The sequence below is a fragment of the Miniopterus schreibersii genome, assembly GCF_964146895.1.
Source record: "Miniopterus schreibersii genome assembly, chromosome: 12".
Lineage (NCBI taxonomy): Eukaryota > Metazoa > Chordata > Mammalia > Chiroptera > Miniopteridae > Miniopterus > Miniopterus schreibersii.
Window position 1 is genome coordinate 3,613,049 of NC_138112.1, and position 56,365 is coordinate 3,669,413.

The following is a 56,365-nucleotide window of genomic DNA, read 5'->3' on the forward strand; positions in this document are numbered from 1 at the left end:
AGAGGGAGAATGCAGGAGGCGTGTCAGGAGAGTCAGTGGAGAGAAACACATCTGGATTTTACCTTTTGTTTGGACCAAGAACAAAGGAGGGGCTTTCAGCTGATAAATAATATGACCTGAGCTCTGTTTATAAAGATCACTCTGATTTAGTCCTAGACAAGGCATACAGCGGAAATCACACTCTATTAGACTAAGGAAGGGGAGGTGGAAGCAGAGGGGCAGTAACGAATGAACAGTAGTCCCTGTGGGACATGAGAACCAATTAAACTGGAATGACAGTGTGGGGTGGTGACAAGTGGTTGGATTAACCATACATTTGGAAGGTAGAGCTGATTGGTGGATCAAATGTGGGGTGTGAAGGGATGACTCCGGGTGTTTTTTCTGAACAACTGGGTGATTGGTGGCACCATTTACTCAGGATGGGAAGCCTGGGGGACAAACGGGTGTGTGGGAAGCAAGACATCCAAATGGAGGTAGCTGAGGAGGTAGGTGAGTTGAGGGAGAAGTCCTGCTGGGATGTTTGAAAGCCATCAGCATCTGAATGGCATGTGAAGGTATGGACAGGGTGACCCCAGATGGGGGCGGCAGGATTTTAATGGAACAGATGGCACATCATCAAGTCATTGTCTGAAGGAGAGATTCTCAAACTTGAGTGTGCATGGGAGTCAGCTGCAACGAGGAGCTTAGAACTGCTTACTAAGCAAGCCCCTAGGAACAAGCATTCAGAACTTTTGGGCCTACGGGAGCAGCTTACGGAGACAAGCACTCCCAGGTGATTCTGCGGCAGGTGATACTTTGAGGAACTGCCTTGGGGGTAGGTAGATTAGAGTGTGGGGATGTGGAGGGCAAGGAACACTGCCAGGACTGGGGTGACCAGGTAGCAAGGTCCTGAAGTATATTTCTGTTCTCTCTAGGGTCATTATCAGGCCTTAGCCTCTATCGGCCCCTCTTTCCCCATGCAGGTAGAGGTATACAAGTGTGGCACCCTATACCCAGGCCTTTGCCCATCATATACCAGTCTGCACTAGGCACTCATACCCATGCCAACTCCAGAGCTTACCACCTCTACAGACAGAGGGATTTACTGAAACCCTCAGGTGAACCTCATGATAGGCTGCGATTGTCTAAGGAACAACCTGACACCACTGAGGCTCTTGGCTGCTCTGCAAGAGGTGCCAAGCAAGTGCATGGCTCCTGTCACTCAAAGAGCAGAGGGATGGTAGCCTGCTTTCTTCAAGGCAGAGAGCATCAGGTGAGTATTCTAACTGCATATTGGCTGGGGTGGGGGGAGACACTTGGTGGTCTTCTCCTTGTGTCCTAATTCCCACACCCAGGGTGTGGGATCACCCATTAAGTGAGTCATTGTGGGCACAAAAGCTTTCACATCTGAATCCCCACCATAGCCCTTAATTTGAAGGTCTTAGAAAGTGATCAGGGTTAAATACGGTCATAAGGGTGGGGCCCCACTGATGGGATTAGTGCCTTTATGAGAAAAGAGAGACCAGCTGTCTCCCTCTTGCTGGCTCTCATTTTCTCCCTCTCCCTCTCCTTTTCTTAAATCCATCCCTCTGCCTTGTGAAGACAAAGGGAGAAGGGGACCATCTGAAAACCAGGGAGAGAGCCCTCACCAAGAACTGAATCATCTGCATTTGGGTCTTGCACTGCCCAGCCTCCAGATCTGTGGGAAATAAATGCCTGTTGTTTAAGCCTGTCGTTATGGCATCCCCAACTGATGACAAATCATTAAGTTAATGCACTCAATTTCTCTGCTGTTAAAGAACAAAATTCAACTGAGTAAATTTGAAGAACTAGTTGGCTTTATTAAGTGATTCATAAATCAGGCAGCGCCCCATCTAGCAATTGGTCTGAGCTGTTGTGCATCATGAAAAGTTTTTCTGGAAGAAGGGTAGGGCAAGGGAGCTATTAACGGAAGAAAAGAAAGGATTACATTTCAGACCAGATCATCTGCTTTTGGAGGGAAGGAAATGGCAAGGTTCTTATCATGCAGATTGTCTCTTCATTCTATGGGGCTTGGAGAGGACCCACATGACATTGCCTTACTGGTGCCTGACCAGAAAATTCCAGACTGGCTGAAACAGCAATGAGATCGAGGTTTGGTACCTGGGCTTTATCAGCGTGCCATTTGGCACCCGTGGTTTTCTCTTTAACACTGCCTCCCGCCTCCATCACTTGTGTGGAATTTTAGTTTCTTTTGTGGAATACTAATTGTAATAATATATTTGTTGGCCTATTAGCTTGCTGTTTATCTTCATAACCAGATGGTGCCCTCCATGAACCTGTACCTCTTTTGCTCACCAGTCTGGACCCAGGGCTGTGCCCCATGCCTGGCACATGCTAGGTGCTTAACAGTGTGTTTCTTAGGAAATGCAACGCTGACTACAGGAAGGCCTTCAGTCAGTTCTCTGCACACTCCTCCTCCCCGACTCACGCCACGTTTGCCTGTTAAAAACACTCAGATCCCCAGACTCAACCCTTCCTCATCAGCGTTTGCTGGGTCTTCCCACCCTTTTTGATGTTTAGGGGAGCTGGGTGAAGTTAAGATCAGTTTTTAGTGAGGAAAGGTGCCGTGGGTCATTAATAAAAACACATTTAGTTTTAAATTGTGGATTCGCCTTGAACCCCCAAACTCATGCTCATGACAGGAAGTGGATGAGTCACGCCTCCCACCACTTCGAGTCCTCTGGGTCGGGGCTGATAAAATCAGCACCGGCTGCTCGGGCCCTGCTGGGTTACCAGGGTGCTGCCCCAGGTAGGCACAGGTCACAGCGTCCTCTGCCTGGCATAGGTGGGGCTCCGAAACTTCCCCGCGGTGGTGGAGCACGGGCTCTGGGGTGACCCCTCCCGAGACTGTGTGCATCCTGCGAGCGAGTGGGCACGGGGCGGGAGGGGCCGAGATTGAGCGGGCACGGGGCGGGAGGGGCCGAGATCGGGGCAGACGGGGCGGGCTGAGCCCAGCCATTTGCAGAGCTGGGGAAACAGTTCCTGGAATTTCCTCTCCAGCCGCTGAGTCCGCTTCCCGCCTCCCTGAGAGGAAGCTCCGTGAGCTCATGCAAGTGCAGAAGCGCACCCCCCGGCCTGGGAAGGCCCCGAAGGGGTCACTCCACTCAACCAGCCGGGCCTTCTGCGGGGGACTTCAGTTCAGCTTCCCGAGAAGGCTGGCTGCGTCCCGCCGCTGTGGGAAGAGCCTCGTGTCCCCACAGGCCGGCTGTGCGGGGCAGGCCCGGGGCAGCGGAGGCCCAGCCACAGGCCTGCGCAGAGGGAGGCAGAAGCCCGCAGCCTGGGCCCCACGCGGACTCCCCGCCTGCTGCCGGGCTTTCCCGGGGCTGGGTGCCCCATCCTCTGACTTGCTGTTCACCTCTTGGCCAGTCTTCATCCAACCTGCCTCGGGCTTTTCCCCGGGGGAAGAAGCCATCTCCAACACTCACCTTCAGGAGACAGTGACCACCCCACACGTTTTATTGATCTGACAAGGAGGCCTCTGGGGCAAAAGTGTCAGCAGGTCCCAAATGGTGTGACATTAGTCAAGTTCTCTGAAGGCGATGGGATCAGCGCTTCCCCAGAACTGGGTATTTCCTCAGAATGAAAGGGGGAGAGGCATCGTTGGAGATGAGAGGGGACGTGACAAGCTGTCCTTAGCCGCCTCCTCAGGACACAGGCTGGGACAAAGCAGTGTACCAGACACTCAGGCCCCGAGCTTGGGCTTGCTCCACCCACCCGGCTGGGGGGGGGAGGCGGGAAGGATTCAAAACCACACACGTGTGGCTTTTCGGGGAAGGAGCAGGCTGCTTTTAGAAGGGAATGCAGATCACTTCCGCACTTAGGAGAACCCCCCTAGACGCACCCCAGGTCCAGGGAAGCAGGTGGCAGCGCTCCAGGGGTCTGCTTGGCTGTGGTCCGGAAGGGAGCGGCTTCCAGGACCCCTTTCCCAATTGTCAGAACTTCCACACAAAACATTTTACACCGTCCACCACTTCCTTTCAGCCTCTGCAAGAAGCTGCATGCATTTCACCCCTTCCCAAGAAAAACTATCCATTTCCCTCTCAGCCTTAAAGGCCAGTGCCAGCGAGCTATGCACGTGCCTGGACCATGGGAAACGCTTTATATGTGACCTTGTGTAAACTGCGTGGCTTCCCCTGGAGGAAGAATTACTCAAGGTTACAGATGAGGAAACTGGAACGTAGAAAGTTTCCATAATTTGCTCACGGTCACAGGCAATAAATGTTAGCAAAGGACTTTGTTCCCAGGTCTGTCTGATGTGCCCGAGTGCTGGGCACTTAGGACAGCATCTCCCATCTTACCAACCTCAGTTACCAACAGTGTCAGTCTGGCGCCAGCTGCCATGTCACCAGAAATCTGACCGGTTTCACATGATTCCTGTGGTCCCGACAATTTACTATAATAACAATGACATCACTCGTTTACAAAGCTGTGTCGGAGGTACATGCACACCTCTGCCTCAGCAGAGCCTCAGACCCCCAGGAGCGAGATAGTCAGGCACTGGTTTCTGGTTTTACAGATGAAACGGACAAGGACAGTGACTTTCCCAAGGTCACACAGCGAGAAGCAGTGGGGTCGAACTAGAACTTCTAGGCTCTTGAAATCCTGAGCATTCTCCCATTGCACTATGCTGCCCCTCCAATAAATAGAACAAGACACATAAGTAAACCTTCCCAGGGAGCCCCGGGAAGCCCTCCCGCAAGCCTGAGCTTCCAGAGGGCGCTGTTGCCAGGCTGGCATCCAGAGCTTTTTGGCAGAGTGGGGGGTTCTGGTTGGACTCTTTGGGCCAGAAGGTCTGATCCCAGACTGCCACAGAGAAGCGCAGGCCACGGACGACCTAGGGGCAGCCCAGGCCCCCCACTCCTCCCGCTCCTTGTGCGTGGACTGGAAGCTGGCTCAGAGTTCCTATTCCAAGCTCCCTGGGGAGCTGGGCACACGCCTGGCCCTCTCGGGCCCAGTGCCTGGAGGCTCCGCGTGATGCCATGGACTTCGCTCCTTCGGGTGGTCTCAGCATGAGAAAGCAGCTAGCTCTGTGCAGACACAGCCGCAGTGTCCTTCCTCCCGGCCTGGGGCAGCTTCGCTAACGTCCACCATGGACAGCAGCACACGCAGGGGCAGGTCCCAGCCCTGAGCCTCTGGGCAGACCAGCCGGTGCCCAAACCCAGAGGCTGCCTGAGGGTTGAGTTCTGACCAATGAAAACACCATGGTTTCTCTGGTACTGTCAGCAAATGACGGGGCACCAGGTGGGGCCAGGAGGGGCTTGGCCACAGCAGGAACCCCAGGGGGCTGCTGCTCTCTTTGCTGAAAAGCGGGAAATGTCTGCATATGGACTTGAGACATCCCCAGAGGACGGGCTCTGAGCTAGGAGCCCCCTTTTGGGTCTCAGCTCCTTTTATCCCCCTGTGGGTCCATAATGATAGTTGACTGACTGGCCGGCCAGACACATCGTAAGAGCTTCCGTGACAAGCTCCCTCCCTGGGAGGCCTGCTGGTGAGGGGGCTTCTCCATGTACCAGTCCAGGCCAGTTGGTGGTCAGCTGACCACCCCGAGATCACACTTGGTCATTGCTCCCTCCTCTCCCCCTACAAACGGCCCCTGCTGTGAGGCCCTGACACAAGGTTGGTTTAAGGGGGAGGCCTGGCAGCCTTGCCTCAACTCCAGAAAACTCCATGATTCCCTGAGAAAACAATGCTTTTCACACAGGCAGAGTCCTAAGGGAGGCAGGCTTTGCCCTGCCCTGCTCAGTTCTGCCTGAGTCTGCAGGGCGCATGCACAGAACGGGCCCCCCACTCCCTGCCCAGCACCTGAGCCAGCACTGCTGGACCCTGGCCTTGTAGAAGAGTGCCCAGACTGGCATCGTGCTTCACTTCTGATCCTGGCGCCCTCCTCCTAGTCCAGGCAGGACATGGCTGATGTCCACAGCAGCTCCTTAGCCTGAGTCACTCACTGGAGTGCAGACTGGAGATCAGCGGCAGGATGACCAGGTCTGAGTCAAAACTGCCCAGGAGACTGCCCGGGGCTCCCACACAGTCCGGAGGGGCAAGATCATGGGCAAAGCTCCAGTCAGATGTTCCTAGGTCACCATAGCTGGTCAAGCCCAGGAGTGACCATTCTTCAGTTTGGGGGTTCCCCTGTCCAGCTGGGGCCCCTGAGGGAGTGAGAGTCACTTCTGGGGGATCCTGTTTCAAATAGCCCTTGACCAGGACTGGTGGAGGCCAGGCTTCCTCGGCATCCAGGCACATCCTGAGTTGGGGGTTGAAGCCACCTGTTGAGGAGGACTCTTCTTCCAGGCAGCCTGCCTCGGCTGCCTTCTCCTCCGTGCCTCTGGTCTGCTGCAGGTAGCCCTGGAAGGCCACCGCAGCCGGGTCTTCTCCCTCAGCCATCGCATGCCCCGAGGGGCTGACACGGCCCAAGGCTGGGCCATCCTGTGTATCCCCAGGCTGCCCTTCAGAGCTGTGGACGAGGCCAATGCCACTGTCATCCTGGCCCGGGCCACGGGTGCCCACCGGCGGCTCCCAGCTGGGTGCCGAGCGGGGACTGAGGCTGGGCTCCTGCAGGCAGATGCCGCTGTCGCTGCTGCCACCGCTGCCACCGCTGCCACCGCTCTCCAGCTCCAGGGCGGCCCCCTTTCCCAGCGCGCCCCCGAACTGGGGGTGCAGGGCGGGGAGAAGGAACTGGGGCTCCTCAGTCTGCAGGGACGGCTTGGCACTGCCAAAGCCGCTGTCCGTGCTGCCGTGCAGCTCCGAGTTCCTCAGCCCTGCGGACACCTTGGGCAAGGCCTCCTCGCCGACGGCACAGATGGTGTCCAGGGTCTCTAGGCTGGGAAGCTGGCTGAAGAGGCCGAAGGGGCTGGGCCTCCCGAAGACCTGGGGAGAGGGCAGGAGCGGGGAAGGCGGGGTCAGCTTGGGAACCCACCCGTGCTGCCGGGGAGGCCGAGGGTCGTCCGTAAAGGGAGCTCGAGGAGGCACTGCTCCAGGAGGGGACGCAGGGCCTGAGCACACTGCCGCTTGTTCCTCTTGTCTCACTTCAGAACTGAGTTTTCCTCCTAAAGAAATTCTCAGCTCAGCTCAGAACCGAGTACGGAGACGCCGCTATCCCGAAGCCCAGCAGGCACGAGGGCGGAATGGGGGCGGCGAACGGTCCCAGGGGCCGCGCTTCTCGAACCTGGGCACAGGCGGGACCATCTAGATCTAAAAGCGTGTTCCGAACTCTTTAGACTATGACCCAAAATAAGAAACATGCTACATAACAACCCGTATACAAGTAGCCCATAAATCTATAACTCACGTGGGACTAAAACCAGTTTCCCCAAATATTTATTACTACCTGTGCACTGTGATCCATCCTACTCTATTCCACCCTATTCGTTCGTTTTTAAAATGCTCGAGTGAGACACCAAATTAATTTATCTACTCCCCGAGTTGTGACTCGCACAAACATAGGGTGGCTGCAGTGTGGGGCAGTGGAACAAGCACAGACTAGCAGCTGAGGAGGACACTAATTGCTGAGGACGCCAAGGAAACCACTTAACGCTGGCCCTTCTGCCTGAGGCACAGTGCTGTTCTTTCTGCCCAGGAACACATCCGCACAGTGCTGTCTCAGGGCCTTTGCACATGCTACACTCGTTCTGGTTGGAATACTCTTTTTTCAGGGCTTTGTATGGTTGTGTTGTGCAGGTCTCAGCTCCGATGTCACCTCCTCAGAGAGGCCCTCCTGATCACCCAGACACTCTCCCCACACTGACCTAGTTTACTTAGCTTCTTAGTTTCTCAAATTATGTTTTGTTTTCATTCACGCCCCCACTCCCACCATCACCCTCACCCCCACCAACACGCACATACACATGCAATCATTTCCCACTCCCAATAGAATACAAACTCCTTGAGGGTAGCTGCTACCCAGTCTTGTTTGCCACTCTGCTCCCAAGGCTTAAACTGAGTTTTGTAGCAGATATTCATGTTTGTTGACTGATGACTGCATATCTGCCCTCAATCCTTTTGTATGAGATAACTCGAATGCAACTCTTATTGGTTGAGTTCCTATTAATATTACATAGCTTGGTAATTAAAGATGTATATTATGAAGCCAGACTTCATGGGTTCAGATTCCAGCTCTGCCTCTTAGTAGCTGTGTCACTTTGGCCAAATTAATTTCCCTTCCCGGTGCTTCAGTCCCTCACCTATAAAATGGAAATAATGATAGTACCTGCCTCATGTTGCGGGTAATGCATGTGAAGTGCTTAGAACAGTGCTTGGTACATAAAAAGCACTCAATAAATGTTTCGTGAATTGAATTTTACTCTCCAATAATTCTCTAAGGAAGTATTATTATCTATATTTCCTACAGGAGAAAATGAAACTTCAGAGAAGTGATTTGTCCAAAGTCACACAGCAGCAAAGAACAAACCTGGAATTTGTATGCAACTGTCCTGATTTGAAATCTCCCCTTGTCCAATAACACTTACATTGATATATTGTTGAAAGATCAGATCAAGGCAGCCAATGAGTGAGAACAAGCTAAGGAGTGTGAAAGTGCTCTGCTCACTAAAAGTTACTCGTAAAGTTAGTGATGAGCATGGCTGTGGGATGAAGGAACTGGGCTGGATTTGTCTGGAGGAGGAAGAGCTTCAGGGACAACTCAGGTGTGCCATCCAAACGTGCAGGAGCAGCAGGAGGCCGGGGCTTGCCTGTCATTTCCTTTGGCGTTTTGGCATCTACGTCTGTTTCACTGGTTTGCATTGAAGTTACCAGTTTATACATTGGCCACCCCACCAGCCGTAATCAAGCCCCTTGGCACCCGGGGTCACAGGAGTGCACGTGTTGTTGGTGCTCAGTAACTGCAGCTCAGTGGAGCCAGCCTTGCATTCCTCCTCGGTGCTTTTCCTGGTGCCTGACAATATCCCACCCAGTGGTCCAGGAGCACCCTCCCCACCCCACTGCTTCCTAGTATCTGTCCTGAGGCAGGCCCCCTGCTGCACTCATCTCTATATTGCCCCACCCCAGCTCTGGGCCCTGCACGGAGAATCTGCTTGTAGTACTTGTCAAACAGGCGGACGCACATGTCTGTGGACCCAAATCCGCCCAGAACACAGGAAAACGACAGTGAGCTATGCACTTCAGCCAGATGCAGAGAGGCACTTCAGAAGCCCCTAAAGCTGCAGGGGCTGCCTGCTCCTGTCTCCTTGTCATATCTCTCCACCCAGGGTCCTACAGGTAAGCACAGAGCTCTTTTTTGTCTGGATAAAGACCCTAGTGAGGCCAGGCCGTCCTGCGCCTCTTCTGTCCCCCCCTCCCCGCCTCCTGAAGTTCTTACTCAGAATAATTTCAGAGGATCTTTGTCTCTTTCCTAGTTTTTCCCAGAGACCCCGGAATCCCTCTGGAGGGTCCCCTTCCAGCCATGAGCCAGCTGTGGGGGCCATGGAGGGCAAGCTGAGTCCCAGGCCAGAGACAGGCTGAGGTCTGGAAATACCGCTCAACACTACAAGTTGAGTTTCGCAGGCCGGCTTACCTCAAGTGCAGCATTTGTCAGCACTGGTAGGAAGAGGAGACACTCGAGGAGTACAGAACCCTAGCATCCCTGTAAACCCCTCCTCTTGCCTCTAGCCAATCCACCCCACTCTCCACGCTGAGGGCAGCCCAGGCCAGCGCTTCCAGCCTTTTGGCTCCCTCTCCCTCCGAGGTGCTAATGCTCAGGGCCCAGTCCATGGCCAATTATTAGCTAAATTGGAACAAAATGACGTTTGGGGTTGGGACCACTCAGTATGCATGTTGTCTGGGCCACTAGAAGCAACGTTCTCAGCACTGGGCTCCCACGCCCAGTTCTCCTGTCACCCTCATGGTGCTTGAAGAAGGTGCCTTCTGATCATGTCAAGGCTGAGGGAAGGGACTGTCAGATTGAGCACCTGTTGTCTACAGTCCTGGTGTGGTTGGGAAGGGCAGGCAGTGGTCTCCCCTGTGACTCACCAGGACGGCAGGCAGCTTCCTGGGGCGCCGCACGTACAGCTGGAGGGTCAGGGAGTAGGCCAGGGCCCCACACAGCAGCACCACGAGGATGCAAAAGATGCTGAGGTTGGTCACGGTGAAGTCTGCAAGCACAGGGAGAGACATTTGTGGCCACGCCCCATGGGACACGGAGGGGCAGTCTTTGGGGATCCTACGGTCACTTGGTGCGTGGCCCAGGTGACCCCCACCGCCACAGGCTACCTGTAGACCACAACTCTAGACGTGTCTGGGTTCCGGGGAACCCCTGCCTGGCCCCCGACTCAGGCCCTGAAGGATTTCCTCAGTAGGCTCTGCTGCCAGCTCTCTGCACTCACCCCACAGCACACAGCAGAGAGCTGGGCTGGGATAGCAGGTAAGCACAGGGCATTTGGCAGCCAGACCTGGGTTCAAATCTCAGCCTCACCACTTACTAGCTGTGAGGCTGTGAACAGATTACTCAGCCTCTCTGAGCCTGTTTCCTCATCTATAACATGGGAAAATAATGGCGCTTACTGCTTAGGATGGCTGTGAAGTACATAGCACTTACCACCCACCTTTACCTGTGTCATCTGACCCTTATAACAAACACAATAGTGTTTCAGGAGAGAAACACTATTATCACCCCTATTGTATAGATTAGGGTCTTGAGGTCCAGAGAGGTTAAGTTACTTACCCAAGGTCATATACCTCATATGTGGGAAAGCAGGGATTTGAACCCAGACCTCTACACAAAGCTATTTTGTACACCAGTGAGTGGATGTAAAGAAAGCTCTAAGGCTGCCTGACAGACGGTGCCTGACTCTGCTGAATGAGAGGGAGGCTCACGGGGCAGTGATTTTGTGAGTGCCCTTCAAGAACTGAGGTGTGAAACTGTGAGGATTCGACTCACTGTGGTCTTTCCTGGACCTGCCCACTTTGGACTGGGCACCCCAGCACACTGCTAGTGTGATTCATTGGGCACTTGGCTTGTGCTGTCCTGAGCTGTTAGTCACAGCTTCCTCTGCGCACACCCTGACCCCCCAGCTAGACTGTAAGATCCTCAGGCAGGACCATGGTCTTCACATCCTAAATCCCCCCTTCCCAGTGCCCGGCTGAGGACCTGGTGTGATACCTATTGGCCTGAGCAGCTGTGGCATGGAGTCAGCTCAGTCCTGTTTCCTCTGAGGGACAGGGAGGTAAGGAGAAGGCCCTTAGTGCCCCAGCTCTCAGAGAGGACAGCAGAGGACTCTTAACAAGCAGGAACTGCCCCAGCTGACCGAGGGTGCCTGGGGCTCTGGGAAGCCCCACTGTGCTCAAGAGGAAGCCGGCAGCCACAACATCAGGAGACCTGGCTCTACCACCAAGCCCTGGGACACAGGTCATGGTCACTGAGCCTCGCTTCCTCACCTCTAAATGGGGACCACAGGGTATCTGTGACAGGGCACGGAGAGCCATGGGGGGCAGGCCCAGCACAGCCACATCAGGAGCCTTCCGGACTGTGCGCGGCTGTCCTGCCTCCTGCCTGCCCGCTGGACTGCGGCCCGACCCACTCACAATGCCAGGTGAGCACGAAGCATGCCTCCTCCGACCACAGCCCCTTGTTCGTTAGGGATGACACGGCCGGTTTCACCTTGACACAGAACTCTCCCACCTCTCCAGGACTCGGGAAGCTGAAGTTTTCACGTGCCACCCTCTTGTTTGTGAGCTGAAACGAAAACAATGGCCATAAGCAAAACACCCCTGCTCACGACGCATGGAGGGCGAGAGCCGGGGGGGCCTTTAGAGATGATGGAGGCCAATCCCTGTGGTCGTTTTTCTAAGATAACAAGCCCTGGATTATTGACACAGCCCACGATCTCTGTGGTTACCATGACTATTATTATGTTGGTTAATTCTCACCTGAGGATCTTTTTTCCATGATTTTTTAAGAGAGAGTGGAAGAGAGGGGCTGGGGCGGGGGGAGAGAAACATCAACGTTAGGGGGACACACCAATTGGTTGCCTCCCACACATGCTCTGACCAGGGCTGGGGATCAAACCTGCAACCCAGGCCCATGCCCTTGACCGGAAATCGAACCCATGTCCTTTCGGTGTGCAGCCCATGCTCTAATCCTGAGCCACACTGGCCAGGGCGGTCACCATGACTTATTTTGTATTAAAGAGAAAAGGGTGTGCTGTATAGATGCTGAGGACCTTCCCAGAAGGGCTGGGCTCTACTGCGGTGGAAGGGAAAGAGGGTGGATTTTGCAGATTCCAGGTCTCCTACTTACAGGGGTGTCCTTGGGCAACTGCACAGGCCCTGGTGTCTCATTTCTCCACTATACAATGGGATGAAATACCCACCTTCAAGGGGCAGGAAACAATGGTTACAGAATGTCTTGTGTGGTGCTTGACACCTGGTAGGTAGTGTCTCCCCTGCCACCTGGCAGGAGCACCAGCTTGAGGACTGAGGTCATCTCAAGTCCCTTTTCTGCCCCTATGACCTCCCTCTGCCAGCACAAGGGGGGGGTGGCAAGGGAAGGGGGAGTGAGGGGAGAGGGGACCCAGGTCCTGCAGCCTTGGGAATCTCATACCTTATAGTGTCCTGGCACCTTGCGAATTGCAATCTCATATTCTCGGAAGTGTGGGAAGATGCTTTCGTACGTTTCGCCTGCAGGGGCCACCTTGGGCCGGGGTGGCTTTATCTTTCCAAGGATGATGCCATCACGTATCTCGAGCTCCACGCCGCCAACTGTCAAATTCACTGAGCAGGGAGGCGCAGCCATGAGGCCTGCGGGCTGGGGAGGGCTAGGCTCCCACCCCTGCCTGGCCTCCAGGGTCAAGCTTTACCCATTCTAAAACCTGGGCCACAGGCTTTTCCTACCTAGCAGACCTTGAGGACTTCCTGGGGAGCCTGTTAAAATGACAGATGCCCGGGGCCTGCTTGACTGATGAAGGTGGGCCCTGGAAACATCCCATATCGTAAACACACTCCCCAGGTAATGTCTCTACAGCCAGCTGAGCACTGGCCCGCAGACAGGCATTTGGGAGACAATGACCGTGACCATCCTAGACCATTAGTCCTGATTCTGAGTTCTGCAGGGCAGGTTTGTCACATGTACAGAGCACTGTGGATCCCCTTCTGCGGAGGGGAAGAAGCCCACTGAGTAGAGGCTTGTCCTTTCCTCCTGTCTCTGCCAAGAGAGACTCCCAACTCTTCCCCAGTGGTACCTCTCCACTTCAAAGCCTCACACCCTGACCCCTGGGAGTCCATCCCCAGTGGGCGGGGCAGGGGCTGGTCCATTTCTGCCTGATGCCTGCTTCCCTGTGCTGAACGCTTACGGATTCACTTCCTCTCCAGAGCCGGCTAAGTGCACAGGCTGCCCGGTTCACCCTGAGACTTCTCTGTAGGATAAACAACTCCAGTTCCCTTTTAATACTTGAACAGCTTGACTGTTTTCATCTAAACCTCATCCAAAGTCCTGACTCAGACTTGTTTGAGCAACTAGGTCCCCAGTCAGGGAGCCAGGCTGATGAGCTACGGGAACATAGAGGACAGCTCCAGACTCGAGGTCTGGCTGGAAGGGACCCCCAAAGCCATGTCCTAGGCCCAGTGGAGGAAGAGCACCTTCGTCCTTGGTGAAGCGAGTGTTGGTGACAGTCCAGTTGGAGTGCTGGCCTCTGTCCACAGCCCGGACTTTGGCTCGGTAGCCATTGTTGTGGTACAGGTCCAGGGTCACCATGGTGAGGTCACAGGACAGCATCAGGGTCTGGCTACAGCTGGAGATGGGCGTCCAGGGCCCTATCCCGTACCTGGGGATAGCAGGATAGGCATTGATTCACACTTTTGTTCAAACCTGTCTCCTTTAAGAGGGAAGCAAGGGGCCAAGAGAGCCGCTGTGATGGTAGAGCCCTCAAGGTATGTCCTTTAGTTCAGGGCCTCTAAAGGCAAGGAGCTCTGCCTGGTTCTGGGAGCCTGTGCCAATTCCTCTGTGGCCTAAAAGACTCTTAAAGTGAAATATGAGGGGCCCAAGTCCCAGCTCCTCTAGGAAGATTTGCTACTCCCTGCAACACAGCCTAATTTCTCCCTTCTCCCAACTCTATTTGCAGTCATTAGGGTTTCCTTGTTTTTAACCATATTGTGAGTGCTCTTCCTGTTTTTCCAATAAGAGAAAAATCTTGAGGGTAAAGGCAATACTGTGGCTTTCTCACCCCAGAGCTCCCAGAAGCCGGCTCAGCACATTTGAGACTCAGTCTACCTGCCAAAGGATGGGCATGTGCCAGGGTCCTTCCTGTGTCACTGCAGTAACAAGGCAGGTATCTTTCTGTGCTGAATCCCTCCTGTACCTCCCTCCTGCCTCCCTCTTCCTTACCGTAGGAGCTGCACTTCATAGTAGGTACTTTCAGACTGATTCTGGATGGGCGTCCAGTGGAGGATGTGGTGGAAAAACTCTGCTTCAAACCACACAGATGGGGGGCTGGGCAGCTCTGTCCCTGGGGAGGAGTGCTGGTATCAGGGGGCAGAGCCCAGCCCACCCAGGGATGAAGATGCTGATGGTGATGGTGGCAAGCACTTAGCAGCTCCCACCTATTGAGCACCTTGCTATGAGCTGAGTGCTCTGCTAAGCACTCCAGAGATATTGTCTCATTTAATGATCACAACAGCCCTACAAGCCAGGCATTTATGACCCCAAGTTTTTGGTGAAAAAATGACAGCTGAGAGAGGTTGAGTGACTTGCCCAAGGCAACAGGGCAGGTAAGGGGAAGAGGGGGCCCTGGATGTACATGTGTCTGATTCCAGAGCAGGTGCTGCATCCTTAAATCAGTGTCTTGTGCAGCCTGTGATCAGAAGCAGAAGTGGCGTCTGAGAAGAGCCAAGCTGCGTGCAGTGTATCCCGGGTGAGGAGGCAGGGGCTGGGGGCTAGAGTACGTCCACAGTGAGCTTCAGTCCCTGGCTCTGCCCACCCTGTCCCTGCTCCAGCCCCGTTCCAAAGCCTGCCCTCAAGCCTCATACTTGGTCCCTAGCTTGGCCCCAGCTCTGGCTCCAGCCCATGCCTTCTCTCTGGAGTTTTTGGGTGCACAGATATCTGCTTGTGGGCAGCTTCCTGCTTCTCCCAGATCTGCTGGGCATCCCCAAGCTGAGGGCTCGCCCCATCCCCTAGCTTCTAGAAGGGCTTTATCTATAGCCAGAAGCCCAGCCTCAGGTTGGGTGAGAACAGACAGAACGAAGCAGCTCTTTCCACAAAGAGCTAATGTCCGTGGCTCCGAGGTGAGACACTAAATACCAGCGCCCATCTCCACTCCTGTCTCCCCTCCCTCCCAACACACAGCATTCACCACAGGAAATGCCAGCTTCAGGAGTCTCCGACCAGCACCTGCCAGTGTGACTTGGGCAAATTCTAAAACCTCACTGAACCTCTCCTCTCATTTCTGAGAGTGCAACAAGTACTCCTACGTTAAGAGTCTTCCCCGTCACGCGCAATGAAACAAGTCAAGGCCAATGCCCACACTCAATTCCTCTTCTCTCGCCCTTGACCCCTAACGTCTCCTGTCTGTTGGCAACTCTCTCAGGCTTCCAGGCTTCCCTTGTTCTCTGGCTTACCGTCTCTCTAGCAGCGCCTCTCACCTAGAAAGTACACCTGTCCCTTTCTTTCTTATGGAGTCTTTGATCCTCAAGCCTGAGTCTAGATTTCAAAACATCAGATGGGAAGTGAGCGGCGCAGCGGCCCTTTGCGGCGCCTGGGCGCGCGCCCGGCGCAGCCGGTGCCTGGGGCACTGCGCGGGCAGGGGAGGCGGGCGCAGCCGGTGCCTGGGGCACTGAGCGGGCAGGGGAGGCGGGCGCAGCCGGTGCCTGGGGCACTGAGCGGGCAGGGGAGGCGGGCGCAGCCGGTGCCTGGGGCACTGCGCGGGCAGGGGAGGCGGGCGCAGCCCCTGTCCCGGCCGCGCCGGGCCCTCCACCAGCCCTGCCCTCCTCTCTCCGGGGCGCACTCCTCTCCCGCAGAAACCCCGCGGGCAGCTGCGGGTCCAGGAGCCCGAGCTGCGGGGCAGGGGCAGGGGCAGGGGCAGGGCAGCGGGGGGCTCTGGGGCTACGGAAGGAGCAGGGGTGGGGGGCAGGGGGAGCGGAGGAGGGGAGCTGGTGGGCCAGAGGCCCCGGGCGGCGCAGGTTAACTGCGGGTCAGATGGGGAATCCGAGTGACCTCCTGCGGACCGCAGTCCCAGCGTCTGAACTAGAGCAGCCGAAAGGCCGGCGGCACATCTCTGAGTCCCCGAGGCGGGGGGACGGTGACTCCGCTTCCCTACCTCCCGCCCCCCCGCGACACTCTCTGCTTCTTCCCCGGGGACCGGGGAGATTCCGGGAAGGAAAGGTCGCGGATGCCCGTCTCCGGGGGCCAGGCGGGCGGCTTCCCGCGGACGCGCCCCCTTCCCGTCGGGGCGCGGGGGCCGGTCCTTACCTTGCGCCCCGCAGCGCGGCCGCAGGAGCAGCAGGGCCGCCAGCGGCACCACCAGGCGCGGCAGCATCCTGGGCGCGCGGCATCCTCCGGGCCGAGCCGACGCCGAAACCCGGCTCCGCGGCCGAGCCCGACGACCCCGGCTCGGCGCCCCGCCCACGCCCGGCGGGGCTGACGTCCGCGGGGCGGCCCGTGCGCGGAGCCCCGCCCCGCCCCGCCCGGAGCCCGGGCGCGGAGGCTGCAGCTGCGGGGGGCGCGCGGGCGGGGGCGCCCCAGCCTGGGCGGGGCCGGCGCGGGCGCGCTCGCCCCCCGACCCCTGGGCCCCCGCGCGACCCGGGAAGGCGGGCTGAGCCCCCCGGAGGGGGTGTGGGGTGTGCGCTTCGGGGGAGCAGGTGCGTGGGACAGCTTTGCCCCTTTGGGTGCGGAAGGTGGGGTGAGGTGGTTGGAGCTGTGCGGCGGGGGTGGGGTTCTCCGGCGGCCGCGGGGGGTTGGGCGGGAGATCGTCCCAGGCCCCGGGGGACTTGTGGGAGGACCCGTGTGGGCGTCTCGGTGTTGCCCTCGGACCCCGTGCAGAACGACGGTAAAGTAGGCAGTGCGCCACCTGACAGCGTATTTTGGAGGGGTCCCGTGGTGCCCCCCAGCCTCTTTTGGTTTCTGTTGCCTGAAATCTCCTGCTTGGAGCTCCTTCCCTCTGTCCTGCGGGGTGACGGCGCTCCTGGGGCGCTGGTGACGCAGCAGACCCCCGCCCCTGACCGTTGGCGCCCTGACCTCCCTCCAGGTGCCCGGGAGAGCAAGGCGTGGGAGGCGAGCACCGCCCGTCCCACTTCAGCCGCAGGGCACGTTTGCGCGGAGCGTGGGGGTGTCCCACCCTGCGTCTGGGGGCTGCTTTGGGAATGGAAAGACCTCACTTTTTCAGGAAGGTCGGGGCCCAGCCCCTGGCTTGTGCGCGGTCGGGCCCTAAGTGGGCAGCTCTTGCGGCCAGACCCTCAGCTCAGCTTCGAGGAAGAGCCCCGGGGCTGCTCGTGTGCACAAGCGTCTTTGCACCCTCTGTTGCTCAACTGAGAGACAAGAGTGGCCAATTGCTCAGGAGTACCCAGGCATGACCCAAGGGGTGGGGCTGCTGCTGAAGTGACTTTTAGTTCCCAGTGATCTTTTTAAGGAGTATGTGGTCTTGCTTCTTTCTTAACTTCTCTTTACTTTTAGTTTTTGTTGAGCCATAAAGATTTAAAAGTCTTACCCCGTTATTTTGAAAAGGACTAGTATTCTTAGTCATGACACACTCATTACGAGCTAGACACTGCGCTGAGGCCAGGATAACAGAGTGATCAAAACAAGGCTCCTTCACCCAAGGGATTAACAACCTAGCTAGAGACAGAAAGCGAAGAAATATTTAATGTACCATGTTAAGTGGTCTGGAGAGGGAAGTACAGGCTAACACGAGGACACAGGCACTCGACCACAGTTGAGAAGGCTTCCTGGAGGAGGTGACATCGAAGCTGAGACTTGAGGGTTGAATAGGAGGTAACTGGGTAAAGAGTAGACGAAGAGGGTGTTCCAAACGGAGGGAAGTGCATACTAGAAATGAGGGCACACGGCATTTTTTAAGAATGGGTAAATAGGCATTCTTGTTTTAAGATGAGAAAACCCACGGCTGACATAGTTAGTGTTTCACTCGGGGCAGAGCCAGCGTTTGGGTGTAGGCTATTCCAGTGTATCCCGCCACCTCGTAGGAAGCCCCCGGAACACAAGTTATGTCAGACATGTTACCATTGCTTGTTTTTCCAATTCCATTTTGCTTTGTGTCCAGTTATCTATTATCAGTGTTCTGAAAAGTCTACCCTATGGTTCTGTGATATCTGGTATTCATACCACTATCAGGACAGATAATAGAAAATAATTATAATAGCATCTTTTGTTTACTGAGCTCTTACTATGTATCAAGTAGTATGTTAAACACTTAAATATTGTAGCAGAGACTGGCTAGATGCTTAGCAACCCCATTTCCTCTTCCTGGGTACACAGGACAATTATATTGGCTAGCTTTCCTAATTACATGGAATAAGTGCCTGGGTTTTAACCAACGTGAAGTTGAATTGGTGGGTGCCACTTCCTGGCCTGGTCTCTCTGTCTTTGCTATTCTGTCAGCCAAGTGGAGGCGGCCCAGTAGAGGACTTGAAGAGAATGAAAAGAGCTTAGGTCTCTGAATCACCTCTTGGAGGGGAGCACGCAGAAAGGACAACAGGTCTATGTCAGCCTGTGACTTGAGTGAGGAGTGAACTCTTGTATCTAGATTCTGGAATTTTTGTTATAGCAGCTAGTGTTAACCTCCCTGATTAATGTTCGAGCCTTTAATCCTTATTAACACCCTGCAAGACTGGCCTCGTTGCCAGCGTTTTACAGATGGGAAGTCAGGGATTATGTCCCTTGTCTGCATCACTCAGCCAGTGAGTGGCAGAGCTGAGAAAACAGCCCAGGTATGTTTGACTCCGGAGCTCATGCTTTTACCACCATATGCCCAATGCCCTTCCCAGTCTTGGAAGAATTCTTGGAAAAGACAAGTGTCTAGTGAGTTGACAAAGAGAAAGAGAGAGTGTGTGTGGGGGGGTGAGGAACAGCTTGGGGCTGAGTACTGCTGGTAAAGGGAATGTGGTTAGCCCCAGGGAACCCGTGGGCAGAGCTGAATAGAGAGACATCTTGCCCCCATGGCCACACTGGGAAATTTTAGGACAAATTTTGAGGTCTAGATGGTTCCATTGTCTCATTTTCATTTTCCTTCATCTTGGTCTTCAGGATGATGTTTCTAAACAGGCCTCACTGGGGCAGGGGACATCTGCACGGGGAGGAGTCCCGGCTTGAGTGTGATCACAGGCCTAGCTCGAAGTTCCTGTCCCTGAGCTGGTGATTAGGGAAGTTCCAGACCTTGTGATCACTGTGTCAGAGCTATACATAACAGGGAGAGAGCCAGACGGAACTGGCCCTGAGACAGAAACAGAGAGAAGGAAGCTGCCTGGGACACTTGGTAGTCATTGGGTCAAGGAGAATCACAGATGTAAGATGAAGGGTCTCCAAGGCCAGGCCCAGCCCCAGCCCCAGCCCCAGCCCTAGGAGGAGCCCTCTCTCTGTTGCTATAGAACCTAATGTCTACCTCCCTTCGACGTCTGTCTGACTCCTTCCTGACTGCATGTCAAGAGTTCAGAAGGGACAGAATCCCTTCTGAATGTCCCTGTCTACTCTGTTTCGATGGTGACTCAGGCTTGAATAGGGAGTTGTTTGAATATTAGCTGGGTGGGTGAGGGGCATCCTTGAAGGGTCTGGAGCAAGAGAGGGACGTGGCAGACTTGCATTTCAAATAGAAGAGGAAACCCAGAGCATGGAGGTGACTAGCCAGGGTGGCTGGGCTAGTGAGTGGCGGAATCACAACCTTGAATTCCTGATGAAGTTCCACTCTCTTTGCCTGACACGCCACAGCAGCTAAGCTTGTGGAACTGTGAAGCCTGAGAGTGTCTGGTCATCAGCCTAGAGGCAAGGGGAAGAAAACTGACTTCCCAGGTGAGGGACCTTACCTACCAATTCCTTGAATCAGCACAGCTGGGGCTACCGCCTTCTCACGTGTGCAGCCTGCCTGGGAATTCAGTTGAAGTCCAAGGTTAACAAGGCTGCTGCGAGGAGCCTGTGGCTCTTGGCAACAGGAGACCTAGTTCTACCCCCAGCTTTGCCACTGCCAGCTGTGCCCTTGGGTCAGTCCCTGTAACTCTGTTAGCCACTGACGAGATCAGAATAATCATAACCTCCAGGGGCTGTTGTAAGGCTAGACACAAAGAGTCAGAGCAACTGACAAAGGCTCCCAAAAGAGAGGGGCGTGGTCGGTGGAAATATCCTTCCTCTTGGGAGGAAGGCAGTCCCTTCTCCCTTTGTTTGCCTCTCTGGGGGCTGTGTGTGGTGCTGGGGCCTTTTACTGAACTTGGGACCCCTCGCCCCCCTCCAACGTGATTTTTAAGAAAATCACCTTGTCAGGAGGGGCGACGACCTAGCTCATTGTCACTGCTTGGTAAACTTGGGATACAAGAGGTTAAGAACAGAAATGGATAAAAATGTCCCACGTCATTCAAGCAGCGGCTGTGTCTTCTCTCTCTAGTCCAGATGACTCCTTCTCTCCAGCTTTCAGGGATGCCCCTGTCCTTTCATTCTAAACTGAACAGCAGTCCGAGCCCCCTCTCCATGAATGCAGGAAGTCCATCTGTTCGTGGGCTCCGTTCCAGGTACGTGGGGTGGTGCAGGGAAGCCTTCCAGGCCCAGAGCCGCCCTGCAGCCTCAGAGCTCACCTCTTAGTGTCTCCTGTAGGGCCTCCGGGCTGTGGCTGGTGGCTTCAGTGTGGACACAGAGCCCCTAAGATTTGTAAATGCTGCTGGAGGCTTGTGAGTAACAACATACCAAAAAGAGAGCTCACGACACCTTCAAGGAGTAGCCACTCGGAGCTCTCCCCAGGTCAGTGCCATTCTGCAAGCCTCCCTGGAGTTTCTGGCAGTCCCGTGGCAGGGAGAGACCAGCTCATTCTTACCTATGGAAATCTCCAGGCTTCTCTGAACGCCTTTTTTGTCCCCAGAGAGAGAAAGGGCCTTTCTTTCCCTGCTTAATGTCCACTTATTATTAATTTTCCTTTGAGATGGTTCACAGCAGGAATAGCAATGCCCTTCAAGGGAAATTCCTAGCAGCACCCAAAGGTGGCCCACATAGGGCTAGCCGCTGGTTGTTTCCTTTAGTCTGCTGTAGTCCTCGATAACAGCGCAGGTGGGACAGCTGTTGCATGGCCCAATCCAGGGCCTTGCCCCAGTCGGTCATCCATAGAGGGAAAGAGACCAGGTCCTCCTGCTCCTCCTGCCCTTGTCAGGGTTCCTGGTCTTCTGTGAGCAATACCTGGACAAAGAACAATAATTTTCAAGTGTGAGATGGGGCAGCCTAAACTCAGACTTGGGGAAATGGTTTCTCTAACTTCTCAGGGCCATGGTTCTGCTAAGGAGTTACTCAGTTGACATTGCTGAGCAAAACCTTTAACGCCTCAGTCTAGGGCCATCTGCCTTGGATGCACCGCAAATGCCCAGAGTTTTGCCCAAAATGATGGGCCTCTACTTACTGTATATAGACTGATTTAAGAAGGTTCACGAGGACAAGGGGAGTCCCCACCTGAAGACAAGTCCTAAGTATTACTCTGTGATGCAGAAATTGCTTGAAACCCCCTGAATCGCAGCTTTTAGCTTTAAGAACTTAAAGGTCTATGTTCCGCCAAACCTCTGGCAGCAGCAAGAGTGCTGGGTGGGAAGACCTGAGACGGGTTCAAGCCTCAGGCTGTCAGTTGTCATTTGTGACTTTGGACAAGTCACAAATTCCCCAGGTCTCAGATTTCTTAGCTGCAAAATGAGGATGACACCTTCCCTTCCAACCTATTGGGGCTGCAAAGGTGAACGTAAGTAAACGTTTATTAGGTTCCCATGCCCAGGCTCTGTGGGATACAGAAATGAGTCAGACACTGGCCTTCTCGGGTGCATGTACTAGGGGATTTAGACCTGTGATAAAGAACTTTGATCTGATACCAAAAGGACCAGCTTAGGTGTAAACTGTTTTGTAAACTCTAAGGTGTAACACACATGCAGGGTGAGTATTAGTACAATTTTTTTTTAATGGATCAATGTCCTTTCTGTTCATTGTCAGGCCAAGTGTATCTTGACCAGCTCACAACTCGGAACCTCTTCTCCATGTCTCTCAGGGCTCTAGGAGATTTGATGTCCCCACTGAATCCTCGAATTCGCGCATGGAGGTGAATCCATTCGTCCCCTGCCTCTGCTGCAGCACTTTCCCTAGAGCATATTGGGAACACAGCTTTTTTTCTCTTTCATGGAATTAATAACAATTATAAGAAGTGGTGACCAGAAGTCAGCGTGGTGGTGAGTGCTGAGTGTGCTCATGTGCCCAGCAGACGGGTGTGGGTGGGAAGAGGGAAGCTCTGCAGCCCAGGGTAGAGTTGAAGTTCTTATAATTTATAGGAAAATGAAAGTCAGAGAGGAAGAGCTCATTTAGACAATGGCAGGTTCACACCTCACCCTCAGATTCAGTCTGTGGCCACCTGACCTTTTGGAACATAATGTCGATGCTGTTCTCACCTTCTTCCAAACTCTTGTTCACAAGCCAGTATTTGTGTGACTGATGCAGGGAGGGCCTGGTGGTCTCTCTCGGGACCAGTAACCACCTTTCTGCCCTCACAACCTGCCCCTCTCTCCCCCGGCCCCTCTTCGTGGACACCAAGAACCTAAGTAGAAATTTCTCAGGATCCATGAAAGGAAAAGTAGCATTTCTTGGCAGCTTTTTCTTGTGAATGTGAGGTTATTTTATACTCCTTAAAACTTTGATTTGGTAAATAAATTTTTAAAACATAAAAATTCTTTGATTAAGTAATAAATGTTCATAAATATATACAATTTTTATCAACACTTTGATGCACCGTATAAAGTTCCAAGTAGGTGATTCATGTTTAACGTCATAGATGATGCAAGTTCTAAACCCAACTTCAGGAAGCTGGAGTAAACATGCTCCGCGCTCGTGAAATCCCTGAGTGGCCATTCTTGTGTCCACATTTATGAATTAACAGAAGGGTTTCCATGTGAGTGCCAGATGCTGCCCATCCATCGCTCCCAGGAGACACCCCCGGCCAACCTCAAAATGAGACACCCTGGCTCCCGGTTTAGGAGCCTCTTCCTGCTACACCGTGTCCTTGAGCTCAGGGCTCCATCTTTCTCCCTCTCCGTTTAATTTTCCTCCCCGGCCAACCTGGCCACCCCATCCTGAAGCATACGTCAGGAGCTCAGCTCCCCGGCGGTCCCACTTTGATGACAAAGTTCAGAGTGGCCACGTCTCCCTCTCGGTCCTTTCCCTCTTGGGTCAGCAGCTCAAATCTGCTGCCGTCCGCTGAACGCTCGCCGGGTGGCAGCACTGCCCCAGCTCTGGGCACACAAGTGGAAGAGACCCCGTGCTTGCCTCGGACCCGCCCTCTACTTGAGTCTGAAAGGGGGATGCGAGCCCAGCACTTACTATTGTGCTGAGCAATGTGATCTTATTACTTCATCTGGTCCTATAGGAGGCATTCTTCTCCCATGGACAGAGGAGGTGACACAGAGGGGCCAGTCCAGGCCTGCCTGACTCTGCTGTACCATGTCTTTCTGCTCTCCACCCTCTGCTTACTCACACCAGCCCCAGGCAAGAAGCAGCAGATGGAGGATTCCAGCTGGGGGCCGGTTGCCAGGCTGCCAGGCAAACAACTTGGGCCCTGTGTTGGGCCTGCTAACTGAGAACCAGGCACGGGTTTGGGTGCGACCAGGTGCCCCTGCCAGAAACCCAGAACCCAAGGCAGCCAGGGTGGGGTCTGTGATGACCTTGTGGTGCCAGACCTCTCAGGTCCCAGGCGTGTGAGAGTGACTAGAAGCCCTGAGACCTGCCCCGATGGGGTTGTGCACGGCACTGACACCTGCGGAAGACGCGGCTGATGATAAAGTAAAACCATTCTCATTCTCCCGCCGTTCCCGGCTGACGCCTCTCACCCCAGCACCTCCATTTCCCCAGAGAAAGGCCCTCTGAGAGTGTTTATTCAGCAACGTTACTGGTGGCCCAGCCCTGTACCAGGCTTCATTTTAGGCAGACGAAGCAGCCCAAGCCCCTGTGCATGGAGTGTCATTGTAGTGGGAGGAGGCAGATGTAAGTAATTGGTGAATGAAGTAAATATGTCGTATGTCAGGAATTTACTCTCTCACAGTTCTGATGGCCAAGAGTCTGCGTTGGTTTTCCTAGGCTGAGTGAGAGGTGCTGAAAGGGCCGCACTCCCCCTGGAGGCTGGGAGGAGAGTAATTTCTTGCCTCCTCCAGCTTCAGGTGGCTGTGCATTCCTTGGCTTGCGGCCACATCACCCGAGTCACTGTTTCCACCCTGGTGCCTTTCTCTTTCTCTCTCTGTGTGAGTAATTTTTCTCTGCCTGCTTTTTATAGCAAACATTTCTTAAGAGCCTAAATGTGATTGCATTTAGGAGTCACTCTGATAATCCAGAATAACCTCCCACCCCAAGATCCTTAATCACATCTGCAAAGACCTTATTTCCATATGAGGTAACAGCCGCAGGTTCCGGGAATTAGGGCATAGCTGTCTTCTGGGGAGCCATTTTCCATCTTGCCACAGAAGAGGATCACTTTTCAGCTTTCATTTCTACATTTATTCAACCAGCCCTTTGCTCAGCATGTTCACTGAACATCTACTCAATGCCAGACACTGTAGGACACTGGAAATACACCGCGAGCAGAGCAGAGCCTTCCTGGAGCTCTCGGTTTAGGAGGGGAGACAGATGGTAATCAAACAGTCACCCAAAGAAAACGCAGATGGTGAGTCCGCAGCTGGGACTTGACCTGGTGAGAAAGGCCCAGGAAGCCTTCCATGAGGAGGCGCTGCTCGTGTTGAAATCTGAGGGTCGAAAAAATAAAAAAATAAAAAAAATAAAAAAATAAAAAATAAAAAAAAAGACAAGTAAAAAAAAAGAAAAATGAAATCTGAGGGTCGAGTCGAGGTAACGACGTAAAGAGGTGGGGGGCAGAGCTGGGGTGTGGCCAGCACCGGCGGGGTGTGCTGGGCTTGGGGCGAGGCCCGTGGGGAGAGGTGCCGGGGTTCCAGGAACTGTGTGGGGGTCAGTATGGTGTGCCTGCTCCCCACCCTTTACAACAGCCCTAGGCTTGGCCGCTGCTCAGTGCCCGGGGGCCTCCATCCTGCTCCTCCCTCAGGCCATCCTTTAACTTCCTGCACAGTGTGGCATGTGGTTTAGCGGGGAAAGCCCCAAGCTCCGTGTTAGGGTCAGACTGTAAGCTTTGGTCAATAAAACTTTTATAAGAGCAGACATTGTGCTGAGAGTCACAGGGAATAGGGTGAGAAGATGACATTATTCTGGTCCTTGAGACCAGGGACCGTGGGGTGGAGGGAAGCACTAGGTTTAAGTGCCGCGTAGTCTGTCGACCTGGGTTGACTCTTACTTTTGCTGCTTACTGGCTGTGTGACCTTGGGACCATGACTTCACCTCTCTGTGCCTCAGTGCCTTTCAGGAGCACCTTATTCAAGTCAGCAGACATTTCATGTGACCCCACCGTGTGCTCGGCAGTAGGCCAGGTGCTGACGCCCCTCAGACACCGGTGTGACTGGGAGCAGACACTGTGGTCGGTGTTTCCTCAGCTGGGACTCCAGCTCTGGTTCTGCTGCCTGCAGCGCTTGATCCAAATGGGTCCGCAGGGCACACGCCACCACGTGGTTGCTGCCCAGGGCCCCGCACCAAGCACGGAACTCCGGGAGAGGCAGTTAGAGAGCAGGGATGTGTGCCCTGGGAGTGTGCACCCGCCTGGCCTTCTCGCCGCCCCCTCTTTCCTCCTGCAGAACATTCAACACCATCTACAGAGCCTTTCTTGATAAGCGCTAGTGAGTCTAGGCTTCCTGAGTGAAGACCAACGATGTTCATCTGCAGCTTTGTTTACCGGCACTGCCGTCGAGCACCTTGACTCGGGTTTTGTTAATGACGGTGACCCTCATCTTTTCCCTGGACCCACTGCCGTCAGGGCCAAGGTGCAGCGGCCAGCTCGCCAGCTCGCCGGGCTGAGTTTGGCAAATCTCCATATGCCTCTAACCTCAGGCTCTGTGGTAAAGGGAGGGTATAAATTCCTGCCTTGCCCTCCTTCCAGGGCTTTTGAAAAAATCAGCTGAGATTTTGCCCCCAGTCCCGTTTTGACCCCAATAAGGCCTAGCCGCGGGTGGAGGCGAGGAGGCACGCTCTTGAGCATGGCGTGGTTGAGCCCTCTCTAGCTGGCTCTTACCACTCAGCGGTACCCGAGCTGCTGTGGAGGCAGGTGGGTTAACCACCCAGAATTTGACTTGTTTGGTTTCTTTTCCAACCATAGTGGCTTCTGAGTCTTCAACTCCCTCCTGCCCTCTCTCACCTTTTAACATCTGGGTGGGGGATTTTGTTCAGAGTGTGAAACAGACTTCTAGCCCTCAGGTCTTCATCTCTGGGAGGTGTTGTTTTGTCCCTCCGTGAGGAGGGTACTTTCTGTGCGACACCTCACACCCTGGGGCGCTGTGATGGCCATGGTCTCACCATCTGTGCCTGCGAGTTCAGAAAATCGTGGAACTGGATTCTGCAGTGGGCTCTGGGGCAAGTTGACATGAGCATCCAGTTACTGCACCACCAGGCCCAGCAGGGAAGGGAGGAGAGGAAACCTTAGGGAAGGGCCGACGAACATGTGAGCAGAGGATTCAGAGCAGGGCTTGCCCTGCAGCACAGCCTGGTGGGTGACAATGTACGGAATTTCACTCCAATTTTAGGGTGTGGTGTGCAAGGCATGCACAGGGATAGAATGTGGTTCACAAGCACAGGGATAGAATGTGGTTCACAAGCAAAGTGACTGAGTCTCAGTTTCTTTATCCATGAGATGGGTATAACAGTGTTCATTGCAGAAGGTTATCGCAAGGATGAAATAAGATACACAGAAGAGGTTTAGCATGGTGCCTGGGACGCAGTAAGTGCCCGATGAGTGTTAGATACGGCAGGATCCAGTGCAGGCAACGGCGAAGTAGTTTATGTTGGAATAAACCTCTGGTGATAACTCTGGTTGGAATACATAAAAATCCCAACTAGGAGAAGAGACAAATCTCCCATGTAGAAGAATTCCAAATTATTTATGTAAATACTCTACCCTCGTGAGGGGAGAGCCTCACTCTCCAGTCCTCCAGCGTGGGCGCAACACAGCCACGTCCTTCCAAAGGGGACGGTGTAGGGAGTGGGAGAAAGAGCAACTTCAGAGCAAGAAACCTGACGGACAGGAGCTCAGCCGGCCGGGCCAGCGCGGGCGCTGCTTATTCGCGCGGGCCGCTCCTGCCCGTGGCAGGCCGTGCTGAGGACGGGGCCTGCCCCTGTGCCCCTCCCAAGCCCTGCAGTCCCGGCACCGCCACGAAGGAAACATCGCACGAAGTTCAGTGGAGGGAAATTCTACAAAATACCTGACCCAAACTGTTAAAACCGTCAAGGTCACCAAAACAAGGAAAGTCTGAGAAAGTGTCACAGCCAAGAGGAGCTTAAGGAGACAGGCTGAGTAAACGTACAGGGGCAGCTGGTGTGACCGGCCCCGGTGAGATCCTGCAGCAGGTAAGGGCGTTAGGGAAAGCTGAGGGCAAGTGAAACAGTAGGGACTTCAGTTCATGAAAATGTGCCAACTGGGCTCGTTAATTATAACCAAATATTTTCATATTAATAACAGGAGAAACTGGGTGCGGGGTAGATGGGAACTCTCTGTATTATGTTCTCAATTTTGTTTGTAAATTTTAAACTGTTTAAAACTAAAATCTAAAATATGTATTTATATCTATATACACATAATATGCACATACCTTTGTCATCTACCTATGAAAACATTCATGGAAATGCGCTATGGATGAAGCTGCGTAAAGTATATAGTTCTCAGTATTATTCTTGCAACTCTTCTGGAAGTTTGAAATTTTTAAAAAGTTATGTAATCTGAAAAACAAACAAAAATAACCCCAACTATTTTGAAGACACTAGAGAGGCAGCAAAGCAAGCAGAATCCAGAGGATCATGATATTTGAAAGGAGGAACGTAAACGCTAAGGTGCCTGAGCGCTCCTCCGGTTCATGCTGGAGCATGGGCTCCACGGAAGAATGAGTCCCACTGGCTCGGGAACCAAGTCAGCCGTCAAGGTTCAAAGCTGCTAGAGCAGTTGGAAATTGAGAAGAAAAAAGTTGGGGAAAGAAAGGAGCCCACTCCTGCCTACATGTTCCTTGTAAATCTCTACCTGACTCCTGTACTGTGCACACAGGGTGAGGCCCCAGGGATCCAGCAGAGAGCTGGAAGCTAAAGTTCACCTTCCTTTAGAATATCAGAATATTCCAATTTTTCATTTTCTTTTAGTTTTGCTAAACTTGTTTTTTTAAAGGAATTTATCCATCTCATCCAAATTGTCAAATTTGTTAGAATAAAGTTGCTGAACATATAGCTTCCCTGTTTATACATTGTCTGTATAATCTGTAGTAATAGCACACTATTCATTCCTGATATTAATAATCCATGTTTTCTTTTTTAAAGTCAGTCTTGCTAGATGTTTATCTAATTTATTAATCTTTTCAAAGAATCAGCTTTTGGCCATATATATATATATATATGTATATGTGTATATATATATATACACACACACACACACATATATATATATACATAGAGTTACAGAAATTTTTTCTTGTGATGAGAACTTTTAAGTTCATCCAGCATCCTTATAACCAGTGTTATGAACTCTGCACCTAGTAGATTGCTTGCCTCCATTTATTTTAGTTTGTTTTCTGGAGTTTTGTTCTGTTCTTTCATTTGGGACAGGTTTCTTTGTCGCCTTATTTTGGCTGCCTCCCTGTGTTTGTTTCTATGTATTAGGTAGAGCTGCTGTGTCCCCTGGGCTTGGTAGAGTGGCCTAATGTGGTAGGTGTCCTGTAGGGCCCAGTGGCACAGCTTCTCTGTTCGCCTGAGCTGGGCACTCCAGGCGCCCCCCCCACCCCAGCAGGTTGTGTGAACTCTCCTGTTGTAGTTGAGCCTTGATTGCTGTTGGCATGTCAATGGGAGGGATTTACCCCCACTGATCAACTTCCAGGACTGACTGCAACCACTGACTACTGACCTCTGACCACCACGGAGGGTCAGCTGTGCTGGGACCTGCCCCACAGAGCAGGCCTTACTTCAGCGGGGCTCTGGTACTCGCTGAGTCCACCCTTGACTGTGTCGCTTGTGGAGGTGGTTGGAAGCTGTCCACTGGGTTCTCAGGCTCTGGGACTTCCTGAGAGGTACAGACTAAGGCCAGCTGCCACCTGTGCCCTACCCAGGCTACCAGGCATGAGCTACAGAGCAATATGCAGATGGCTGCTACTTGTGCTGGCCTTGGAGGTACCCAGGAGAGGCCAAACTGAGGACCAAGGCCAGCTGCGGCTAGTGCTGGGCCTGGGGCCACTTAAAGAGAGGTACGGGGCACACCAAGGCAGATGCTGCTTGTTTGAGCGATTATAGGGAAGTCCGAAACACGAGCCAAGACAGGCCACTTGTATGGAAGAGCCACTAGAAACAGCCTGGGTGGCCTGCAAGTTGGATGTGCCTGGGTCTCAGGGAATCACCAGGTTGACTCAGAGAAGATGCCTGCCTGCCATCTCTCGGGGAGGGGGGGTTCAGAAAAGAAACATCGGCCTCTGCCAGCACTTCTGTCTGGGAGAAAGCTGCCCCTCCAGCTCTCACCCTGATGCCAGACTCTTCGGTTCCTCCCCGCATTTCCATGGTGCCTGTCAGCTGCTGCCCCGGCGCTGGAGCTCAGAGGGAGGGAGTCTCACAAGTCTGCTCAGGCCCCTAAGGGGACTGCCTGGGCTCCAGCAGCCCCCGTGTCCCTCAGCCACAGTCCCTGCTGATTTTCACAGCCAGAAGTTATGGGGACTTCTCTCCCCGGCACTGGAACCCCGAGATGGGGGGCCTGGTGTGAGGCTAAGACCCCTCATTCCTCAGGGACACCTCTGCAGCAGGGATATCTCCACCCCCCAATTTTTACCTGCCACTTGTGGGTGTGGGACCTGCCCGTTCCAAGTCTCCGCCCCTCTCTCAGTCTCCATGTGGATTCTTCTTTATGTCCTTAGTTGTAAGACTTCTGTTCGGTTAGTTATCATGTGATTCTGAATGATGGTTGTTCTGTAGTTTAGTTGTAGTTTTGATGTGGTTCTGGGAGGATGTGAGCACTGCATTTACCTACGCCAACATCTTGACTCAGAGCCAAAAATTCTATGTTTTTTTATTCATAAACTTCTGCTCATATCTTTATTATTTTATTTTTTTAGGTTTGGTTTGTTTTTTGAAAAACTCATCTTGAGATGGCAGCTTAGATCATTGGCTTTCAGTGTTCCGTCATTTCTCATTTATGCACTTAAGGTTTTAAATTTCCGTTTAGGCACTGTTTTAGTCACATCCCACAAGTTTAGTTATGTATATCACTTGATTAAAACATTATTTTAATTTTTGTTATGATTTATTTTGGCCCTTGGATTATTTATAAGTACTACTTTATTTCTTTCATTGGCAGTTGAGGAATTTTCAATGATCTCTTTTCTATTGATTTGTAGAAAACTCTGAATGATTTCAATTTTTAAAATTGAGATATAGTTGACATATAATATTGTGTAAGTTTAAGGTGTGTAATGCATACCAAACAATACAAATACTAAAGAATTTATATCATATCGATCATGGTCTCTGACCAAATGTAGTGACCACAGAACTAAGAAACAATCACTACACGTTTGGAAATGTAAAACCACGAAATTGTATTTGACCAGTGGTTCAAAGACCAGATCAGAATGGGAGTGGTGATTTGATATCTTTATATATTGCAGTCTGATTACTGTCTTAGTGTTAACTAACACCTCCATCACGTCATATATTTATTATTTCTTTTTATGGTGAAAACAGCTAATATTTTGTCTTTTAGCAACTTTGACGTTTATAACACAGTATATGTTGATTGTAATCACTAAGTTGTGCATCAGGTCTCCAGGACTTGTCTACTAGTTGCAAGTTTGTGCCCTTAAATAACATCTCTCCAGGAATGATTTCAATTTTTGAGTCACCAAGGCTTGAGTTATGGCCCAGCATATGGTTAGTTGTGGTGGTTGATATTATTGACGTAATTGTAAACGGTATTGTTGGTAAATTTCAATTTCTGATTATTTGTTGTTAGTATGTTAAAAATACAACTGATTTTTGTATATGGATCTGCCACCTGTTACCTTGCCAAACTCATGTGTTAGTTCTAGTAGCTGCTTTTAGATTCCATCGGGTTTTCCACATAGATGACCGTGTTACCTGAGGGGACAGTTTTGCTTCTTCCTATCCAACCTGGTTGCTTTTTTCTTTCTTTTTCTTGCCTGATTAGCCTGGATAGAACCTGTAGGGAAATGTTGAATTAAAGTGGTGAGAGGGGACATCCTGGTTCATCCCCGATCTTAGGGGAAAACATTCAGTCTTTTGCCAATAAGTACAATAGCTGTAGTTTTTGTGGATGCTTTTTATTTGGTTGAAGAAGTTCCCTTCTATCTCTAGTTTTTATGTGGAATTAATGTCAAATTTTCTGCGTCTATTGAGATGTTTATAGGGTTTTCCGTTTTTAGTTTCTTAATGTGGTGAGTTTCATTGAGGCATTTTCAAATGTTAACTCAACTCTGATGCCCTGGGATAAACCTCACTTGGTCATGATGTATTATCTTTAAAATATATTGTTGAATTCGATTTGCTAAAATTTTGTTTAAAATTTTTGCTCCCACCTGGCCGGGTGTGGCTCAGCGGTTGAGCATCGACCTGGGATCCAGGCGATCAGGGTTCGATTCCCAGTCAGGGCACAGGCCCGGGTTGCGGGCTGCAGCTGATCAATGACTCTCTCATCAGTGATGTTTCTATCTCTCTCTCTCCCTCTCCTTTCCTCGCTCTGAAATCAATAAAGATATGTTTAAAAAAATAATAATAAATAAATAAATAAATAAATAAATAAATAAATACAATTTTTGCTCCCTGTTCATGAGGAATTTGACCATTCGTTTTTCTTTTTTTGGTAAGTGTCTATGTCTAGTTTTAGTATCAGGGTAATTCAGTCTCATAAAATAGCTTGAGAAGTACTCCCTTCTCTTCAATTATTTTGGAAGAATTTGTATAGAACTGATATTATTTCTTATTTAAATGTTTGGTAAAATTCACCAGTGAAGCCATCTGGGCCTGAGTTTTCTTTGTGGGAAGGTTTTTTATTTTATTTTATTGATTAGAGAGAGAGAGAGAAACACTGATTTGTGGTTCCACTTGTTTATGCATCGTCGGTCGACTCTTGCATGTGCCCTGACCAGGGATTGAACCAGCAACCCTGGCCAATCGGAAGGATGCTGTGACCAATGCAGCATCCTGGGTAGGGCCTGCGGAAAGGTTTTTAGCTGCAACTTGAAATTATTGAATAGATACACGGTTATTTAGGTTATCTATTTTTTACTTAACCATGGTAATTTGCATTTTTTAAAGAAATTTCATTCAAGTTTTCAAATTTTTTGACATAAAGTTGTTCAAAATATTGTCTTATTCTTTTAATGTTTATAGAACCTATTGAATGATGTCACTTCACTCATTCCTGACGCTGGCAATTTGTGCCCGCCCTCTTCATTTTTACCCTGGTCAGTCTGGCTTGAGGGTAATCAATTTTATAGATAGTGCAGAACCAGCTTTTGGTGTCATCAATTTTCTCTATTTTTTGTTTTGTTTTCTATTTAATTTCCACTTTGATCTGTATTATTTCCCTTTTCTGCTTACTTTGAGTTAGATTTTCTCTTTTTTTCTGATTTCTTAAGCCCTAGGATAAACCTCACTTGGTCATGATGTAATATCTTTTAAATATATGGTTGAATTTAAATATAAGTTGAGCTTATTTACTCGATACTTCTTTTCTAGTACAGGCAATTTAGTGGTATAAATTTCGCCTTGCTTAGCAGCATCCCACAAATTCTGATATGTTGTGTTTTCATTTTCACTCAGTTCAAAATACTTTCTAATTTCCCTTTCAATTTCTTCATTGATCATGGGTTATTTAAAAGTGTAGGATTCAGTTTCCAGACATTTGAGGATTTTCCAGATATCTTACTGGTAATAATTTCTCATATAATTCCACTGTGGTTAGAGAACATATTTTTTAATTAAAAATTTTTATTTTTCGATTACAGTTTAATGCAATATTATTTTGTATTAGTTTCAGGTGTACAGCATAGTGGTTATACAGTTATATACTTTACAAAGTTTTCCCCCTGATATTTCCAGTCTCATCTGGCACCGTACGTAGTTATTACAATATTATTGACTATGTTCCCTATGCTGTGCTTTATATCCCTGTGACTATTTGTAATTACCAATCTGTACTTTTCAACCTTTTTCACCCAGTCCCCTAACTCCCTCCCCTTTGGCAACTATCAGTCTGTTCTCTGTATCTATGAAACTGTTTCTGTTTTTATTTGTTCGCTTATATTGTTCTTTAGATTCCATATATAAGTGAGATCACATGGTTTTTGTCTTTCTCTGAAAGACATTTTTTCACTTAGCATAATACCCTCTAGGTCCATCCATGCTGTCACAAATAGTAAGATTTCATTCATTTTTATGGCCAAGTAATATTCCATTGTATGTATGTACCATCACTTTTATATCCACTTGTCTATCGATGGGCACTTGGGCTGCTTCCATATCTTGGTTTTGTAAATAATGCTGCAGTGAGCATAGGGGTGCATATATTTTTTCAAATGAGTGTTTTGGGTTTCTTTGGATATATACCCAGAAGTGGAATTACTGGATAATAAAGTAATTCCATTTTTAATCTTTGAGAAACCTTCATATTGTTTCCTATAGTGGCTGCACCAGTCTGCATTCCCACCAACAGTGCACCAGGGTTCCCTTTTCTCCACACCCTCGCCAGCACTTGTTCTTTGCTGATTTATTGACGGCAGCCATTCTGACAGGTGTGAGGTGATATCTCATTATGGTTTTGATTTGTATTTCTCTGATGATTAGTGATGTTGAGCATCTTTCCATGTCTTTTGGCCGCCTGTATGTCCTCTTTGGAGAAGTGTCTATTTAGGTCCTTTACCCATTTTTAAATTGGATTGTTTGTTTTCTTGGTGTTGAGTTCTATGAGTTCTTTATAAATTTTGGATATTAACCCTTTACGGGATGTGTCATTGGTGAATACGTTCTTCCATTCTGTGAGTTGTTTCATTTTGTTGATGGTTTTCTTTGCTGTGTAAAAACTTTTTAGTTTGATGTAGTCCCTTTATATTTTTTATTTTCCCTTGGTCAAGGAGACATATCAGAAAAAAATATTACTAAGAGAAATGTTCGGGATTTTACTACCTATGTTTTCTTCTAAGAGTTTTATGGTTTTAAGTCTTATATTTAAGTTTTTAATTCGTCTTGAGTTTCTTCTTGTATATGGTGTAAGAAGGTGGTCTAGTTTCATATTTTTGCATGTAACTGTCTAATTTTCCCAACACTAGTTATTGAATAGACTGTCTTCACTCCATTGTATATTCTTGCCTCTTTTGTCAAATATTAATTGACCATATAAGCATGGATTTATTTCTGGGCTCTCTATTCTGTTCCATTGAGGTATATGTCTGTTTTTATGCCAATGCCATGCTGTTCTGATTACTAAGACCTTTTAGTATAGTTTAATATCAGGTAGCGTGATGCCTTCAACTTTGTTTCCCCCCACCCTCTGAAGATTGATGTGGCTATTCAGGGTCTTCTGTGGTTCCATATAAATTTTTGGATTATTAGTTCTAATTCTGTGAAATACGCCATTGATACTTTGATAGGGATTATGCTGAATTTATAGATTGCTTTGGGTAATATGGATATTTTAACGATGTTATTTATTACTATTCATGAGCATGGTATATGCCTCCACTTATTTGTATCTTCAATTTCTTTCTTTAGTAGTTCATAATTTTCCGAGTACAGGTCTATTATCTCTTCGGTTGAATTTATTCCTACGTATTTTGTTTTATTCAGTTGGAAATGAGATTGTTTTCTTAGTTTACCTTCCTGATAGTTCATTATTGGTGTATAAAAATGCAACCTATTTCTGGATATTTATTGTGCATCTTGCTACTTTATGAAATTTATCAGTTCTAGTAGTTTTTTTATGGAATCTTTAGGGTTCTCTATATACAATATTGTGTTATGTGCAAACAATGACAGTTTTACTCCTTTCTTTGGAATTTGGATGACTTTTATTTCTTCTTCTTGTCTTATTGCTGTGGCTAGGACTTCCAGTGTTGAATAAGACTGGTGAAAGTGGGCATCCTTGTCTTGTTCCTGATCTTAAGGGAAATGCTTTTAGTTTTTTCCCATTGAGTATGATGTTAGCTGTGAGTTTGTACATATGGCCTCTATTATACTGAGATATGTTCCCTCTAGTCCCATTTTGCTGAGAGTTTTATCATAAGGGTGTTGGATTTTGTCAAATGCTTTTTCTACATTTATTGATATAATCATAAGATACTTATCCTTCATTTTGCTAATGTGGTGTAGCACATTAATTAATTTGCAGATATTGTACCAACCTAGCATCCCAGGAATAAATCCCACTTGATCATGTTGTACAATCTTTTTAATATATTGCTGGATTTGGTTTATGTTGAGGATTTTTGCATATATGTTCATCAAGGATATTGGCCTATAATTTTCTTTTTTTGTAGTATTTTTATCTGGTTTTGGAATTAGGATAATCCTGGCTTCATAAAATGAGCTTAGGAGTCTTTCCTCTTCTTGAATATTTTGGAACTGTTTGAGAAATATAGGTGTTGAGAAAAATATATATATATTTTAAATATATCTTTATTGATTTCAGAGGGAGGAAAGTAGAGGAAGAGAGAAAGAGAGAAACATCAATGATGAGAGTCATTGATTGGCTCCCTCCTGCATGCCCCCGACTGGGGATTGAGCCTGAAACCTGGGCATGTGCCCTGACCGGGAATTGAACCCTGATCACCTGGATCCGAGGTCGACACTCAACCGCTGAGCCATGCCCGGCCGGACTGGAATTTATTTAGAGTTGTTTCATGGCCCTGAATATGGTTTATTTTGGTAAATGATCCATATGCAGTTGGGAAAGAAGTTGTATTTTAACTTCTAGTTACAGGTAATACTAACAAACCCTAATATTTGGAAGCATTTTTGTCTCCCAAAAATTTAATTTTGCAATTATCTTATATTTAAAAATAACATTTTTTTTCTTAATAAACTATATGATAATACATAAATAAACAACTATCGTTTCATCCCAGGGATAAATTCTACTTGATCGTGGCAAATGATTCTTTTAATGTGTGCTTGAATTCAGTTTACTAGTATTTTATTGAGAATTTTACATCTACATTTACCAGGGATATTGGCCTGTAGTTTTCTTGTGTCTTCATCTGGTTTTGGTATCACAGTAATGCTGGCCTCATCAAATAAGTTTGGAAGTGTTCCTTATCTTCAATTTTTTGGAAAAGTTTGAGAGGGATTGTCATTAATTTTTATTTAAATGTTTGGTAAAATTCACCAGTGAAGCCATCTAGTCCTGGGATTTTTCTTTGTTGGGAGACTTTTGATTAGATTCAATCTCCTTACTAGTAATTGGTCTGTTCAGATTTTCTATTTCTTCCTGATTTAGTCTTGGTAGGTTGTATGTTTCTAAGAATTTTTCCATTTCTTACAGTTTGTGGGCTTAATTTGTTCCTTTTCTAGTTTTTTTTGACATGTAAAAATAGGATGTTTGTGATCTTCCCATTTTCTTGATGTATGCAGTTATAGCTATAAACTTCCCTCTTAGAATTTTTTTGCTGCCTTACATAAGTTTTGGCATGTTGTGTTTCCATTTTCATTTGTCTGAAGGTATTTTTTCAGTTCCCCTTTAATTTCTTCTTTGATCCATTGGTTTGCTCAGGAGAGTGTTCATTTCCACTACTTGCAAGTTTTGTCCTTTACTGATTTCTAGTTTTGTACACTGTGTCAGAGAAGATACTTGAATTTGCTAAAATTTGTTTTGTGGCCTAACATATGACCTATACTAGAAAATGTTTCCTGTGCAGTTGAGAAGAATATAACAAACTCATAGGTTCTGCTGTTTAGCAGAAAGGATGTTCTGTGTATGGCTTTTAGGTCCATTTTACCTATAGTGTTGTTCAAATTGCTGTTTCCTTGATGATTCTCTGTCGGAATGATCTGTTCATTGTTGCAAGGCAATAAAATCCTCAATTATTGTTTCATTGCTCTTTATTTCTCCTTTCAGTTCTGTGAGTTTTTGCTTTAAATATTTAGGTGCTTTGATGTTGGGTGCATAAATATTTATAACTGTTATATCTTCTTGAGGAATTGACCTTTTTATCATTATTAGTTACCATTTTTATCATTAGTTTTTTACAATTTTTAGTTTAAATTAGATTTTGTCTGGTAAAAATATAGCTACCAAGCCTTTATTCTGTTGCCATTTGATTGAATTATCTTTTCCCATTCCTTCAAACTCAGTCTACGTGCATCTTTAAAGCTAAAGTCTCTTGTAGGCAGCGTATTGTTGGATCTTATTTTTAAAATCCACTCAACCATTCTATGTTTCTGATGGAGAATTTAATCCAATTACATTTAAAGTAATTGTTGATAAGTAAGGACTTACTATTGCCATTTTATTAATTGTTTTCTGACCATTTTATAAATCCATTGTTTTTTGCTTCTTATCTTACTGTTTTCTTTTGTGATTTAATGACTTTTGCTATCAGTATTCTTTGACGTTTTTATCATGTTTTTGTGTGCAACTATTACATGTCTTTCCTTTGTGGTTACCACAAAGCTAACATAAAATGTCTTAAAATTATCATACCTTATTTTAAACTGATAACAACTTGACTTTCCTAAACATTATATGTTTACTTCCTTCCATGTCAAACTTTAGGTTATTGATGTTATAGTTTATATATTATTTTCATTGTGTATCCAATAACAGATTACTATTGTTATGGTTATTTTAAAATAATTTTTATTTTTCAATTAATTACGGTTATTTAAAAATTTTTTAAAGTTGATTTTCAATATTATGTTAGTTTTAGGTGTACAGCATATCCCTAGACATTTACATACCTTACAAAGTGATCCCCTTTATGAGTCTAGTACCTACCTGGCACTACACATAGTTATCACAATATTATTGACTATGTTCCCTAAGCTGTACTTTACATCCCTGTGACTATTTTGTTAATGCCAATTTATACTTCTCAATCCCTTCACCTTTTTACCCAGTTCCCCAACCTCCTTCCTACTTGGCAACCATCAATTTGTTATCTTTATCTATGAGTTTGTTTCTGTATTGTTTGTTCATTTATTATATTTTTTAGGTTCCTCATATAAGTGAAATAATCTGGTATATGTCTTTTCCTGTCTGACTTATTTCACTTAGCATAATACCCTCTAGGTCCATCTATTTTGTCACAAATGGTAAGATTTTCTTTTTCTTTTTTTGTTTCATATATCTTTGTTGCTTTCAGAGAGAGGAAGGGAGAGGGAGAGAGAGATAGATAGAAACATCTATCATGAAAGGGTCATTGATTGGCTGCCTCCTGCATCACCCCTGCTGGGGACTGAGCCTGAAAACGAGGCATATGCCCTGATCAGGAATCGAACCTCGATCCCCTGGATCCTAGGTCGATGCTCAACCTCTGAGCCATGCTGGCTGGGCATATACCACTTATTGAAGAGACTGTCTTTACCTCATGGTATATTCTTGCCTCCTTTGTCATAGATTAGTTGACCGTATAGGTGTGGGTTTATTTCTGGGCTCTCTATTCTGTCCCATTGATCTATATGTCTGTTTTTATGCCAGCACCATGCTCTTTTGATTACTATGGCCTTGTAGTATAGTTTTATATCAGGTAGCATGCAATCTCCAACTTTGTTCTTTTTTCTCAAGGTTGCTGTGGGTATTCGGAGTCTTTTGTGATGCAAGTACATTTTTGGTTTGCTTGTTCTAGTTTTGTGAAAAGTGCCATTTGTGTTTTGATAGGATTGCATTGAATCTGTAGATTACTTTGGGCAGTGTGGACATTTTAATGATGTTAATTCGTCTTATCCATGAACATGGTATATGCTTCCATTTATTTGTATCTTCTTCAGTTTCTTTTTTCAGTGTCTTATAGTTTTCTGAGTACAGGACTTGGTTAAATTCATTTCTATGTTTGTTTGTTTGTTTTTGATAAAATTGTAAAAGGAATTGTTTTTAAATTTCTCTTTCTGATAGTTTGTAATTGGTTTATAAAAATGCCATCATTTCTGAATATTAATTTTGTATTATTAGTTAATTTAATTTTGTATCCTGCTACTTTACGGGATTCATTTATCAGCTCTAGTAGATTTTGTTGGAATCTTTAGGATTCTCTATATACAGTACCATGTCATCTGCAAATAATGACAGTTTTAGTTCTTCGTTTCCAATTTGCATGATTTTATTTCTTTTTGTTTTCTGATTGCTGTGGCCAGGATGTCGAATATTATGTCGAATAAATGTGGTGCAAATGGACATCCCTGTCTTGTTCCTGATCTTAAGGAAGATGCTTTAACTTTTCCCCATTGAGTATGATGTTGGCTGTGGGTACATATGGTCTCTATTATGTTGAGCTATGTTCCCTCTAGTCCCACTTTGCTGCAAGTTTTTTACCATAAATGGGTGCTCGATTTTGTCAAAGGCATGCAATTCTTTTTTTAATATCCTCGCCCGAGGATATGTTTATTGATTTTAGAGAGAGAGGAAGGAAGAAAGAGAGAGAGAGAGAAACATACAACAGAGAAACATAGATTGGTTGCCTCCTGTACAGCCAACTGGGGATCCAACCTGCAACCTAGATATGTGCCCTGAAGGAATCAAACCTGTGACCTTTCAGTGTACAGGACAATGCTCAACCAATTAAGCCACACTGGCCAAGGCCAAAGGCATGCAACTTTTTAAAACAGCTTTTGATATGTCATTGTGTGTTATATGATATCATTGTGTATATCAAAGTTTTCTTTTTTAAAAGATCATTTCTTAGAGGAAATTGTAAGAACTAGGATTATTGGAGCATTAACATACTAAAGGTCTTTGATGTGTAAAAGGCTAGGGTTTTACACCCCACCAGGCCCTCACTCCCTAGCTCACTTGAGTTTTGCTGAAGACTAGCTTTTCTTGGGACGGCCAGCTCAGGTTATAATCATGTTCTCTGTATGACCAATCCCAGTGAGGAGACAATGGGTCTCAGTGGCCACTCCCCAAATTCTGGATAGGCAGCAAGTTGTTGTGGAGAAAAGTAGGATACTCATGTTTCTAGGACTCCTCTGTGGTTTCTCCTCTTCATAGTGGGGCCACTGCCTGCCTCCCTCAGTGCTTGTGGGATACCTTGTGGCACACCTTGCAGAACGGCCGTTCCTCCAGAGCTGGCACAGAGCTGGCACATATTGTACCCAATGAAGAGTCATTGAATGAGAAAATGCCCATCTGCTATGCAGGAAGTACTGCTCTGAGTGTGTCCACATACATCATCTAATTCAACAGCCCTAGCAATCCTGAGAGGTTGGCTTTATTATCTCTGTTTTGCAGATGAGTAAATTGAGATTCAAAGAAGGAAGAAACTTGCCTGAAGTCACACAGCTAATAAAGTTGCAAAGTCAAAATTTGATGCCAGGCAAAATACTTCTTTCCATTATCATTGTAATGTGATATTGGTCACACTGTTTAAAGAACGTGAATGGTGCTGTCTGTGCTGGGGTTGATGGGAGACAGTGAGCTTCAACGGGGAGGACAGTGGGCCACACCCAGGGAGAAGCGCGAGGCTCTCTCCTCTTTCCTCCCTCGCTATCACTATCGCTGCCACCATCTCTAGCCCGGTCTTTGTGTCTTATAGATGCCAGTGAGCTACATAGAGGATGATTGCCCTTACAATACAAGCTTTCTTAGAAAGGTTAGGGTTAGGGCTGCAGCTCATTGTCTTCAGGTTCTGCATCAAGTATAAAAGTGCAGATTCCTGGGAACCCCCAGAGCTATTAAATCAGACTTTCTGAGAGTCAAACACAGTTGAATCTGCATTTGAACAATTTATCTGGGTGATTCTCAGAAGGATGCCCTTGAGTGAGAAACATTGCCTAGAAGGAAGGGTCTATAGTCAGAGCTGCAGGCCCAGCAGGAATGACTAAAATCAGGGACAAATATGGTGCTCTCTGTTCATATTTGTCCCCAAAGTGCACTGGGACTGTCCAGCCAGACAGAGAGGGCTCTGGGCCTATAGCATGTAGCGGTGGCACATCTCTGACACACAGAGCCACTCTGTGCTGTGATATGATCAAGTCAGCAGTCCCATCTCCATTGACATTTGGTGAAAGCACGAGATTGTGCCAGTTACAAGAAGCAGGCCACAGACGGCAGGTCAGAGAAGCGGCTGACGCACAGGCCTGTTTCTTTGCTTTTTTCCCCCATGTTCATAGGCATGTTCTTGGACCTTCACTTGGCATCTTGGGCCAGAGGTTTTAAGGGCAGAGACAGGGGTGGAGTGGGCAGTAAGGCAAGGATGGGAGAGGAACCTTAAAACACATTAAGAGAGGAACTAGGTGGGGCCCATGTTTTATCAAGAAGCCACTGCAGAAAATGTCAAAAGACTCCGGGGTTAACTGATTAATTTTGTCTCCAACTTTTCTGTATTTTCAGATTTTCTTTAGCAAATAATAACATCTACTATTATTTTACCATGTGGCAGACACTGTTCTAAGCATTTACATGAACTAACTCACTCCATCCTCATAACCACCTTATAAGGAGGTACCATTTCCCCAAGCTATGTAGCTAGTGAGGGGCAGGGCAGACCCAAACCAGGCAGCGTCACTTCAGGGGCCGTGTGCATGGCCCCTGTGGGATGCTGCAGGTATGTTCCGGGGGTAAGAAGAGGAATGGTAAAGAACCTGAAGGGCACCCACTCGGAGGGCTGCCCTGTGCTGCTCCCTTCAGGTGGTGGAGTAGCATCGGCAGGTACCATGCACTTGCTTGGGACCAAGTAATTTACCTCCATTCACTCATTTAACTTTACAGCCCTGGAGCTGCGCTGTGTGTGGCAGCCACTCCCCAGTGCAGCCTCCGAGCCTGAAACCTGCTCAGCCTGAATTGAGATGTGCTGCATATAAAATACAGGCTGGATTTCAAAAACTTTGCATTAAAAATAATATAAAAGGTCCCCTTATTTTTTTTCATTGATTACATGTTGAAATGATAATATTTTGGCTATCTTAGGTTAAATAAAATATATTATTAAGATGAATTTAATCTGTTTCCTTTTACTCTTTATAATGCAGGTGCTGAATTTTTAAGTCACCTGTCTGCGGCTTGCATTTGTGGCTCGCGTTGTGTTCTGTTGAACAGTGCTGGTTACAGGGTAGGTGTTGCCACTGTCTCCCTTTCAGGTGAATAAACTAAGGGGTTAACAACTCGTCAGGGCTACATAGCAAGGACATGGAGGAGATGGTTGCCCCTGGCCACACCGCTCTCTCCCGTGTCCTCGGGTCTCGCCTGTGCACTGACAAGCATGTGTGCGCGACCAAGTAGGGAACAGGAGGTCTGCACCAGCTCCCGGAGCCGGGACATGTGCTGGGCACTTACTATGTGGGAAGCTGGGCCCTCCGAGCTGCACAGGACAGTCACTCGTCCCAGGGGGACCAGGAGACTGCTGGCTTCAGGCTGCGGGACACTCAGCCACGGCCTGGGCAGTGTGCCAACAGGGAGGTGTCGTGAAGAGAGGACCCAGGCCTCTCTGGGACTGAGGAGCAGAGCTCGAAGTTCGTATTAGGTACTAGAATCTTTCTGGAAAGGTCTGGCTTCGTGAGTCCTGGGTGAGAGGCACTTTCAAAGGCTGAAGAGCCTGTAAGTTTATTTCTGTGTAGATTCCCTCCAAATTGAATGAGCAGTTACTTCTCTGAGAGTTTGCTTATGGGGAGAGAATTCATGTCCATGCTGATGAAAAAATTCTCGACTGTGTGACCCTTGGGCTTATTTGTGGCAAGTCAGTGGACGCAGCTTTGGAGAACTTGCTGGTTTCAGCCGGGTGGGGTTTGGCTGGGCTCCTTCCCTCTGCCTTTGTCCTGCGGATCCTGGACTAGCTCCAGGTCTGGATCTTCCTAGACGGGCTGCTTCTGGTATGTGTTCCCAGGTGCCCATGCAGCAGCCCTGGACAGTGGTGCTGAGCTTAGGCGACTGCCCAGGGTCCTCCTCCCCCCTGCGGGGAAGGAGGCCAGGCGCCGAAGGCCTTGAGTGGATTCGCGGTCTCTGCACTTCCTCCCTCTGCTCCCCAAGGTACAGTGTGGGAGCGTCTAGGAGTGATTGCGAAGTTCTTGCTTGTTTTGGTTTGGGGGTCCATCTGCCTAAAAAATTAAAAACTTTAGTTACGCTTTTTTTGCTTTGAGGCAGATCATTTCTTCAGGACCTTATCACCTCAGAGAATTCACAAAATCAAGATTCTGGATTCCACAGGCTGAGAAACAGGTGGCTGAGGGAGGTGGAATTGTCACTATGACGCAATGCTGGCCAGCTGCCATGTTCCTTGATGACGTCTGCATTGGGGTTTCTGAAGCTCGGCACCAGCGACGTTGTGGTCTGGATAATTCCATGCTTTGGGGCCTGTCTGCACTGTGGGATGTTAGCAGCATCCTGGCCTCTACACATTGGATGGACGCCAGTAGCACTCCCCCTCCCCCCAGTGTGACAACCGAAAGTGTCTCTAGACATGGCCAAGTGTGCCTGGGTGAGAACCACCACAGCAGTCGAGGTTTCCTTCAGATTTCAACAGACCACCTGCGATGGGGGATTCAAAGGAGGGAGGAGTAGCCCGTGCCCGCGTGGGTCTGAATGGTGAGCAGGCGGGCAGGAGAAGCATTGCTTTTCAACGTCCTTCCCGTGTGTCGTACGTAGAGTGCGATTCAGGGCCAAATCCTCCTCTCCCACGCATTAGTTATGTCAGCTTCAGCAAGTTATTCAACCTCTCCCAGCCTCAGTTTCCTCATCTGTACTGGGAATGGCAGTGGTACCCAGGTGCAGAGAGGAAACGAGATGCTGGGAGTAAGTGCTGGGGGCACATGGTGCAGGAAAGGAGCTGGTGAGTATGCAGCGCACACTGGGAATTATCTCCTAAAAATCGGCTTGGCCTTCTGCCCCTTGGGGTCTAGCTGAGAGGAGCCCAGGCCTGGTGCCGTTGCAGGAATTCCCGGGCCCTGTGAGTTCCCTCTCGCCTCTGCCTCTGGGCTTGTTCTCAGACACGTGTTTTGGTTTCTGCTCCATGGGTGGCAATTTCAGTTCTCCCCTGATTTCCACCAAAACCAAAACAGAAACAAAAGTCAAAAGTAAAAATAAAAAAACAAACAAAACCCTTCAGAAAACCATCTGTGAGTGTGATCGACGTATGGAAAGCCCGGGGCCACGCGGCCCCTCCCTGCACACGCAGGTGAACTTGTACGTCTCGATTCCGTCCTGCGAAGTCACGCTGGCCTCCTTGCTCTGCACGGCCTCTTTCGGACGCTTCGCCCCAGTGGTGAAGGGCCATTCCTCGGAGTCCTCCAGTGCGCCGTCTTCACTGTTCACGCCTCCCCTCCCTCTCTGCGTCTCCTTCTCGCCACCAGGGCAGGGTCTTGCCTCACAGGGCACATTCTTGGAGAAGTCGCCCTGACAGTTTCAGACGGGCGCCTCCCCGCTCCCCACCAGCCACCCTTATCGCTGCAGTTCACGCTATTGTCTTTCTAGCACCTGATGCTACAGAAGTCACCCGCTGTCACTAGTCCAGGTTTTATTGCCATCTCTCTCCGCTGAGTGTAAGCTTCCTGGGCACAGGCCCTGGTCTGTCTGTCCGCACAGAGCTCTGGTCCAGGACTGACCTCAGCGGCCTTGGAGCCTGTCTTCCTTGATAAGGTAGGTCTGTAAGGCACCCGTCTGACCTTAGACCCCCCAAACCTCCTGCTTGGGTTGCGTTGTTATTTGCCGGTGTAAGTAGCTCCCCAGTTGGTTCCTCCCTCCGACCCCACACCTTCTGTGGAGCGTGCTACCTGCAGAGCCTTTGGTAGGCGGCTTGGGGGAGCAGAGGCCGGTGCTACCTGGTGGGTCCCTGGTGCAGGAAAGGCACGTGAGCAGGATGTAGAACCTAGAGCGTGAGCGAGTTCTGACGCAGCAGAGGAGAGTGCCGCCCTGGAGGTACCTGGGAAGCATGCGTTCCCCCCATGACCCGTGCAGGTGTAGGGAGTGGTCCTGTTCCCCTACATGGGCGGGAAGCACAGGGTAACCCCTGGCAGCTGGGTGCTTCAGGGACATTTAAGAAGCTGAGTGAATGGTGACAGTTCCCCTTAAGCCACACAGGAGGAATACAGGAGAGGGGGGCTTGGGAGAAGGTTGATTCTGTTATTTTGGGGGACTGGGACCATGGGTCCTGGGTTTTGGTGGTCCCCAGCCTGGGGGGCTCTAAAGCCTGCCAGCGGGCAGGAGCGAGCAGGAGGGCCTTTCCTGGCGACGCCACCAGGTGGTGCCCTAAGCAAAGGTCTGCAAGGCTGAGCCAAGGGACGCTGCTCCCCAGCCACTACCCAGGAAATGACTCAGGGGGTGACTTCATCATGGGGCGTTCCCCACCCGGCTCCGTGGGTGAGGCCCAGGAGGGCTGTATCCCCTCATTACTTCCGAGTGACGGGTGCAGCTGGGGTGGTCGTCTTCATTCATTCATTCATCCATCCATCCATCCATCCATCCCACATTTATCACCGTCCTAACGAGTGCCTACGAGGCGCGGGCATTTGTACCTGGTGCAGAGGGACGTCGTGAGCATTTCTCAGAGATGCCCTGTCTTGTTCCCTTTTGAGTTCGCGTAGTGAGACAGAGGTTGGAAGTGAGGGCCAGAGACTGGTATCTGAGCACGGAAAATGGGTGTGGGTGGCACAGTGGAGAACAGCAGGCCCCCCCACCCCGCCCCATGGTCTGTCTGATACTCTCCCTCCTCTGAAACTGGGCACCATTTATCGATCATACCACATCTCTGGCATTTATTACAAACTGCCTTATAGTCTGATACGCTTTTTCAAAGTATATATCTTATCTCTCCGACCAGCTGGATGGTAAAACAGGCGAGGTCAGGAATTACGTCTTATTCCTATCATGCGATCTACACCCAGCCAGCGCTCCCAGCACTCAGCACAGCGGCTGGAACCTAGGATGACACTGGAGACCTGAGGCCGAGGGCAGGCCACGGGCCTCTGCAGCGAGGCACTGGGGGTGTGAGAGCAGCCCTGCCCGGCAAGCCCTGAATGTCACAGCTGTTAACAGAATGCCAGAGGCCACTGACCCAGGGCAGTGCGTGGACTGCGTGGAGGGTGGTCGGCAGCTCTTTCAGAAGCACCATGTCTCAGGGAGCAGGGAGCAAAGCGAGGCGCCCCAGCCAGGCCCTCGTCACCCTTCCTGTGCCTCTGTCGATGACCCTTTGAACAGCTTGGGCTTCAGCTGCACAGGTCCACATATCAGCAGACTTTTTTCAGTAATACCTGTTTGTTTCTGATTGGGAGTCCGTGGACGCAGAAGGCCAACCGTGTGCGTTGATCTGCGCCATTTTACGGAGAAGATTGAGCATCTGTGGATTTTGGTGCCCGCGGGAGGTCCTGCAGCCAGTCACTGCAGATACTGAAGGACAGCTAGGTTTTTGTTGAGTCAAAAATTACACGGCAATTTTTGACTGCAAAATGGGTCGGTACTCCTCACCCCCACATTGTTCAAGGTTCAACTGTATATATCAGATGAATATGGGTTACATTTATCCTAACAGTGTGGGCCCCCTAGGCAAGGACTTAACACTCACTGGCTTGAAATCTCCCAGATAAAAGAATGCAAGTCACTGTTATTCCCTGGGCATGATAGGTAATGATATTTATCATTCATTCATTCATGCACTTATTCGTTTGCTGAGCATCTACTATGTGCCAAATATATGCCAGATACTGAGATGCAATAATAAACTGAAACAGGCAGGGCTCTGTCCTCACTGGGTTTAAAATCTCGACAAGCATCAATCAAGTTATCACGCAAATATAAAATTAATACTGTGATAAGTGCTACACAGGAGGGGCAACTGGTAACCTGAGAGCTTGTCTTAGGGGAACTTAGGCAGGAAAGAAGCCCCTCGTTCACCCCACAGAGGCATGGAAACATGAACAAAGCTGGATGTGGCTTCTACTGAGACCACCTGCTTCCCATGACTTCTGTCCCTCAGAGGCCAGTTCACCGGCTGCTCTGTATTGGCATCTGGGGGAATGTCCTGCGCAGGGGCAGCCGGGAACAAAGGCTGAAGTGCATTATGGGTTTTGTCCAATCACAAGGTGCCCACAGCTATCAGGCCCGGCGATCACCTATTCTACCACTTCAAGTGGAAAGAGCTATTGAAAGTAGGGAGATGAGCATTTCAGTGGGATGGCCAATGTGTCCGGCTTACCCAGGACTTTCCTGGTTTGGGCCCTGAAAGTCCCATGTTCTGGGACTGTCCTGATTTTTTGACTGAAAGTCCCACATCCAGGGAACTCCCGGGGTCCTGGGCAAACCAGGACGGTCACTCATCCTGATTCTAGCCTCTGCCCCACGCTGCTTCTCAGCTTCCCCTCTGTAAGATGAAGAAGTTGCACCAGAACAGCCGCTCCCAGGCATGGCTGCTGTTAGGACCGCCCAGGAAGGGCTTGGAAAATACCAGCATCCCGCTTCCCTGCCCGGGATCGGGCTGCGGTCAGCCCCAGGGGTGGGGGTGCTGGCCTAGGCCCGGGGTGAGGACTGTGGCTCAGACAGCCGGGAGCCTTCCTGGGGTCCGATTCTCGTCTGTGGAGAGGTAGCTGTCCTGAGGAACACACGTGTGTGATTACATTTATATGACATTCTAAAGAGGCACAAAGAATGAACCTGACGTCGTCAGGGGCTGGGGATGTGGACAGGGGGTTGGCTGAGAAAAGGCAGGAGAGAAACCCGGGGAGATAAACGTCATGAATTTTCACTGTGGCAGTGGCTGGGCAACTGTGATATTTGTCGAAGCTCATCAAACTTCATACGTAGGAAAGGTAAAGTGTATTGTCTATAAATCATGCTTCACTGAATCTAATTTTTAAAAAAGAGTCAGATCATGCAGCACCCCAGCACTGACTCGAAGGGACCCCACGGCTGGCTTCTCGGTGCGCTTAGAATACAGCCCAGCCCCTCCCGCGCACCGCCCCCTTTCTGTTCCTCCGTCTTGCTGCTCTTTCGGCCGGATGACCGGACGCCGCCCCCTTTCTGCGCCTGACCTTACCACGCAGGGCCTTCCCGGTGCCCCATCCGGCCACCCGCGCTTCCCCTCACGCTGGCCAGGGCTTCCCCGACTTGCCGTCCTCTGCTCACTGCCTGCCTTCCTTCCAGGAGCTCCGTGACGACAGCGCCTGTCTGCTTTGCTCACTAGAATTTGATCAGATTTTTCAGCAGATTTATTTAGGGCCCCCACCACCCAGCACCTGGCACATTGGAAATTATTTGTGGAAATGTCCCTCAAAAGATTAAATACAGAGTTTTATCATATGAGCCAGCATCCCACTTGTAGCCAGATACACAAGGAAACGGAAAACATGCCCACGACAAAACTTGAATATAAAGTTCAGTTCATGAGAGCCAAACAGTGGAAACCACCCGCAGGCCAGTGGCGGACGGTGAGTCGCTACCGTGTGACCGACCCGGACCGCCGAGTGCCCTTCACGCAGGAAGGAGCAGGTGCTGGTTCCCAGGCAGCTGAGCAAGGCCAGTCACAAAGACACGCGCGCGACCGACCGCCTCCTAAGAACTGTCCAGAGCAGGGGGCTCAGTTGAGGAAGAATGTAGATTAGCGCTGCTCACAGCTGGGAGGGAGGGGGAAGGAGGGAGGGAGCGGGGAATGGGGGCTGCGCTGAGGGGCAAGCGGGAATGGGGGGCTGTGCTGAGGGGCAAGCGGGAATGGGGGGCTGTGCTGAGGGGCAAGCGGGAATGGGGGGCTGTGCTGAGGGGCAAGCGGGAATGGGGGGCTGTGCTGAGGGGTAAGCGGGAATGGGGGGCTGTGCTGAGGGGCAAGCGGGAATGGGGGGCTGTGCTGAGGGGCAAGCGGGAATGGGGGCTGTGCTGAGGGGTAAGCGGGAATGGGGGGCTGCGCTGAGGGGCAAGCGGGAATGGGGGGCTGTGCTGAGGGGCAAGCGGGAATGGGGGGCTGTGCTGAGGGGCAAGCGGGAATGGGGGCTGTGCTGAGGGGTAAGCGGGAATGGGGGGCTGTGCTGAGGGGTAAGCGGGAATGGGGGGCTGTGCTGAGGGGCAAGCGGGAATGGGGGGCTGTGCTGAGGGGCAAGCGGGAATGGGGGGCTGTGCTGAGGGGCAAGCGGGAATGGGGGGCTGCGCTGAGGGGCAAGCGGGAATGGGGGCTGTGCTGAGGGGCAAGCGGGAATGGGGGGCTGTGCTGAGGGGTAAGCGGGAATGGGGGCTGTGCTGAGGGGTAAGCGGGAATGGGGGGCTGTGCTGAGGGGCAAGCGGGAATGGGGGGCTGTGCTGAGGGGCAAGCGGGAATGGGGGCTGTGCTGAGGGGCAAGCGGGAATGGGGGCTGTGCTGAGGGGCAAGCGGGAATGGGGGGCTGTGCTGAGGGGCAAGCGGGAATGGGGGGCTGTGCTGAGGGGCAAGCGGGAATGGGGGGCTGTGCTGAGGGGCAAGCGGGAATGGGGGGCTGTGCTGAGGGGCAAGCGGGAATGGGGGGCTGTGCTGAGGGGCAAGCGGGAATGGGGGGCTGTGCTGAGGGGCAAGCGGGAATGGGGGGCTGTGCTGAGGGGTAAGCGGGAATGGGGGGCTGCGCTGAGGGGTAAGCGGGAATGGGGGGCTGCGCTGAGGGGTAAGCGGGAATGGGGGCTGTGCTGAGGGGCAAGCGGGAATGGGGGGCTGTGCTGAGGGGGCAAGCGGGAATGGGGGGCTGTGCTGAGGGGGCAAGCGGGAATGGGGGGGCTGTGCTGAGGGGGCAAGCGGGAATGGGGGGGCTGTGCTGAGGGGGCAAGTGGGAATGGGGGTGCTGTGCTGAGGGGGCAAGTGGGAATGGGGGGCTGTGCTGAGGGGGCAAGCGGGAATGGGGGGCTGTGCTGAGGGGTAAGCGGGAATGGGGGGCTGTGCTGAGGGGGCAAGTGGGAATGGGGGTGCTGTGCTGAGGGGGCAAGCGGGAATGGGGGGCTGTGCTGAGGGGTAAGCGGGAATGGGGGGCTGTGCTGAGGGGGCAAGTGGGAATGGGGGTGCTGTGCTGAGGGGGCAAGCGGGAATGGGGGGGCTGTGCTGAGGGGGCAAGTGGGAATGGGGGTGCTGTGCTGAGGGGGCAAGTGGGAATGGGGGGAGCTGTGCTGAGGGGAGAAGCGGGAATGGGGGGCTGTGCTGAGGGGCAAGCGGGAATGGGGGGCTGTGCTGAGGGGCAAGCGGGAATGGGGGGCTGTGCTGAGGGGGCAAGTGGGAATGGGGGGCTGTGCTGAGGGGGCAAGTGGGAATGGGGGCCTCAGTGCTGAGGGGGCAAGTGGGAATGGGGGTGCTGTGCTGAGGGGGCAAGTGGGAATGGGGGCCTCAGTGCTGAGGGGGCAAGTGGGAATGGGGGTGCTGTGCTGAGGGGGCAAGAGGGAATGGGGGGGCTGTGCTGAGGGGGCAAGTGGGAATGGGGGGGCTGTGCTGAGGGAGAAAGCGGGGAATGGGGGGGCTGTGCTGAGGGGGGAAGTGGGAATGGGGGGGCTGTGCTGAGCAGGCTGTTTCTTTTTGGGGTGACAGAAATGTTCTAGCATTGGTTGTGGTTATTGTTGCATAACTGTGACAGAAACCACTGAATTACATGCTTCCTGTGGGGGAACTGTGTGGTACGTGAGTTCCATCTCGATACAGATGTTACGGTTCTGGTTTCTGTGGAATGAATGGATGACCCGCTCCGTCTGACGGCCTCCTGGCCCTTAGGGCCAACAGGCAGGTGCGCTGTGCCCGCGAGCCGGTCACCGGCCTGCGTCTGGAAAGGCACCTCATACGGCCGGTGCACAGGCCCCACCCCTGGGATCCCATCCCCAGGCAGGGCCGTGGGTGCTGCGGCAGACGGCATGGGAGAAGCGTCCTAGAAGGCAGGACGGGGTCTGGGCCCAGGGGGGTCCTGGTCATTTTCTCTCCATTGCTCTCTGAAGCTAGAGCAAAACATTCTCGCAGTCACTGGGCTCTGTGACCCCACCCGGGTAATTACCCTCGTTGGTCCCTCCGCGTGTGTCATCCTCACACGTGGATAATGACCTGAAATCAGGGTTGCGTCACACGGCCGTGGCCCAGCGCCGACCGGAGGAACCGGCCCTTCCAGACACGTGGGGCGAGTGGAGAGCCAGGGCGCCGGCGCTGAGAGGAGGCGGATGGTGTTGGCACAGGAGGGCTCCCGGGCCTTCCTCATTCCCCACGCCAAAACTGGAGCCCAGGGCGGGTGGGCAGGATGCCCCCAGCTGGGGCCGAGGCCGCGGCTGGTTGGCCTGCGGTTAGCCGTGGGCCCTGAGCTCCGTGCGCCAAGGCCTGTGGTTTGGTGCCGAGCCACGGAAGCCCTGGGCAGCATGCTGCCTCCGAGGCCTGGGCCGAGGCCGGAGGAAGGGCCAGGCGCGGGAAGCAGGTCTTAGGAATCCTGCCTCTCAGTCCCTGCGGCAAGACGTGAGGGGGGAACCCGATCAGAGTCCACGGGAATGATTCAGAAAAGACGATCCCTGCGGTTCCAGTCCTGACACCCTGAGTCTGACTGGAACCACCCCTGAGCACTTGGTCCGTGAGGCTCAGCTCAGTTCATGCTCACAGAACCCTCTGAGGTGGATCCCAGTCGTCCCTTGTCTCTGTGATGGGCAGAGCAGTGGACGCTATTCGGCTATTAAGCAACTTCCAATGGACCCAGAGTTGAGATTCAGTGAAGACCTACTGACTGACTGCGATTTGTGCTGGATGTTCTGAGGGGATGCAGAAGAATTATAGTTAATTAGTGAGTACCTATTGAGTGCATTTTATGAGCAAAGTATTGGCCAATCTTGGAAGGGAGACCAGGCTCCCTTGAATTTTTAAGATTTGGCAATTAATTCAGCTAAAAATAATACTGTCCAAATTAATCGAAACACATTGACACATTATGAAATAATAATTATGTATATGGTGGCCTCTGCCTTGTAAATAGGCTGCTAGGAGAAACTTTTGTTCCAATATTTCGTCTTTGACCCCAGTTCCTGATACAGAGCTCTGAACCCTGGAATGTGCTGGGTGACAGGATCTTTTGTCCTAATGAAGTGACCCTGTGGGGCTCATGGATGAGGCTGGCCTCCACAAAGACCACGCCACGATTAGAAGCTTGGTATTTTTAGCCCTGCCTCTCATAGTCTAGAGAGGGGGAGGGGCTGGAAATGGAATCAATTGATCATGAAAGACCTTCATCAAAACCCCAATATTCTGGAGTTCAGGGAGGTTCAGGTGGATGAGCACATCCACATGCCGGGAGGGTGAAGCACCCCAACTCCACAGGGACAGAAGCTCCTGTGCCTGGACCCTCCAGGACCTCGCCCTGTGTATCTCCACCTGCCTTTCATCTGTGTCCTTTACCAAGTCCCTTAATAAACTGGTAAATGTAAGTAAGTGTTTCCCTGGGTTCTGTGAGCTATTCTAGCAAATGATCAAATCCAAGCAGGAGGAGATCAGGGGAACGTTTGATCCAAGGAGGAGAGGTCATGGGGATTTGTAGCCAAACTCAGCAGAAGCTGTGGGTCACCTAGGGACCTACTACGTGGGGTTAGTATCTGAAGTGGGGCAGTCTCATGGGACCGAGCCCTGAACCTGTGGGGTCTGACCCTGTCTCCAGGTAGACAGTGTCAGGGTTGAGTGAAAATGTAAGACACCCAGCTGGCGTAACAGAGAATGGCCTGGGGGAAACCCGCACCCCTGGAGCCGGGGGCTGTGGGTCAGGTAGTTGTGAGAGTACAGCACAAACCCTGGAGGGACAGACACCGCGCTTTTCCCAGCACGAGCGTCTCGATCCAGCTAGAAAGCAGCCAGTTTGCGACGTTTGTTTGAGATGTTCTAGGATGTTGAAAACTCCAATACCCACGGCTATTGAAAAGGTGAGAAAGGGCAGCTGTGTGATAGCATCACCGCCGTTTTATTAGGATTGTCTCACTTAATCCTTTAACCCGTGGGGCTATAATGGGATATCGTGGGTATTATTAGTCACTCTTTTATAGATGAAGAAACTGAAATTTGGAGAGTAGACTTATAAATAATGTAACCAGAATTCCAACCTAGGATGTTGCTTTGTTTTTTCCACCACAGTGTAGTCTGCATTTTACGCACTATGTTGTTTTGCCTTATAGATAAGGAACTAGGAGCCTAAGAGCAGAAAACCAACCACAGAGAAAGCTGGAAAATTCTCTACACAAAGAACTGTCGAGTGACGCTCCCCAAGAATCTCCCAGCTGACGGGCCTTTTCCAAAGTTCATGGATTCTCGAGAAGACAGAGAGACCACGATGTCCCCACTTGAAACTGACGCTGAATGGGGATACTGTCTAGAGGGGCGCAGAGGGGCATGAAAAGCAGTGACAGGAGCCAAGCAGATCTGCAACAAGCCCCATTTTCAGCGCTTACTAGGCATGTGGTCTTGGACGAAGAACTTAATCTGCTCATACGCTTGGTGTGGCAGTTAAATGAGACACTGCGCATAAAGGGGCTCACTACACATGAGCTGTTCTTTTCTGGTAGCAAAGTCCTGGGGTGAGGGGGGCAAGGACAGGGGACAGAGCTCCTCATAGGATGAGATCTGCGAGGGCGAGCACAGTGCTGGGCTGTCCCCGCTCTGTCTTAGTGGCCTGAGAGGCACTGGGCACACAGTAAATAATTATTTACAAATGTATAAAAATCAAGCAAGATTTCAGGGACGGAGTGAATGGGCTCTGATTTGGTGCGTGGAAGGGAACACAGCAAAATGGTCCACGCACTAGCCTTTGTCGGGGACCCTGAGTCTTCTATTTGAACTCAAGAAAGGGATCTAGGACTTATTATAGTTTGACAAAGGGTGGCCACAGCCCTGAAGACCAATGGAATCTGGATGTTTTCAGGGAGGATTTGGGAAATCAAGTGGAAGCTGGTTTCCCCCTGTGCACTGTCCTTCTCTCAGTGCTCTGGGACCAAGGGGCTCCATCCAGAACTACCAGAAACATCCTCCATGCGGGAAAACTAAAGGCCCAGGAGAAAAGCAGTGTGAACCTCTGGAGTCTGCGAAGCTGAGCTGAGTTCTGATGTGTCACACAGCACACATCTGGGACCTCAAAAGCATTGGATGAAGAGGAACTGTAGGCAGACCTGTTTGCGGAGTTTAAGCGTGTAGAAATAATGTCCAATGTCCTTAATGTACTTCAGAGTTTCCCAAGAGCCAGCTCACCGTATTTGACCTCTAAGGGCAGGTAGAGGAGACCTTATGGTTGCTGGACCACAGCTGAGAGAACTAAAGTGAAGTGATTGGCCAAGCAGGGCTCCACTTCTGGGAAGCAGCCAAGCCAGGGCTGGACCTGGGCCAAGACGCATTGTCCCTCAGAAGTGCTGTAGGTTGGAACTAGAGACGGGTGCAGGGGGCTATTCATGAATTTATGAATTTATGTGGGCCTAGTTGTTAAGGGCTGCACCACTAACACTGTGGCGTGCACAGTCTTGGAGGTACTTTGAAGGCAGCCAGGCTCAGCCAAGCCACAGCCCTGGGACTTTGAGGCTCTCAGGCCTTTCCCAAGCCTGCTACCTGTCCTAGTTACCTTGGAGGGTTGTCTTAAGGGCTAGATGAGATAAACAAAGAGAAAGTGCTTTGCAAATGTGATTATTCAAAGCCTTAATATTCATGTGCATAGAAAGAAAAGCACATTCCTTTAGATTTCTTTTTAACCGAGAAGTCTTTTGAGGGCTGAACAGCAGCAAGGCCCATGTTTTCTTTCCAAATTCTGAATAACCTCCAGGAGAATGGAATGATGCGGCTGCAGGTTCAAATATCTAAACTTTCCCACGTTAAGCAGATTTGAAGTCTAGATAACTTTATATCTTTTTTAATGATTCACATTCAAAAGGCAAAAAATTCAAAATGTGTAACATTTTCCTTACTCTGAGCAACATCTATCTCTTGGTGACAGTTGGCAAAACGCACTGTGATTAGTGTGGGATCTGCAGAGGTCACCTCCAGGGACTCCACACTCATCACCTGCTCGGATCAAAGCACATCCGAAGCAGCCGGGAAGGTAGAACTAGGAAAGCATTGCACGGGAATGAAAGTTACTTTATTATTTATTTATTTATTTTTAAATATGGCTTTATTGATTTCAGAGAGAGGAAGGGAGAGGGAGGGAGAGAGAGAAACATCAATGATGAGTCATCACTGATCGGCTGCCCCCTGCACGTCCCTGACTGGGGATAGAGCCCGCAACCCGGGCACGTGCCCCGACTGGGATCGAACCGGGATCTCCTGGTTCCTAGGTGGATGCTCAACCACTGAGCCACACCAGCTGGGCTGAAACAGTTATTTAAAACACCCCAGTTGTAAAGAATGTAGATAAATATTCTAACGAGAATGTACAAATTTAACATCTTGAACTTTATTATGAAAACAGCATATTGATATTCAAAAAAATTAAAAGTGCATTCACCCGTTATCCTCTCTATTACAACTGACACCATCATGCTAAGGGCGTAAACGTGAGGCAGGAAATGTGGGTTTAGCATCAGCTTCATCCTTTATAACTGTGGCCCTGGAAGGTAATTTCTTTGAGTCTTTGCTTCCTTTTTGCAAAACGGGACAGGGTGAAATAATATATGTGCAAGTGCTTTCAAAATGTGAGTTGTTATTGCCCTGGCCGGAATGCACAGTAGGTAGAGCACTGGCCTGCCCACCGAAGGGTCTTGGGTTCGATTCCCGAGGGCACCTACCTGGGTTGCAGGTTCGATCTGTGCAGGAGGCAACCAATCGATGTGTCTCTCTCACATCAGTCTCTCTCTCTCTCTCTCCTCCTCCCCCTTCTCTTCCAATCTCTAAAAATCAATGGAAAAAATATCCTCCAGTGAGGATTAACAAAAAAATAAAGATAAAAATTCTAAAAAGTGAATTATTATTTCCTGGTATTATTTTTATTTTTAACCACAAAAAAAATATTTTCAGAGTTGAAAGGGACCTCACTTTTTACACTGGAAAGTGAGAAAGCACAGCCCTGGGGCCCCGG

At 50.2% G+C, this 56,365-nt stretch overlaps 1 protein-coding gene across 3 annotated transcripts; it reads right to left on the reverse strand.

Moving 5' to 3' along the window:
• Window positions 1–1,802: 1,802 nt before the first annotated feature.
• Window positions 1,803–16,545, reverse strand: IL10RA (interleukin 10 receptor subunit alpha). Of its 3 annotated transcripts, none has more exons than XM_081154849.1 (7): window positions 16,409–16,545; window positions 14,330–14,450; window positions 13,585–13,769; window positions 12,551–12,720; window positions 11,533–11,683; window positions 9,982–10,103; window positions 1,803–6,885 (listed from the first exon to the last, which is right to left on the reverse strand). In XM_081154849.1, exons 1-7 carry the CDS (start codon window positions 16,473–16,475, stop codon window positions 5,959–5,961), a joined length of 1,743 nt encoding a protein of 580 aa, XP_081010975.1. In that variant the 5' UTR covers window positions 16,476–16,545; the 3' UTR covers window positions 1,803–5,958. The 3 variants fall into 3 exon arrangements, with proteins under 3 accessions (XP_081010975.1, XP_081010976.1, XP_081010977.1); XM_081154850.1 differs by having other exon boundaries at window positions 14,330–14,444; window positions 16,409–16,526; XM_081154851.1 differs by lacking the exon at window positions 14,330–14,450 and having other exon boundaries at window positions 16,409–16,526.
• Between the last annotated feature and the right edge of the window lie 39,820 nt (window positions 16,546–56,365).

What these genes read in the sequence shown, in the direction of transcription:
- IL10RA (XM_081154849.1), bottom strand. Translation starts at nt 16,475, where the DNA reads ATGCTGCCGCGCCTGGTGGTGCCGCTGGCGGCCCTGCTGCTCCTGCGG. An exon ending in TATGAAGTGCAGCTCCTACG is followed by an intron (nt 13,770 to 14,329) that starts GTAAGGAAGAGG and finishes TGCTATCCCCAG; the next exon opens with GTACGGGATAGGGCCCTGGA. An exon ending in TCGCTTCACCAAGGACGAAG is followed by an intron (nt 12,721 to 13,584) that starts GTGCTCTTCCTC and finishes CTCCCTGCTCAG; the next exon opens with TGAATTTGACAGTTGGCGGC.